General features: G+C 45.1%; 1 long non-coding RNA gene across 1 annotated transcript; it reads right to left on the reverse strand.

Annotated features, from left to right (window-relative positions):
* Nucleotides 1-14,330: 14,330 nt before the first annotated feature.
* LOC139582390 (uncharacterized) lies at nt 14,331-16,651 on the reverse strand. Its single transcript, XR_011676344.1, has 2 exons — nt 16,450-16,651; nt 14,331-14,512 (listed from the first exon to the last, which is right to left on the reverse strand). It is a non-coding gene; the product is annotated as an uncharacterized lncRNA (long non-coding RNA).
* Nucleotides 16,652-72,089: the final 55,438 nt, after the last annotated feature.

Here is a 72,089-nt window from a genome sequence, read left to right on the forward strand (position 1 = left end):
TGTGGCAAGTGGCCGCCGCCATTCTGGAATAAATCATGTCATTCACAGACGTGGGCCATGACATTAATACATAAAAATCCATGCTCATATATACGGAAAATTACTTTAGAATTAAACACCAGTCTACAGGTCGGGCAGGGGGAAGGAGATAAGAGTATTAATTCATTAAATATATTAATGAAATATCCCTTCTCCTCAGCGCAGGTCGTGGACAACCACACGTTGGAATATCACAACATTTAAAGGTTGATGTTAAAGGGACATTTTCTCTCTATTGTAGTTGGCTGGAGCATAATTCCAAATATAATTTATATTTGTACTGGGAGCGTCATGCTCGGTTTGGTTATCAAATGCCCCCCACACTCTAAGGTCCAATATGATGATACATCCACACGACTGTGGAACTGCATTTACAATCAGAACCCTCTCCTAAAAAACATTATCTGATTGCAAGCAGCAAGAGAGCCAAGCTCCAGGTGCTGCATGTGCATGCTCCTGGCTGGCATTATTAAATACACCCATAGCACTGGGTATTAGCTATAAATCTCTCTCTCTCTCTCTCTCTCTCTCTCTCTCTCTCTCAGACACCCAACTTTGTGAGTTTCAGTCTCCCCCCCCTGTCCCCAGTCTGTTCCCTCAGCACCAATGCCATGGTAGAGGCTGTTCCACAGCCCCAGAAACCACTTCAAGCCCACATTATCAGGGGAGCGCACATTGCCTCTCAAAAGGGTTTAATTTATTTGTGCCTGTTTCAGCCCAAGATTAAAGTTTAATTGCCACTGATTGGCAGCTCCCAAGTTTTTACTAATTCTCCTTATCAGGAGTCCTTACTGTGTTGCTGAGGACAATGTGAAGGTTGTGTGGGTCCTTACTGTGTTGCTGAGAGCAACGTGAAGGCTGTGTGGGTCCTTACTGTGTTGCTGAGAGCAACGTGAAGGCTGTATGGGTCCTTACTGTGTTGCTGAGAGCAACGTGAAGGCTGTGTGGGTCCTTACTGTGTTGCTGAGAGCAACGTGAAGGCTGTGTGGGTCCTTACTGTGTTGCTGAGGGCAACGTGAAGGCTGTGTGGGTCCTTACTGTGTTGCTGAGGGCAACGTGAAGGCTGTGTGGGTCCTTACTGTGTTGCTGAGAGCAACGTGAAGGCTGTGTGAGTCCTTACTGTGTTGCTGAGGGCAACGTGAAGGCTGTGTGAGTCCTTACTGTGTTGCTGAGAGCAACGTGAAGGCTGTGTGGGTCCTTACTGTGTTGCTGAGGGCAACGTGAAGGCTGTGTGAGTCCTTACTGTGTTGCTGAGAGCAACGTGAAGGTTGTGTGGGTCCTTACTGTGTTGCTGAGGACAATGTGAAGGTTGTGTGGGTCCTTACTGTGTTGCTGAGAGCAACGTGAAGGCTGTGTGGGTCCTTACTGTGTTGCTGAGAGCAACGTGAAGGCTGTGTGGGTCCTTACTGTGTTGTTGAGGGCAACGTGAAGGCTGTGTGGGTCCTTACTGTGTTGCTGAGAGCAACGTGAAGGCTGTGTGGGTCCTTACTGTGTTGCTGAGAGCAACGTGAAGGCTGTGTGGGTCCTTACTGTGTTGCTGAGAGCAACGTGAAGGCTGTGTGGGTCCTTACTGTGTTGCTGAGAGCAACGTGAAGGCTGTGTGGGTCCTTACTGTGTTGCTGAGAGCAACGTGAAGGCTGTGTGGGTCCTTACTGTGTTGCTGAGAGCAACGTGAAGGCTGTGTGGGTCCTTACTGTGTTGCTGAGGGCAACGTGAAGGCTGTAGTGTAGCGGTACACACACACACATGTGCGTACGTACACACATAGTCAACCTGGTAATCACTTTTTTTTAATTGGCCAATATGTTACCTGAGACAATGCGTGCATGTGTGTGTGTGTGTGTGTGTGTGTGTGTGTGTGCACGTTTCCCTTTGGATTGCGAGTAATTAGACATACGTCAGATTGTTTACTGCAGAATTTAATTGATTGGTACATGTGGAGCCATCATGTGACAAGCATCAGTTGCATCCAAACGATCTATGTGAGTTAACTGAATAACACCAATTTACAAGTAAAATTCTCCCGTCAAGATAAAGAAACCACTGTTGTAGAGGATGTTGGTTGTTGATTCATTGCAGCAACCACCATTATAAAGTGCATTACCGTAGAGAATAGTGAGTGCATTTCCATAAGTATGCGTTTATGCCGAAGTGATATACAACCGTAAATAACAGAGATAATCCGTGTGTGACCAACCAGAGTCTGAAGAGCCATCATCTATGACCTGTAATATTAGTAACAGCTATTAAAAGCTGGGGTTGGATTTGAAAGGCCTCATTTAGTCCGGGCGGAGATGTGCGTGAAATAGTGTTCCTTTGCTCGTAAGTAATATCGCTAATCATCCACTACAGTGTATCTAGATATGTAACGTCATGGTCCTAAAATGGGACACAGTGGATTAGGGAAGATCTCAGGGGTGTGAATGTACTCAAGCGAGTCAAAGCATTCACTCTTCACTCGACCATGATTGTGTTTAGCACACACACACACACACACACACACACACACACACACACACACACACACACACACACACACACACACACACACACACACACACACACACACACACACACACACACACACACTGAGTGGATGGGGGAGGGGGTGGTGGTGGTAAGGGTAAAACCACGGCCCATGGAAAACCGTTTCTCACCTGCCAGAGTAAATCTAGAATTATGCGAAACTCACAGGTAATGTGAGCGGATTGCTGCATCCAGCTGAGACCAATAGGCTCTCTTGATTTAAATAGAGTGTTAATGCACATTCTGTGCTGACCAGTGATACCTGCCTCCCTCTGCCGGCTACCTACACTACCTGGACTGGAATAAGAGGGGCGAGAAACCACACACACCTGCTGTCTCGACCTCTGAATGCTCGGCTATGAAAAGCCAACTGACATTTACTCCTGAGGTGCTGACCTGTTGCACCCTCTACAACCACTGTGATTATTATTTGACCCTGCTGGTCATCTATGAACGTTTGAACATCTTGATGGTATATATATATATAATATCTGGCCTTAATGGTCATGTACTCTTATAATCTCCACCCGACACAGCCAGAAGAGGACTGGCCACCCCTCAGAGCCTGGTTCCTCTCTAGGTTTCTTCCTAGGTTCCTGCCTTTCTAGGGAGTTTTTCCTAGTCACTGTGCTTCTACATCTGCAGTGCTTGCTTTTTGGGGTTTTGGGCTGGGTTTCTGTATAGCACTTTGTGACATCTGCTAATGTAAAAAGGGCTTTATAAATACATTTGATTGATTGATGAGTGTGCATATACACATACACGCAGGTACGTACGCGTGAATGTGCACACACACAGGTACGCGCGAGCGAATATGCATGCACACACACACACACACACACACACACACACACACACACACACACACACACACACACACACACACACACACACACACACACACACACACACACACACACACACACACACACACACACACACACACACACACACACACACACACACACACACACACACACACACACACACACACACACACACACACACACACACACACACACACACACACACACACACACACACACACACACACACACACACACACACACACACACACACACACACACACACACACACACACACCCACCCCTCGGAGTGGAGGCAGTTCATTTCACACTCCTGTTGTTTCATATAGCCCCGCTGGGGAACGCCTGGGAAACCAACCAGGGCCTCATGGCTTCCCGACCTGTCGGTTGATCCCGCCAGTCGTTCCAGTGTATTACCCAAAACACATCACTTAGGAAGCGTGCTGTTTGTGAACGTGCATCACACATCTAAAGAAGGAGATGAGGGATGGGGGGAGGGGGTTCATGGCTGACGGACGAAGGGATAGAGAAATGGGGGAGGGGGTTCATGGCTGACGGACGAAGGGATAGAGAAATGGGGGAGGGGGTTCATGGCTGACGGACGAAGGGATAAAGGGATGGGGGAGGGGGTTCATGGCTGACGGACGAAGGGATAGAGAAATGGGGGGGGGGGGGTTCATGGCTGACGGACGAAGGGATAGAGAAATGGGGGTGGGGGTTCATGGCTGACGGACGAAGGGATAAAGGGATGGGGGAGAGGGTTCATGGCTGACGGACGAAGGGATAAAGGGATGGATGGGTGGTTAATTTGAGCTGCAGGTTCTGACAGGGACAGAGGGGTAAAGGGGTTGGAGGGGGTAGTTAATTTGAGCTGCGGGTTCTGACAGGGACAGAGGGGTAAAGGGGTTGGAGGGGGTAGTTAATTTGAGCTGCGGGTTCTGACAGGGACAGAGGGGTAAAGGGGATGGAGGGGGTAGTTAATTTGAGCTGCGGGTTCTGACAGGGACAGAGGGGTAAAGGGGATGGAGGGGGTAGTTAATTTGAGCTGCGGGTTCTGACAGGGACAGAGCGGTAAAGAGGTTGGAGGGGGTGATGTGTGTGTCAAGTGTGAACGGTCTGTCATTCTGCCTCTGTGCCGGGATGGCTTAAAGAACTCCTCTATAGGCACTCCATCGGTGCCGGCTAATTTCACCAGACACCGCCTCACCGCTGACAAGCACAGCCTCGCCGCAAATCAGCATGCATCATACTCAATCAGAGAGCGACGTGATGGGACACTCCCCAACACCCAATCTATAGACCTACCACTCTCCATTCTTCCCCCAGCACTGAGCACTGTCACCCCACGGTGGGCACCTGATCTTGGGCAGAGCGAGGGGAAGAGAGTGGATGGATGGCCCTATCCCCTGCCTGACCTCCACGTGCTAAGCGGTGGGTCTGATGGTGGTGTCACCTCTGTCACACCTGAGGGACGGCAGATTATCAAAACCAGTACAAACACAACCTCCGGCCTCCACCCAGAAGGGTTACCACCCTCTTCTCTTCTACTCTCATCTCCACGCCACTGTTGCCAAAGCTCTATTTTCAGGGTGAGATGACAAAATCAAAGTCCTGCTGATGTCCATGTTGACCGTGTCGCCGGCCGTTGCATGCTTCACGTCGGTTTCTCTAAAACCCTCGTCCACAGTCGCCCAGGGTCGTTGATTCTCCCACTGCCGAGTGACTTCCTCTTTAACCCAACTCAAGCAGCTCCAAACAAACAGAGGCTGTACAACAGATGGTGTCGGACTGAAATCAGGAACAGGAAACACAGCCAAAACGTTTGGATGCCAGTTATGGTCAAAACACCCCACTCTGTTTCCATGCCGCCCGTTTCATTGACCTGACTGGAGCTCTGCAGTCAGCTTTCTCTTTATATGCCACGTATTGGCGAAACATCCCGGTCAGCTGTGCCTCCATAACACCCAACATGTCTGTTTGTTGTGGGGAGTGTGACAAATGGATGATCCCCATCGTCTTTCATCGTCCCTCGTTTGGTCGTCAGCCTCTTAGAGATGTCGTATCCCCGGGGGCTTGCAAAATGTCGCTGCCATTCAACGAGGAGTTGTTGTGATAAACAAATTGCAGGCTTTGTTGTTTACAGAGTGAGTACGATATTGAGAAATGGATGGTGTTTTCGTTTTTTGATAAACAATTAATGCCGCTCCTTATGACCAAAAGTGCTCGCAGCCAAAACCGGCTCATGCTTGACACAGTTGTTTCTAACCATGTCAGGAATGAACATATTCAATGTTTACGGCTATTAAATGTTCATTTACACAACAGATGAAGGTAAAGAGTGGTGCTTCGTCAAAGAAATGTCCTGTATTTCAGTGTGAGGGCTATGGCTGAAGCAGGCCTCTGTTTAGAATCGAGTGAAGCACATCAAAGTCAGTACTGTTGTATCATTTAAAAAAGAAAATCGATCCCTTTCACTCAAACATGTTAACATCAGAGCCTGATAATACAAGAGCTCCATTACAATTATAACATAGCTGTAATAAATAGCATATCCCAAGTGTTCAGATAAAGACCCCATTACAGGTCAAAACTTTGTTCGTCCAATAACAGTGCACCTAACAGTGTTCTGTTTCTTTGTGTTCCTTTCCTAATGACCTATCACAATGGCGTCCTCCACCCTAACTTCCTCACTCCGTTTACGAGCGATGATGGAGTGCTGGGAGAAAACGAGTGAGTTATCTTCCGGGCAGATGGGCTCTGGTCTACATCATAGGGGGCCTCATTTGCGGGATGACCATCTCACAGTGCTCGACATACGGACGACAGCGGTGGAGCGTCTGCAGAGCAGTGGAGCGTCAGCGGAGCAGTGGCGCTGGAGTCGTGGGACAAGGGGAAATGAAGCGCATCACTACTGTCTGTGTTCTGGAGAGTGCAGGAACAAGGAACTAGTTCCAGGAGCGGGCTTACAATTTGGATTCATCACTCGCGTGGTATTGGAGGGAGACCATAACTGGCACGTTTAAAGGGATAATTCACCCAAATGTTTAAACTTGCTAATTGACTCATTGGAAGTAGTCTACGGTTGGGCAGTAACTGCCATCTATGATAAGGCTTACTTTGTCTAGCTACAGCCACTACGGGCTAGCGTTAACATTGCTTGGCTCAAAACAAAAAGTTTCAATTGTGCCTAATTTAGCATAGTCTGAATACCATGTGTGAAACAACTCAAAGTTAGACTTCAAACAAAGTTGTTAAAACAATTGTCTTAATGAGTTATGGCATTTAGGGTTAAAGACCTATCCCTTTAAACCACAAATCTTGAAAAATAATCTTGTAAATGATGCCATTTTAACCAGAATAAGATCGTTATTCTACAGTCAGGACAGTCAGGAAGGTGATGAGTGATTGAGAGGTCGGGGGAACTTCGTTAGACCACTGAGAAGCCTTGAGTCATACGATCCCATAAGTAACTGTCCGCTGCATCTCCGTTGTTGTAAACTTAGCGTGTTGAAGGAAGGAGATTATTAATGATATCACGTCAGGTCTACCACTCATCATGAAGAATACAAAACCTAGACTGGGTGATGGGGGGGATGGCGCTTAGTGCGATATAGTGACATCGTCTCACAGTTTAACATTGGTTTCCTCTCACTCTTCAACTCAGTGTGTTTAGAGCACGCTCCCCTGAACTTTTTAATCTAAGCCTCCCTTTATAGTCCATAGCTACAGCCCCCTAGGTAAAGGCCCTACTTTCAGCCCCCTAGGTAAAGGCCCTAGCTACAGCCCCCTAGGTAAAGGCCCTACTTTCAGCCCCCTAGGTAAAGGCCCTACTTTCAGCCCCCTAGGTAAAGGCCCTAGCTACAGCCCCCTAGGTAAAGGCCCTACTTACAGCCCCCTAGGTAAAGGCCCTAGCTACAGCCCCCTAGGTAAAGGCCCTACTTACAGCCCCCTAGGTAAAGGCCCTAGCTACAGCCCCCTAGGTAAAGGCCCTACTTTCAGCCCCCTAGGTAAAGGCCCTACTTTCAGCCCCCTAGGTAAAGGCTCTAGCTACAGCCCCCTAGGTAAAGGCCCTACTTACAGCCCCCTAGGTAAAGGCCCTACTTTCAGCCCCCTAGGTAAAGGCTCTAGCTACAGCCCCCTAGGTAAAGGCTCTAGCTACAGCCCCCTAGGTAAAGGCCCTACTTTCAGCCCCCTAGGTAAAGGCCCTACTTTCAGCCCCCTAGGTAAAGGCTCTAGCTACAGCCCCCTAGGTAAAGGCCCTAGCTACAGCCCCCTAGGTAAATTGCCCTACTTTCAGCCCCCTAGGTAAAGGCCCTACTTTCAGCCCCCTAGGTAAAGGCCCTACTTTCAGCCCCCTAGGTAAAGGCTCTAGCTACAGCCCCCTAGGTAAATTGCCCTACTTTCAGCCCCCTAGGTAAAGGCCCTAGCTACAGCCCCCTAGGTAAATTGCCCTACTTTCAGCCCCCTAGGTAAAGGCCCTACTTTCAGCCCCCTAGGTAAAGGCCCTAGCTACAGCCCCCTAGGTAAAGGCTCTAGCTACAGCCCCCTAGGTAAAGGCCCTACTTTCAGCCCCCTAGGTAAAGGCCCTACTTTCAGCCCCCTAGGTAAAGGACCTAGCTACAGCCCCCTAGGTAAAGGCCCTACTTTCAGCCCCCTAGGTAAAGGACCTAGCTACAGCCCCCTAGGTAAAGGCCCTACTTTCAGCCAACCTAGGTAAAGGACCTAGCTACAGCCCCCTAGGTAAAGGCCCTACTTTCAGCCCCCTAGGTAAAGGACCTAGCTACAGCCCCCTAGGTAAAGGCCCTAGCTACAGCCCCCTAGGTAAATTGCCCTACTTTCAGCCCCCTAGGTAAAGGCCCTACTTTCAGCCCCCTAGGTAAAGGACCTAGCTATAGCCCCCTAGGTAAAGGCCCTAGCTACAGCCCCCTAGGTAAAGGCCCTACTTTCAGCCCCCTAGGTAAAGGCCCTAGCTACAGCCCCCTAGGTAAAGGCCCTACTTTCAGCCCCCTAGGTAAAGGACCTAGCTATAGCCCCCTAGGTAAAGGCCCTAGCTACAGCCCCCTAGGTAAAGGCCCTACTTTCAGCCCCCTAGGTAAAGGCCCTAGCTACAGCCCCCTAGGTAAAGGCCCTACTTTCAGCCCCCTAGGTAAAGGCCCTACTTTCAGCCCCCTAGGTAAAGGCCCTAGCTACAGCCCCCTAGGTAAAGGCCCTACTTACAGCCCCCTAGGTAAAAGCCCTAGCTACAGCCCCCTAGGTAAAGGCCCTACTTACAGCCCCCTAGGTAAAGGCCCTACTTACAGCCCCCTAGGTAAAGGCCCTACTTTCAGCCCCCTAGGTAAAGGCCCTAGCTACAGCCCCTAGGTAAAGGCCATAAGTGTCTGTCTATCCCTGTGCCATCTCATGTACTTCCTTGGCAGGTTTCCGCTGTCACTAGTACTCTGAAGGACCCCAAGAATGCATCTGGCTGACATGACTGCAATGGAGACTAAAGGGAGAGATGGTCGTCCAAGTTTCTGCCTGAGCTGATGCTGGCTGACACAGTCAAAACACAGCTTCCCGCTATGCCGCACATCGCGCAAACACATCAGACCCCACCTGCACTGACGTGCGGATCTCTCCACATCAAACCCCACGATGACCAAGCAACCTGGTCTGTGTCAGCGCTGGTCATGTTACTCTGCGGTGGATATGGACGATCTCTCCCACTCCACTGCACTCCATAAAGCATTCTGGGTAGGCCTACAGTAGGGCTAATATCTGCGAAGCAGATGGGTGAACTAATTCTTGGTGGAAGTGAACGGGGTTAACAAAGTTGTGTATTGAAAAAAAAATTGGACATAGAAACTATGATTAGAACAAAGATGTAAAAAATAAAAAAGTATTAACACGACCCAGATACAATAGAAAACAGTGCAGAGATTAGAGCACAGTAAACTAGGGCATTACCACTGTACAGTCGTGGCCAAAGGTTTACAGAATGACACAAATATTAATTTCCAAGAAGTTTGCTGCTTCAGTGTCTTTAGATATTTGTGTCACATGTTACTATGGAATACTGAAGTATAATTACAAGCAGTTCATAAGTGTCAAAGGCTTTTTTGACAATTACATGAAGTTGATGCAAAGAGTCAATATTTGCAGTGTTGACCCTTCTTTTTCAAGACCTCTGCAATCCGCCCTGACATGCTGTCAATTACCTTCTGGGCCACATCCTGACTGATGGCAGCCCATTCTTGCATAATCAATGCTTGGAGTTTGTCAGAATTTGTGGGGTTTTGTTTGTCCACCCGCCTCTTGAGGATTGACCACAAGTTCTCAATGGGATTAAGGTCTGGGGAGTTTCCTGGCTATGGACCCAAAATATCGATGTTTTGTTCCCCGAGCCACTTAGTTATCACTTTTGCCTTATGGCAAGGTGCTCCATCATGCTGGAAAAGGCGTTCGTCACCAAACTGTTCCTGGATAGTTGGGAGAAGTTGCTCTCGGAGGATGTGTTGGTAACGTTCTTTCTTCATGGCTGTGTTCTTAGGCAAAATTGTGAGTGAGCCCACTCCCTTGGCTGAGAAGCAACCCCACACATGAATGGTCTCTGGATGCTTTACTGTTGGCATGACACAGGACTGATGGTAGCGCTCACCTTGTCTTCTCTTGACAAGCCCTTTTCCAGATGCCCCAAACAATCGGAAAGGGGATTCATCAGTGAAAATGACTTTGCCCCAGTCCTCAGCAGTCCAATCCCTGTACCTTTTGCAGAATATCAGTCTGTCCCTGATGTTTTTCCTGGAGAGAAGTGGCTTCTTTGCAAACCTTCTTGACACCAGGCCATCCTCCAAAAGTATTTGCCTCACTGTGCGTGCAGATGCACTCACACCTGCCTGCTGCCATTCCTGAGCAAGCTCTGTACTGGTGGTGCCCCGATCCCGTAGCTGAATCAACTTTAGGAGACGGTCCTGGTGCTTGCTGGACTTTCTTGGGCACCCTGAAGCCTTCTTCACAACAATTGAACCGCTCTCCTTGAAGTTCTCGATGATCTGATAAATGGTTGATTTAGGTGCAATCTTACTGGCAGCAATATCCTTGCCTGTGAAGCCCTTTTTGTTCAAAGCAATGATGACGGCACGTGTTTCCTTGCAGGTAAACATGGTTGACAGAGGAAGAACAATGATTCCAAGCACCACCCTCCTTTTGAAGCTTCCAGTCTGTTATTCGAACTCAATCAGCATGACAGAGTGATCTCCAGCCTTGTCCTCATCAACACTCACACATGTGTTAACGAGAGAATCACTGACATGATGTCAGCTGGTCCTTTTGTGGCAGGGCTGAAATGCAGTGGAAATGTTTTTGGGGGATTCAGTTCATTTACATGGCAAATTGGGACTTTGCTATTAATTGCAAATCATCTGATCACTCTTCATAACATTCTGGAGTATATGCAAATTGCCATCTTACAACCTGAGGCAGCAGACCTTGCGAAAATTAATATTTGTGTCATTCTCAAAACCTTTGGCCACGACTGTATTGTAGCACGCTAGCTTAATTACAGTGTTACTGTTTTAAGCGCTCTGAATTGAGGCCACACTTTAAGGTCGGCAAAGTGCAGGAAGTGCAGCAGGTTGCAGAATGTTGTCAGCACTTACTTGGCCACACACTTCTAAACCTCACAGACGTCTAGTCCCACGTTGACATCAGAGGGATACATTTACATTTACATTTAAGTCATTTAGCAGACGCTCTTATCCAGAGCATGGGAGCTGATAGCTCTGTTGCTAAGTGTTATGCAACGTATTCTTCCACCATACTGGGGACAACAGGATTAAGCACAGCTGACGTATATGCACAAAGGCTGAGAGGAGAGTTAAAAAGAGGACTGTCCCGTCGTTCCATTAAGACACAAGCTTCACTTATTACACACAATGTGAATCGTTTTTTTGTTTTTATTGCCTTGCCCTGATTCACCCCCCTTTTACCCAGTGTGCTTTGTGTGCCTGTACGGATTCAGAAAACCATGTTGGTGTCCGTCTTTCCTACTTGTTTATCGTACACCGTATCAAGCTGAGGTCGTAACGAGAGAACGGAAAGGAAAATCACTGGTTCCCCTTTCCTATATCAAATGTTTCTCCCCTTCTATTTAGGAATGCATTGTTTTAATGAAAATTATATACCATAAATCCCAATACCCCATTCTGTTAAATGAATAGAATTACAGAAAAAATTTAATGATAGCAATTAAGTCTTGGTAATTCAAATTTTATAGTCAAGGACGATTACCTAATTTATAGCTGGAATGATGCCAGGCAAAGGTAATTGAGATCCCAGTTGCTCACGGTTACATCATGATGAACGACGCTGGGTACAGAGCCATCGTGCACCTGCAGTCACCCAGTCCTCCATCAACGAGTATGGAGGGAGGTGATGAGAAAGACAAATGCTGAGAGGGACAATCCCCCTAAAAAAAAACACCAATCACAGCTAAAAAAAAAACTTGTTCAAACAAACAGAGAACGCGTGGCGTTACATCTGCTGTAAATGACAATGTGGAAGTAGTGAAGAGTGTTACGAGTTTAGAAGAAGGCTGAAGAGGGCACTGCTGCATTCCTCACAAGGAGGGACTGCTTGATATTCCTTCCCACATAAGTATGCATAAAAAATACCACGTAGCCACTTTGACTATTTGTTTCACGACAGATAGCACAGGTGGCTGTTGGAACCTTAATTGGGGAGGAAGGGCTAACAATAATGGCTGGAACGAAAGGGTTTCCATCTGTTTGATACCACTTTATTAACTTAATTCCAGCTATTATTATAAGCCATCATCCCCTCACAGCCGCCTGTGACAGATAGGTATACAGTGAGCTCCAAAAGTATTGGGACAGTGACATATTTTTCATTGTTTTGGCTCTGTACTCCAGCACTTTGGATTTGAATTGATACAATTACTGTGAGGTGAAAGTGAAGACTGTCAGCTTTAATCTGAGGGTATCTTCAGTCATATCTAGTGAACCTTTTAGAAATTACAGCCCTTCTTTTTTTAGATACTCAACTCTTTTAAGGGGACCAAATGTATTGGGACAAGTTCACTTATACGTGTATTAAAGCTGTCAAAAGTTTAGTATTCAATATTAGGAAGTTATTCTCAGTGCTTGGCTCAGTGCTTGGTGTACTCAGTGTATATAGAGAGAGGATATTTTATGACAAAGTTCTTTCAAATCGTATTTGGAATGAAAATGGGGTTCCTGACAGAAATGAAAAGGTAATATTAAGTTACAACCGTCCTCTACTATGTAGCGTCCTGTTAACTTCATAATGTTTATCACAAACAATAAACTCGGGGCCCCGAGGATATTTAAACGCCAGGATTTCTAAAAAGTAACAACGTTTGGCTGCATAAAATACTCACATTACTTAATTATTTGAGACGACGGCCATAATGGAATTAATCTTTTATGGGGACTAGCCTGCCGTTTAATGACTTAACATTGACATTTAGCCCTCCCTTCTGACAGGAGTGCCCCCTCCATATTCCCCAAGCCCCCCTCATAAACAACCGTTACAGCAGGACACAACGTTGTGGAATGTTCAGACATAAATATACTACATTGAACAAAACCTGACTTTCCTGACTGAATCAGGAATCACATCAGCTCTATTTATGACATTTCTATCTCTAAAAAACATTAGCCTTGTGAACGTGCCCTTGGACTGCAGAGCTGAGGCCATAGCCCATGTTATAGGACTGGAGGTTGCCGTTAGTGGGCAACATTAGTGTTAGGCCTAATGCTGGGAGCCAACAGCCTGCAGTGGCCTGGTCCGCCTGCCATAGGATGAAATAGTGAGACTATTACGGGCAAGTAGTAAACCTCCACAGCTCAACGCACTATCATAATAGAATATTGATTCTATCCGAATCCAGAGCCCTCTGTCCTCAGATGGGGCGAACACTAAAGGTCATTTGGTGGGAGATGTTGCAGAGCACTGGGAATTGTTGTGTTACTGTGTGTTAGAAATAGGCTGTACACTGCAGTACTGTATGTCTTGTACTGAAGGAACTAACATGAAAGTCAGATTACTTAGATGTGTTTTTACCAATAGAAATATCACCATGTGAATATATTTGTAAATATGTCTGTAAGTATATATTTACATTTTTGTCATGTAGCGACTTACAAGAGAAATGAGGGTTATTAGTAGTTGTATTAGTTGAATTAGTAGTTGTAGCAGTAGTTTGTATTAGTTGAATTAGTAGCTGTAGCAGTAGTTTGTATTAGTTGTTGTAGCAGTAGTTTGTATTAGTTGTTGTAGCAGTAGTTTGTATTAGTAGTTGTAGCAGTGGTTTGTATTAGTTGAATTAGTAGTTGTAGCAGTAGTTTGTATTAGTTGTATTAGTAGTTGTAGCAGTGGTTTGTATTAGTAGTTGTAGCAGTAGTTTGTATTAGTTGAATTAGAAGTTGTAGCAGTAGTTTGTATTAGTAGTTGTAGCAGTGGTTTGTTTTAGTTTTTAAAAAATTCATTTGGAAACTTTTGAAAATGAGATTTCATCCTGCAAAATATCAAATAAATAAATAGTTTAAGAGGATGCCATAATGTATACTTCTTTATTTCCGCTTCTCTATTTTCAACAATGATTTTGCTACTATTAGTAATTATTTTACAATCTTTAAAAAACAAGAAAAAACACTACAATAAGTCAATAGAGACGTGTTAATATTATTTGTGACATATACAGCACCTGGAGAATATTCAACATTGAGACCTTTTTTGTCTCTTCAGTTCCATTCCCTAGTTTTTGCAAACCTACATCTGCCTAATCCGCCATAGGTAACAGAGAAGAAATCTCAACCATTAATTGTTGATCAGGGCAGTTGGAAAAGCGCCAAAGGAAAACGATGACAAATATCTACACACCATGCGAACAGCAGTACAAACTGCACCACGAGCAGGATTGATTGGAGCAATTTAATATTTTCAACAAAATGTTTGGTTTTTTAATCCTAGGAGGACAGTTCTGAAAATAACTTTTTAATCATCTAAGGAGGCCCTGTGCCTCGTCTCTCTAGATGACTCTGTGTTGAAGACTTTCAGCCATTAGGAACCAGGAGCCGTCCTTCGCAAACGGAAAAGTCCTAGAAGGAAAAGTAGTGGTTAAGAACAGTCATATTTAGGGAGACAGTCTTTGTTAAAGAAATGTTGTGGCATGGTTAGGATTAGGATAAGTTTTTTGTCTTAACTAGTTTCATGATTTGAGGCCTCAAACTCTGGTATCCATCTTTTGCCACCCAGTAATGTACTCCCCACACATTCCCTCTCAAGGGGCCGTGAAGGTATGCGTCACAAGCCATAGTGACATGTACAATGCATTAGGAAATGGAATAATCCCTAACGTAACATTATGGCCCACACAAACTTAATGATGAATTCTCTTTTTCCAGGCCTTTGGAAATATATTTCTGAAATGTAAGTACAAATATGACATGTCATTCCTCATTTCTCTTTACGTCCAAGGCGTTATTTTTTGTCAAATAAATATGCATTTATCTTGTTTGTTGTGTTATTTTCCCTTCGTGCCATGCAGGTCAGGTAATTAAACAGCGGTTGTTGTCAATGCTTTTGTTGGCGAGCAAATGAAACTGTCATTGTAGCATCACAAATAATCAATTTGATGAGTCTTGTATATACTCTACTCAAAGTAATGTGATATTGATTGGGTCTCTCTGATGTGAGAATGATTATTGGCTTTTGACAAATTCCAGAGCAATCGTTTATTTTTTCCTTTTGTTTCCCCGCGCCAGTGCCACAGCTGAATCAAGCTGAACTGAATGTGTTTTCCAGTGTTTTGATAACATAAAGGGTTACATCTATGATTATATTACCTCTCTTCTTATCAATACATGATAGCATGCCTACCATTCAACATCTGACTACATCAAAAGTTACACAGCAAGATTTGCATTCAAATACACTCAATTCCAGACAGGCATCTCCATGGAACACACAGACGCAATGATAAGTTATTACATTTCATATGTTGCGAGGCATTGTGGACGTTGCTCTGCAAAACGAATACATTATTTAAATACATATCACCCTCTCCTGTCTATGCTGGTTATGGAATCAGTTCTGGATCAAAGTGACACAGACCAAAGCAATCATATCCACTGGTCTTAAATGTGGACCCCATGATGATGCATGGAGGTACGGTGCAGGGACTGGGGAGGGGCCCCGGATCACCTCAGATCTTATTGGTTTGGGTAGCACCTCAGTCCTTATTGTATAGTGTACCACCTCAGTCCCTATTGATTAGGGTAGAACCTCAGTCCTTATTGATTAGGGTAGCACCTCAGTCCTTATTGATTAGGGTAGCACCTCAGTCCTTATTGATTAGGGTAGCACCTCAGTCCTTATTGATTAGGGTAGCACCTCAGTCCTTATTGATTAGGGTAGCACCTCAGTCCTTAATGATTAGGGTAGCACCTCAGTCCTTAATGATTAGGGTAGCACCTCAGTCCTTAATGATTAGGGTAGCACCTCAGTCCTTAATGATTAGGGTAGAACCTCAGTCCTTAATGATTAGGGTAGAACCTCAGTCCTTAATGATTAGTGCATTTAATAAAGAGAGCGAAACAGTTGGCCCCACTGCTTTAACAAGGTTAGCTAGGAAGGTCTAAGGAGAGAACGTGTGTGTGTGTGTGTGTGTGTGTGTGTACAGTTGAAGTCGAAAGTTTACATACACTTAGGTTGGAGTCATTAAAACTAGTTTTTCAACCACTCCACAAATTTCTTGTTAACAAAGTATAGTTTTGGCAAGTCGGTTAGGACATCGACTTTGTGCATGACACAAGTAATTTTTCCAACAATTGTTTACAGACAGATTATTTCACTTATAATTCACTGTATCACAATTCCAGTGGGTCAGAAGTTTACATACACTAAGTTGACTGTGCCTTTAAACAGCTTGGAAAATTCCAGAAAATGGTGTCATTGCTTCAGAAGCTTCTGAAAGTCTAATTGACATAATTTGAGTCAATTGGAGGTGTACCTGTGGATGTATTTCAAGGCCTACCTTCAAACTCAGTGCCTCTTTGCTTGACATCATGGGAAAATCAAAAGAAATCAGCCAAGACCTCCACAAGTCTGGTTCATCCTTGGGAGCAATTTCCAAACGCCTGTACAAACAATAATATGCAAGTATAAACACCATGGGACCACGCAGCCGTCATACCGCTCAGGAAGGAGACACGTTCTGTCTCCTAGAGATGAATGTACTTTGGTGCGAAAAGTGCAAATCAATCCCAGAACAACAGCAAAAGGACCTTGTGAACTGCACATGGGGTCAAAGATAATACTTTTTGGCTGTTGGGCCATAATGACCATCGTTATGTTTTGGAGGAAAAAGGGGGAGGCTTGCAAGCCGAAGAACACCATCCCAACCGTGAAGCACGGGGGTGGCAGCATCATGTTGTGGGGGTGCTTTGCGGCATGAGGTAGGACAATTATGTGGATATATTGAAGCAACATCTCAAGACATCAGGAAGTTAAAGCTTAGTCACAAATGGGTCTTCCATTTGTACCTGTGGATGTATTTCAAGGCCTACCTTCAAACTCAATGCCTCTTTGCTTGACATCATGGGAAAATTTGTGGGCAGAACTGAAAAACCGTGTGCGAGCAAGAAGGCCTACAAACCTGACTCCGTTACACCAGCTCTGTCAGGAGGAATGGGCCAAAATTCACCCAACTTATTGTGCGAAGCTTGTGGAAGGCTACCTGAAACGTTTGACCCAAAATAAACAATTTAAAGGCAATGCTACCAAATACTAATTGAGTGTATGTAAACTTCTGACCCACTGGGAATCAAATTAAATGTATTTATTTAAAATCAAATCAAATGTAATTATAAAGCCCTTCTTACATCAGCTGACATCACAAAGTGCTGTACAGGAACCCAGCCTTAAACCCCAAACAGCAAGCATTGCAGGTAGAAGCACAGTGGCTAGGAAAAACTCCCTAGAAAGGCCAGAACCTAGGAAGAAACCTAGAGAGGAACTAGGCTCTGAGGGGTGGCCAGTCCTCTTCTGGCTGTGCCGGGTGGAGATTATAACAGAACATGGCCAAGATGTTCAAATGTTCTTAGATGACTAGCAGGGTCAAATAATAATAATCACAGTGGTTGTCGAGGGTGAAACATGGAATGTGATGAAAGAAATAAAAGCTGAAATAAATCATTCTCTCTACTATTAATCTGACATTTGACAGTCTTAAAATAAAGTGGTGATCCTAACTGAACTAAAATAGGGAATTTTTACTAGGATTAAATGTCAGGAATTGTGAAAAACTGAGTTTAAATGTGTAAGGTGGATGTAAACTTCCGACTTCAACTGTATGTATGTATGTATGGATGGATGGAAAAGTCACTAAATATGCTGATGGGTGCATTTTGTGTGTATATGCCTATGGGTGTCTACAGAAATTAATATGTGTGTGTGCGTGCGTGCGCGTGCGTGCGTGCGTGTGTGTGCGTGATGCAGGCAGCGTTCCCCTTTGCGCCGTGCACATGAAAACACCTCTTGCACATAAGGGGCTTGTGCATGGAAAAATCAATAGGTTGGTGATAAGAATATGCTGCAGTCATTCCCCAGGTGAGAGATTGATCCAAGCTCTACCAAGGTTTTCTCCGTCCCAACTCCAAATAATGCTTAGAGGCCAGCGGCCTGAAAAACCTTGCCACAACATCTACTGATAACGATGGCCTTACTCCACTGGACCAAGCATTACAGTAATATACTACTATCTCTACAGAGCCTTTAGAAGTAGTCATATCCCTAGAATTATTCAACATTTTGTTGTGTTACAGTCCGAATTCAAAATGGATTAAATATACTTTTTTTCCTCACCCATCTCACACAATACCTCATAATGAAAAAGTTAAAACATATTATTATGCATTTTTGCTAATTTTTGGAAAATGAAATACAGATATATCATATTAACATAAGTATTCACACCCCTGAGTCAATACTTTGTAGAAGCACATTTGGCAGCGATTACAGCTGTGAGTCTTTCTGGGTAAGTCTCTAAGAGCTTTCCACACTTGGATTGTGCAATATTTGCCCATTATTCTTTTCAAAATTCTTCAAGCTCCGTCACATTGGTTGTTGATCATTGCTAGACAACTATGTTCAGGTCTTGCCATAGACTTTCAAGTAGATTTAAGTCTAAACTGTAACTTGGCCACTCTGGAACATAACCTGTCTTCTTGGTTAGCAAATCCATTGTAGTTTTGGCACTGAGCTGTAGGTTATTGTCCTGCAGAAAGGTGAAGTCATCTCCCAGTGTCTGGTGGAAAGCCGACTGAACCAGGTTTACTCTAGGATTTTGCCTGTGCTTTACTCCATTACGTTTATTTTGTATCCTGAAAAACTCAGTCCTTAACAATTACAAGCATACCCATAGCATGATGCTGGCACTACAATGCCTGAAAAGGAGAGTGATACTCAGTAATGTGTTGTATTGGATTTTCCCTAAACAGAACACTGTATTCAAGACAAAAAGTTATTGCTTTTCCAATTTTTTTTGCAGTATTACTTTAGTGCAAGAATTGACAACTTTGATGGGGGTGGGGGCCGCAAAAAAACCCGGAAGTCATCATGAGGGGCTGCAGTGGCTCGTGGGTCCCCTCCACCTTGAGAGCAAAACAATTTAGTGCCCCTCCTTGTGACAGCGTATAGAAACAATTTACGTTTTACAGTTCATTTCCTGCAATTCTATACATTTAGTCTCTATTGACTAAGCCAGTTACGGACATTCAGAGACTAGTTTGAGTCCTCAACTGGCAGCTTCATTAAATAGTACCTGCAAAACACCAGTCTCAACGTCAACAGTGAAGAGGCGGGACTCCGGGATGCTGTTTCTCAAATTAGACACGCTAATGTACTTGTCCTCTTGCTCAGTTGTGCACCGGGGCTTCCCACTCCTCTTTCTATTCTGGTTGGGGCCAGTTTACACTGTTCTGTGAAGGGAGTAGTACACAGTGTTGTACAAGATCTTCAGTTTCTTGGCAATTTCTCACATGGAATAGCATGAATTTCTCCGAACAATAATAGACTGACGAGTTTCAGAAGAAAGTCCTTTGTTTCTGTCCATTTTGAGCCTGTAATTGAACCCACAAATGCTGATGCTCCAGATATCAACTTGTCTAAAGAAGGCCAGCTCTTTTGCTTCTTTAATCAGCACAAGTTTTCAGCTGTGCTAACATAATTGCAAAAGGGTTTTCTAATGATCAATTAGCCTTTTAAAATGATAAACTTGGATTAGCTAACAAAATGCGCCATTGGAACACAGGAGTGATGGTTGCTGATAATAGGCCTCTGTACACCTATGTAGATATGCCATAAACAAATCTGCCAATCCAAGCTACAATAGTCATTTACAACATTAATAATGTCTACACTGTATTTCTGATCAATTTGATGTTATTTTAATGGACCATTTTTTTAAAGAAGTGTTAGGAAGGATGTCTGTATCTTTGTAGGGACTGAGGGTATTGATACACCATCCAAAGTGTAATTAATAACTTCACCATGCTCAAAGGGATATTCAGTGTCCCCCTTTTTTTTACCCATCTAACAATAGGTGCCCTTCTTTGCGAGAAATTTAAAATCTCCTTGGTCTTTGTGGTTGAATCTGTGTTTGAAATTCTCTGCTCGACTAAGGGACCTTACAGCTAATTGTATGTGTGGGGTACAGAGATGAGGTATTCAGTAAAAAATCATGTTAAACACTATTATTGCACACAGAGTGAGTCCATGCAACTTATTATGTGACTTGTTAAGGACATTTTTTACTCCTGAACTTATTTAGGCTTGCCATAACAAAGGAGTTGAATAATTACTTGCTCAAGACATTTAAACTTTTTATTTTTATTCATTTGAAAAAAATTGGGGAAAATATAATTCCACTTTGACATTTTGGGGCATTGTGCAAGGGCCAGTGACACAACATCTCACTGTAAGCCATTTAAATTCAAGCTGTAACGCAACAAAATGTGGAAACAGTCAAGGGGTGTGAATACTTTCTGAAGGCACAGTAATGGAGAATGTGTGAGGGGGACATCATCAAGACTAGTATTGTATATCACGTCGAGCTGTGCTGTGTCGCTTTTATTCATGCTAGCTTCTTCCCTTTCTTTCTTGATCCTTGTCTCTCGTTCACTCAGGCCTGGCAGTTGAAAAATGTAAGCTGCCTTTGCAGAGCAGTGGCTGATAAATACAGGGTGACAGCCAAACCGCGGAGGTAGCATTAGCTAGCGTGAGTGTTTTCAATTGCTCGACTAATGGGCATTCGGTCCAAGTTTCGACATTCCACTGCACCGTCTAATGAAAATACAGCCTCCTTACAAGTCGGTCATTTAACATCATTGTCGAGAAAGAGGGGAAAGAAAATGCTTTACGAAAAAAACTGTGGCTGAGATACACCGGATTCATTATAACTCCACCGTCCAGTTGAATAACGTGACAATAAAGATACTGGTGTTATCTAGCTGTTTCCCAAGAAGAAAAGATTATACCAAATTGGGTTGTTTCTCCTCCCCACAGGCTGCTACTGCGGTGAACAGTCTCTCATTACCCCGCAGTATCAGTAGAAACGTGTCCATTTTGAGTGATGACTTTCCTACAGGAACTAACAGCTGTATGTGCAAATCATGCATATAAATCAATGACCGGGGCCTATGTACTTTAAATGCACCCATTAATTAAGCAAATGTCAGATACGATGAACCGAGAAGTTCATTACATTTTTGCATTCAAACCATGGGATTATCTGTAGAGGAGACGATGTTATGCATAATGATTAACGCTAGTCTGAGTAATGCAGGGTGGCTGCCAGCTAGCCTTCAGTACAGATGTATGTACACTAGAGACAGAGCTCAACAGCTCCTCTCAGCAGAGTGAGAGAGAGGAGCAGGGATGGATGAGAGTTGATCAAAAGGAATACAAACAAAAAGGGATGGTGTGTGTGTGGTTTATGTGCACACATCCTAGAATTCACACACAGAATGACAGGAGAGATGCATCTCTTACAAGCCAAGTATGTTGAGTCACGTGACCCCCCCCCCCCCCTCTCCTCTCACGTGTGGTGTGCAATTGTGTGTGTGTGTGTGTGTGTGTGTGTGGCATGCGAGCTGTGTGTGTGGGTGGCATGCGAGCTGTGTGTGTGTGTGGCAAGCCTATCCCTGGCCGTGTGTTTCGTGCCAGGCTGCAGTTTTGTTCAAGTTGCTGTGAGATGACAGGGGGGACATGGGGAGAAAAGGAGAGAGAGCTGGTCGATCCCAGCTGTCTGCATTAAGCAATGACCTCTGCATAATGAAAGATGGAGAGAACATTTCCTAGTCATTACAAGGTTCCACGATTTGCATATTCATATATATATATTTTTTTCAGTCCTTAGCAAATTATTTTCCTGTGAGCAAGACATCTGCCTCGGCCACAGTTAGAAAAAACCTGCTTCATCCAGATGTTTGGTACTCTTCAGAAATATGGCATGATGTTGACCTCCTTGCATCCTGTATTTTGCATGGCTTACTAAAGCGCCAGAGAGTTGCTACCAAGGGTCAGTGCAAATGCAGTAGAATGTGTGATTACAATGAGCTGGCAGGGATCTACAGCACATTCTACTCACTCTTTTTCTATGCTCTATATTCTGTTGTTTCACCATATGACAGACATCAGCACCATATGATCTATTTCTGTTTTAAATTAAATAATGCTACGTGGGCAACGGCACATGACATGAGATGGTCTGTAATCCCCAGAATGGTCTGTAATCCCCAGAATGGTCTGTAATCCCCAGAATGGTCTGTAATCCCCAGAATGGTCTGTAATCCCCAGAATTGTCTGTATAACAGTAGTCATGTGGTGAGGAACTGTAATCACTAGAATGGTCTGTATAACAGTAGTCATGTGGTGAGGAACTGTAATCACTAGAATGGTCTGTATAACAGTAGTCATGTGGTAAGGAACTGTAATCACTAGAATGGTCTGTATAACAGTAGGCATGTGGTGAGGAACCATAATCACTAGAATGGTCTGTATAACAGTAGGCATGTGGTGAGGAACTGTAATCACTAGAATGGTCTGTATAACAGTAGGCATGTGGTGAGGAACTGTAATCACTAGAATGGTCTGTATAACAGTAGTCATGTGGTAAGGAACTGTAATCACTAGAATGGTCTGTATAACAGTAGTCATGTGGTGAGGAACTGTAATCCCCAGAATGGTCTGTATAACAGTAGGCATGTGGTGAGGAACTGTAATCACTAGAATGGTCTGTATAACAGTAGTCATGTGGTGAGGAACTGTAATCACTAGAATGGTCTGTATAACAGTAGTCATGTGGTGAGGAACTGTAATCACTAGAATGGTCTGTATAACAGTAGGCATGTGGTGAGGAACTGTAATCACTAGAATGGTCTGTATAACAGTAGGCATGTGGTGAGGAACTGTAATCACTAGAATGGTCTGTATAACAGTAGGCATGTGGTGAGGAACTGTAATCCCAGAATGGTCTGTATAACAGTAGTCATGTGGTGAGGAACTGTAATCACTAGAATGGTCTGTATAACAGTAGTCATGTGGTGAGGAACTGTAATCACTAGAATGGTCTGTATAACAGTAGGCATGTGGTGAGGAACTGTAATCACTAGAATGGTCTGTATAACAGTAGGCATGTGGTGAGGAACTGTAATCACTAGAATGGTCTGTATAACAGTAGTCATGTGGTAAGGAACTGTAATCACTAGAATGGTCTGTATAACAGTAGTCATGTGGTGAGGAACTGTAATCACTAGAATGGTCTGTATAACAGTAGTCATGTGGTAAGGAACTGTAATCACTAGAATGGTCTGTATAACAGTAGTCATGTGGTGAGGAACTGTAATCCCCAGAATGGTGTCTGATATGCTTTTGTGTTAAGGCAGATCTTAGAGAGGGCCTAACTGTACATTTCCACAGTAGAAATGCTCTGTCTTTAATGACCCAATGAGATTGTGAACTAACCTTTTGAGTTGGCCATTTTATTCCACAGAAAATACTGGTATGTGCCAGAAGCACAGGAGGTTGGTGGCACCTTAATTGGGGAGGACGGGTTCGTGGTAATTCCTGGAGCAGAGTTCGTGGAACGGTATAAAACTCATGGTTTCTATGTGTTTGATGCCATTTCATGTGCGCCGTTCCATCCATTATTATGAGCCGTCCTCCCCTCAGCAGCCTCCACTGGTGTAACGGCTGTTGGAAGTAGAGGACCAAGGTGCAGCGTGGTACGTGTCCATATTTATTAAATGAACACTGAAATAACAAAGAATAATGACCGAAACAGTTCTGGCTGGTGCAGACACACAACAGGAAACAACTACCCACCAAGCACAGGTGGGAATGAGGCTACATAAGTATGGTTTTCAATCAGAGACAACGATAGACAGCTGCCTCTGATTGAGAACCACACCAGGCCAAACACCTAGAAATACAAAACATAGAACAAAACATAGAATGCCCACCCCAACTCACGCCCTGACCAAACCAAAATAGAGACATAACAAAGGAACTAAGGTCAAGGCGTGACAACTGGATATGCGTTTGTGTTACAGTGGATTTTAGAATGACCTAGCTGTATATAAATGTAACATTTTTATAGAGACTTATATGAATAAAATGCTCTAATGACCTCAGTTACTCCTCGGACCTCAGCATGTAATACTATTGTGAGTATGAAGTAAATGGACAAATTAACATGGTGCTAGAATGTCATAGTATGTGTAAGGAAAAACACAGGTCTCCTGTTATAATTCAGTTTTTGTTCACATTATGTTTAAGATTCTTACAGTACCTTCACAGTGGGCTGAGATATCCATGTACATATTTATATGAATTGAATATGCCTTGTAAGATGTCTGCTGGAAGACACCGGTTCTCTTTGATCTAAGGGCTCGCCACAACAAAGACAGATCCTTTCTACTTCCTGCATTACAATTATATTTAACATCAAATGAAACTGAATGGTGCAGATGAAGTTGGTTAAATATCCATAAAACACTCGAATAGTCATATATGATTAAAACGCAAAGTTTTTCATCAAAAGGATTTTTCTGTTTACCAGAGAGAGAGAGAGAGAGATAGACCGAGCAAGAACTCATCAGAAACACCTCTTTGACAGTCAAGTATACATTTGAATTCCTTTTATTTAGTTGGACCACTTTCAAATGAATGGAGCGCACGGCAGCCCAGCAACACAGCCTGCAGAGTCGCCCTGTGTCTACCGTGCACAGTAACGATCACCGCAGCACTTCTGAACACAAACTGTTTTATGCGAATAACACAAGCTGAGGGGTACATAAATATAGAATTAGACAAAGTGTTATTTCTTTTTATGTTTTTTCTTCTCTCCCCCCCCTCCACGAGCAACATCCCCAGGTTTTAGGAATATGCAGATGTACCAGCCTACTTCAGAAAGTTGCAGTTCCTTTATGATAGCTCTGCAGAAAGCCTTTCTTTTAACTTAAATCAGCAAATGTGAAGCAGCACAGACCTGAGGGCATCTTTTTCTCTCTCCCCCCCCTCAAAACATAATTGCTCCTAGGGATCGATTTGAAATGTAAATTGTGGTGAAATAGTGTTTGTCATTAGCAATCAAATATTTGAACCGTCGGAATACCTTTGTCCTCTGGTGAGGAATATTTCACAGGGCATATGACTTGGTTGATGAATTGCGTATGTGTGAATACTGCTCAGCATCCCGAACAAACAACCGTCAACAAATGGAAGAGAAGGGAAAAACAGACCAGTTGGGGGAGAAAAGAGTACATAGAAAATACTATGTATGAACTAAAACACATTTATAGACAAATACAATATCATTCTTTGATGTATGGATGTGCATAGTTTAAATGTCCATGAACAATACAATTGCAATACATAATGTTCAAACCAATCGTACAGTATGCACTCTATTAAGTGCTGTCCAGCATTACAGAACAATATCATGAATACAATATTGACATAATACCACAAGCACTTCTTTAGATACTGATCAAATAAATATCTAAATTCATCTGAATTGACATGCCGTCCAGATATGTTGTTTAAATTCACAGTAAAAATCTGTATGTACACCTCTACCACTTAGGTATACCTGAGACCCAAAACGACTGTCAGACAAATAGGGACCAAGCCAGACCAGACAGATAGGGACCAAGCCAGACCAGACAGATGAGGAACAATCCAGACCAGACAGATAGGGACCAAGCCAGACCAGACAGATGAGGAACATGCCAGACCAGACAGATAGGGACCAAGCCAGACCAGACAGATGAGGACCAAGCCAGACCAGACAGATGAGGGACCAAGCCAGACCAGACAGATGAGGACCAAGCCAGACCAGACAGATGAGGAACACGCCAGACCAGACAGATAGGGACCAAGCCAGACCAGACAGATGAGGACCAAGCCAGATCAGACAGATGAGGAACACGCCAGACCAGACAGATGAGGACCAAGCCAGACCAGACAGATGAGGACCAAGCCAGACCAGACAGATAGGGACCAAGCCAGACCAGACAGATAGGGACCAAGCCAGACCAGACAGATAGGGACCAAGCCAGACCAGACCGATAGGGACCAAGCCAGACCAGACAGATAGGGACCAAGCCAGACCAGACAGATAGGGACCAAGCCAGACCAGACAGATGAGGAACACGCCAGACCAGACAGATGAGGACCAAGCCAGATCAGACAGATGAGGAACATGCCAGACCAGACAGATGAGGACCAAGCCAGACCAGACAGATGAGGACCAAGCCAGACCAGACAGATAGGGACCAAGCCAGACCAGACAGATAGGGACCAAGCCAGACCAGACAGATAGGGACCAAGCCAGACCAGACAGATAGGGACCAAGCCAGACCAGACAGATAGGGACCAAGCCAGACCAGACAGATAGGGACCAAGCCAGACCAGACAGATAGGGAACAAGCCAGACCAGACAGATAGGGACCAAGCCAGACCAGACAGATAGGGACCAAGCCAGACCAGACAGATAGGGACCAAGCCAGACCAGACAGATGAGGACCAAGCCAGACCAGACAGATGTGGACCAAGCCAGACCAGACAGATGAGGACCAAGCCAGACCAGACAGATAGGGACCAAGCCAGACCAGACAGATGAGGAACGCGCCAGACCAGACAGATGAGGACCAAGCCAGACCAGACAGATAGGGACAAAGCCAGACCAGACAGATGAGGAACACCCCAGACCAGACAGATAGGGACCAAGCCAGACCAGACAGATAGGGACAAAGCCAGACCAGACAGATGAGGACCAAGCCAGACCAGACAGATAAAAAAATATGTTGCTTTTGTAGTGTGATAGGTAAAGATGCTTCGTGGGTGACTGTTGTCAATGTGTGCAGAGTGTCTCTGGTTCAAGCCCAGGTTGGGGAGAGGAGAGGAATGGAAGCAATACTTTGACATACAACACTGATCGTATTTTACATACAACACTGCAACAACCCCCCCCCACTCTCATCTGTGTGCCGGCGTGCTCAAGTGTGTGCGTACATGTGTGCATGTGTGTTTGTGAGAATGGGTCTTCATGGTCCCTGAGTGACAGACAGTGACAGGGAGCTCTGCTCAGCGTTTACTAGAGGAGTTGATTGAATTGGTGGGTGTGACGCTGTCACTCTTAATGGAGTGATCTCTAATTGGAGCAGATTAGCTCCACAGGCTTCTGGGTAATGTCAGGGGCAGGAAACGAGGGAACAGAGAGGCTATAGGAGGACAGTGGACGGATCACACAGCGAGGATTAGATTGTACATTAACTCTAGCCTCTTCTGTAGCCTGCTGTACTGTAGACTCAGGGTCAAAACATTGCACAAGAAAACAGTGTGGGGGTATCCATCTTTCTGTCAACACCATACCGTTTGGAGTGGTGCACTCCAAACACAACACCTTTTCTAGCACAACGACTTTTCTAGCTATTCATACTGTTTTCACCGAACACTGCAAATTATTCTCTATGTACTGTTCATCTGGCCCAGATATCTTTCTTTCTGAGAGGAGGGGTTTGATAAGCTAAGGTCTAACAGCTTCTGGGGTGGATCACAGAAGAGATAACACTAGCTGGCTGCTTGTCTGTCTGTCTTTCTGTCTGCTGCATGGTGCGTACAGCGGCCTCAGGCTATGGCTATGATGGTTCATAGAGGTTTGGAGCAACTTCAAGGCCAAAACAAAGGTATAATGAGCACCCAGGCCGGTTTCTCTGTCCCAAAAGGACCCGGCTGGGTTCAGTGTCCCAAAAGGACCCGGCAGGGTTCAGTGTCCCAAAAGGACCCGGCTGGGTTCAGTGTCCCAAAAGGACCCGGCTGGGTTCAGTGTCTCAAAAGGACCCGGCTGGGTTCAGTGTCTCAAAAGGACCCGGCTGGGTTCAGTGTCTCAAAAGGACCCGGCTGGGTTCAGTGTCCCAAAAGGACCCGGCTGGGTTCAGTGTCCCAAAAGGACCCGGCTGGGTTCAGTGTCCCAAAAGGACCCGGCTGGGATCAGTGTCCCAAAAGGACCCGGCAGGGTTCAGTGTCCCAAAAGGACCCGGCTGGGTTCAGTGTCCCAAAAGGACCCGGCTGGGTTCAGTGTCCCAAAAGGACCCGGCTGGGATCAGTGTCCCAAAAGGACCCGGCAGGGTTCAGTGTCCCAAAAGGACCCGGCTGGGTTCAGTGTCCCAAAAGGACCCGGCAGGGTTCAGTGTCTCAAAAGGACCCGGCTGGGTTCAGTGTCTCAAAAGGACCCGGCTGGGTTCAGTGTCCCAAAAGGACCCGGCAGGGTTCAGTGTCCCAAAAGGACCCGGCCGGGTTCAGTGTCCCAAAAGGACCCGGCCGGGTTCAGTGTCCCAAAAGGACCCGGCCGGGTTCAGTGTCCCAAAAGGACCCGGCCGGGTTCAGTGTCCCAAAAGGACCCGGCCGGGTTCAGTGTCCCAAAAGGACCCGGCCGGGTTCAGTGTCCCAAAAGGACCTGGCAGGGTTCAGTGTCCCAAAAGGACCCGGCCAGGTTCAGTGTCCCAAAAGGACCCGGCTGGGTTCAGTGTCTCAAAAGGACCCGGCAGGATTCAGAGTCTCAAAAGGCCTCGGACGGTTCAACAACAAGTTGAGGGTGCGATAATAGCCAACCATATAGAGGAATGATCATAAATGAAAATGACAGGTTATTAAGATCTGATATTGGGGCCTGTGTGGTTTAGTATGATAGGTCATCTATAAAACCTTTACATCCCAGCCACGTGCCAACCGCTTTCATCTCGCACGCCACGAGCCACCGACACATGTTAATAAGCTCACAACCTTTAATGAATCATTGTGTATGAGTAGACCGCCATTACTGGCTGATTTGTGGCCAACTTCAGCACGTCAAGCACCGGCCACCAGACAAACCAACCAGGGACCGAATATCATCCAGCTGTGGGGCCAATATTGATATTTTATCACTTGGGCCCTGATTAGTAACTTTAAGAATTGTAATTTTTCATTGTTTTAGGGCAGCAATGAAGACCTGATGACCCTCATTCATTTGCCCCACAGAATCATTAAGTCTCTTTCTTTATTGGATAATAAATAGCTCTATCTGCATAGGCAGCCTGTTTATGCCTCCTGATTCTGACTGTGCTGTACGGGTGATCATGTGAACCACACCGCCCAATGGAACCATGTTACTATGATGTGACCATGTTACTAAACGATGCATCACAAAAGGGACAAGCATCCTTCCTGTATCATCAGTATGCGAATCGTCAGGCAGAGTTTCAACTGTTCTGCGAGTATGCTTGAGTGTATTCATAACACATCCCACATGTATCAGTCACTGTCCATCACTGAGGTCTGTCTATAATCCCTGTCCCTTCAGTTGGTGTGGCCAGTTCAGGTGATAATTGTCTTTTTAGTTGTGTACAGAGGAAGAGTGTTGGACTCACACCAAAGAGGCTTCCTCCTCTTCCTCTCCCTGAGTTAGAGGGTAGAGCTTGTGGCTTCGTCTTCCTGGTTCTCCTCTGGTAACCTGTGACCTGGGCGAGGCCTTGTGTTGAGAGGAGGCTCTGCCCCATTCATGTCCCTAATCACCTTCACCTTCAGGGACAAACTGTCAGACAAGAAACAAACAGCAGACAAGAAACAAACTGCAGATTAATTGAAGTGTTGAAATTATTTCAACAACTACATGTTGGTGTAGACAAGTTCACTACAGTTTTTGTAATGTTTTTGCAGTAATTTGCAGTTATAAAATATTTAAGCATGGGAACTGCAAAAAAGATGGGGCAGAAAGAGTTAACATGGTATCAAGTAAACTATGAACGCACAAGTCGAGACCCAAATGCAGACACAGGAGGCAGATGGTTGGAGTCTTACAATGTTTATTAATCCAAAGGGGTAGGCAAGAGAATGCTCGTGGACAGGCAAAAAGGTCAAAACCAGATCAGAGTCCAGGAGGTACAGAGTGGCAGACAGGCTCGTGGTCAAGGCAGGCAGAATGGTCAGGCAGGCGGGTACAAAGTCCAGAAACAGGAAAGGGTCAAAACCGGGAGGACTTGAAAAAGGAGAATGCAAAAAGCAGGAGAACGGGAAAACCGCTGGTTGACTTGCCAACATAAAAAATGAACTGGCACAGAGAGACAGGAAACACAGGGATAAATACACTGGGGAAAACAAGCTACACCTGGAGGGGGTGGAGACAATAATGAGGACAGGTGAAACTGATCAGGGTGTGACATAAACTTCATATGCCACAAATCTAATCAAACTAGTGATAATCCGTTTGGATAATTAAACACGGTTACACTTTGGAAATGGTCTTCTCGCAAAGCCGAAACGGCTGGCAGGGAAAGCATTCATCTCTTCATGCAACATACAAAGACCAAGGACGTATCCTACCCCGGCACCGAACAGCAAAGAGAAGATCAATCATATTCATACTTCTGAAAGCTTACGATGTCCTCATAGTCTATGATGCGTTCTCCGCGCCAATCAAACATGCAGTCATCGAGTACTTATAAAATACGAGGGGGAGGTTTGTCAATTAATGTTCCTGCAAGGTGTTTTTTAAAGGTTAACTTTCTTCATATTCTGAATTTGGAGTTAGGTCAATATTGGCGAGCGAGGAGTCATTTGTGGACGAGGAGCGCTGAGCCAAGAAAAAGGGTTCTGGGAAATGGGGGGTCTGATGGCATATTACACCAATGAGAAGGCCCGATATTGAAATGGCATCTCTATCTTTCTGCTTCTCTTTGCTCATCACATGGACTTGCGGCAATTTGTAATTATATGGGAATCAATCCTCCTAGTTATATCTCAAGAACAGCACATTGCTATTTTAAGTTAATTAAATTGATTGTGAGTGAGGAACACTCATGTCAACAATGGTTAAGTGCACAAGTGAAAAATAATTCAAAAGTGAAAGAAAAACAATTAATGTTTTTATTTAGAACGTGGTTTAGATGCTTATCAGCATTTTTCCAAACCATAAATAATTTGCGGAGAGGTAATATTCAAGCTGTTGGAGCTTTAGTTGTGCATCTTTAATGTGACTTTTACAGAAGCCTAGCCAGCATGGTACAACCGCACAGCTGGTTCCTACAATCTTTTCTCTTTTTTGCTGGCCATAGACACTTAAATGTTAGCCTGGGAGGAAAAAGGAACAGTGAGACATAAACCTACTGTGGTTTTAGTATGGAACAGAATGACTTTGCCCACATGAATTTCGTCAGCCATCTTGTTTCCTTCAGACGGAGATGTTATAGGCCTATCTCTGAAGTTGTTTTGTTATGAGGGTCCTACAGGAATCTCATGTTGTTGAGAGCGCTGCATTGTGGGTTGGCAGCTGGCAAACATCTGTTTATACATAATGACTGTTAAAAAAAAAAAAAAAAAAACACACTTCACCACCTTTTCAATCCTTTTGACAAAGTATGCCAACTATTCTTGCTGTGCTACATTTAGTGCCATTTCCCAGCTTGACATGGTTAATATGGAAGGTACAGTAGTAGAACGCCTTCCAGTTAAATATTACAGATAGACATGGTTCGATCAATTTCCTTAATTGCAATGCATGATGGGCCATGACTGAAGAGTGATGGGTACATTAACACCAAAACCAGAAGGATACAGGTGCAGGAACCACACGGTTAAGGCAAATTAATATTCAATATGTTCAATACAAGCGGTTCTTTGCTTATTCATGGAACGCTACCCCCCCCCAATAACAATACAAATATGCACACTAAACTGCTGTATTAACATGGAAAGTGTCTATAGCTCAGGGCACCTCTCGGAGGGCTTGCTTTTCTCTTAGGTGTTCCTTTATATTAATGTTGAGTATAAATTGGGGTTAACATGCAAAGATAAGGAGCCTGGGGCAGTGGTCATGTTAGTCTAAGGCTTGGGCTGGTCCTCGAGGGCACGGCTTTCCAGGACACTGCCAGAATTAAACCGACCTCTTCAGGTGAAAGTTAACCATCTGTCAATATTGCTTAAATAAACAAAGGAATTCTCCCTAAGTTGTCATACAAATCCCGTAACCGACAGCGACAGATAAGAAACTGACGGTTTTTCAGCGTTCAAAGAAGTCAAACAAATACTGCCATTGCAGGCGTTTCATTCACTAAGCATCAGGACTGAATCATTTTGATACTATGTCACATTTAGCATGTAGTCATTCCTAAGGGTTAATGGGCAATAAGATGTAAGATGAAAAAGCAATATATAGTAAAATGTTACATTATAGACATATTGTGATATAGGAACAAGTGATTTGTGTGTCATGTCAATTATTGCCCATTAATAACCCTTAGGAATGACTACATGCTAAATGTGACCTACAGTATCCTACATTATTCCGTCCTAATGCTTGGAGAATTTTTGTTGTCTCCTGTAAAAGAAGAAATGTAATATGGTATAGATATAAAAGACAAATTCATATGAGACATCTACACAGAGGGCTTTAGAACGGAACCATGTGCACAATGAATTCTACTCTATCCATTTGAGTTGTGCAGTCAGAGATATTTTATTTTTGCTCAGGCAGGATTGCCTCAAAGTTATTTGTCTCAGAGGAGCTGTCACCTTAAATCTGCAGGCCAGCTTGCACACAGCCCCCCCCCGTCGCATACACTTACTGTATATTTCTGTCAGAATTACATAAAGCACTAATAAAATAAAAAAGTGTTCTTCCGAGGGCTGGGGATGCCCTTTGGGGTTCCTGGATGTCTCTCTATACATAAAAAAACAGTCTATATATTCAGGGAGGATTAGTTTGAATATGTAAAGAGGGCCCCCGCTGTGAGGAGAGGGGAAAGGAGGGTGGAAAGCGGAACGCTCGGTGGGGCTAGTGAGCTGGCATTATCGTCCCCCCCTCACCCTTGTATACACACCCCAGCCGAGGGTGAGGGGACACGGCTGCCACAGGCAACTCTCTCACGTGCCACCCCATGCAGCCAGCAGCGTGGTTGTCATGCCACTGTGGGGGTGGAGGGACACAGGGTGACACTGCAGGACACTCTCCTCTGTTTTTCCAGGCAGGAACACCACTCTCCCCCTCTGAGGTAAACAACAGAAGTAAGGTCACTGGTTCCTCAGCTCTTACAGTTAACATGTTTAAAGGTGAGTTGGGGGCCAAATGATTTTCTCCAGCAGAAATGCCAAGAGTGAAATACAGTGACAGTATTTCCTTCTGGAAGATAGTGAAAAATGAATATTTCACAATATAGTAGACTTTTCACATAAGTCCCTCAGTAAACAACTGTACCCAGATGTCTCGTTTGTGACACACAGGTTTGAGGCCACACACACACTATTACGCATACACACACACACATTCATACACATGCACACACACACCAAAAAACATGACCTAATAGATATGCCACGCTGTGTGTTTACACACATTCTCATCCGTCAAAATATGACGGGACCCATTAGGACGACTCCACACCGCCGAGAGCTAACTGTTGACGCAGCTCCGGCATCAATCCATTTCCCCCCCTCTCTTTTGACGCCCAACCTTAAAATATTAATTTTGTCAGAATGGTGATGATCCAGGTTGCTCTCGGGGGGGGGGGGGGGGGGGGAGAGCTGCAGTTGTTACAAAGCCAAATCAGTGGTTCATTTAATTAGACAGCCAATCTGTGCGGCCGTCTGCTCAGTCCTGACTGACTGGGGGTTGGAGTGTGTGAGGCCGAGGGCAGCGGAAGACAGGCGGTAGGAGAACACACGCAGCATCCACTATTCCTAGATACCAAATAAAGAGGGGAGTTAGCATTGGTGCTAAAATTAAAAGAGGGAATAGCAGTTGGGGCGCATGCTCATTTGGAGAAAAATACTGTGGGGAATTTAGCATTGGTGCTATCTGGGATAATCATAATAGTCATGGCCGATGCTCATTTGGTGCTACTTTGAAAGGAGAATGGAGTGCTTACCTATTGGCTGTAGCACCTTGGTGTTGTGTCTGTGTGTAGCATTGCTAGGGAGGTGTAGTGAGGCGGTTCCTTTCCCCTCACTCTGAGTCACAAGGGAGAAGAGTAGCGTGCTAACCTCTACCCTATTCTGTCCCTTCCTGCTATCTCTCTCTCCCCTGCGTGAGTACAGGGTGTGTGTGTGAGTGCATGGTGTGTGTGTGTGTGTGTGTGTGTATGGTGTGTGAGTGAGTGTATGGTGTGTGAGAGCCCGCCGTCAAGGAATCGTCCTCTGTCCAGATGTAGTCACTGCCACCTAGGGAGACACACACAGGGACCCCCTGTCAGACTCAGCACAGACCCCCCAATACACACACAGAGATGGATGTAGGCATACACACACATACCTGTTAGACACTGTCAGGAGCTTGTCAAAGCAGTCAAAGTTCACTCCCCCTCTATACCAACACACAGAGAGAGAGAGAGAGAGAGAGAGAGAGAGAGAGAGAGAGAGAGAGAGAGAGAGAGAGAGAGAGAGAGAGAGAGAGAGAGAGAGAGAGAGAGAGAGAGAGAGAGAGAGAGAGAGAGAGAGAGAGAGAGAGAGAGAGAGAGAGAGAGAGAGAGAGAGAGAGAGAGAGAGAGAGAGAGAGAGAGAGAGAGAGAGAGAGAGAGAGAGAGAGAGAGAGAGAGAGAGAGAGAGAGAACAGGGTTTAGTGACACATAGCTGCACAAATGCTCACTTCAATTATGACTTGCCTATCTTGTGACCACAGCTCAGTTCTCTTAAAGAATTAACAGTCAACAGCAATCCCCTGCCTCACATCCAAAGATGAGCATCTCCCGAAAAGGGTAAGCAGGTAAGAATGCTGAGGATCAAGTTGCAGGACACAAACAAAACTCACCTAACTAACAAAACCATTGACTTATAACTTATGACTTATGTGTCTACACTCGTGTCATTTTTTGTTGTTGAGACATATGGACACAAGAAAAGGAGAGATCATTGGTATGCTTAGCATTCTTAGTTGCTATCTACAAGGATATTGGAAATGTTTCAATGCTATAATTCAGCAATAAGGCAAGAGAGTGTGTGGTATATGGCCAATATACCTTGGCTAGGGCTGTTCTCAGGCAGGATAATTGCTTGGGGGTTCTTGGCCATATACCAAGAACCCCCAAGCTATTATAAACTGGGTACCAACATAACTAGAGCAGTAAAAAGACATGTTTTGTCATACCCATGGTACATGGCCTGATATATCACTTCTGTCTGTCAGCCAATCAACATTCAGGACTCGAACCACCCAGTTTATAATGGATAACATTACCCTTTCTCTTTCACTAGTCCTGTGGGGACTGATGGTGCAGCAGGTATGGGAGAAGGGAACTGGTTGTGCCAGGGCACCGGCATACACACATCCCCTGGTGACGTCGTTGTTTGTACGTGCCGGGATCTGCAGCTGCACCTGTAATGCACCGCTCTCCTCTATTATGGCAACACAGGGAGCCAGCAGAGCGTATAACATGTTATGTAGGTCATGTAACTCGAATGCATCCATGTGTGAAGATCATGGAGCCTCTCTGGCTGATAGATCATGGAGTCACTCTAGCTGATAGATCATGGTGCCTCTCTGGCTGATAGATCATCGAGCCTCTCTGGCTGATAGATCATGGAGTCACTCTAGCTGATAGATCATGGTGCCTCTCTGGCTGATAGATCATGGAGCCTCTCTGGCTGATAGATCATGGAGCCTCTCTGGCTGATAGACCATGGAGTCACTCTAGCTGATAGATCATGGTGCCTCTCTGGCTGATAGATCATGGAGCCTCTCTGGCTGATAGATTATGGAGTCACTCTAGCTGATAGCTCATGGAGCCTCTCTGGCTGATAGATCATGGAGTCACTCTGGCTGATAGATCATGGAGCCTCTCTGGCTGATAGATCATGGTGCCACTCTGGCTGAAAGATCATGGAGTCACTCTGGCTGATAGATCATGACGCCTCTCTGGCTGATAGATCATGACGCCTCTCTGGCTGATAGAGCATGATGCCTCCCTGGCTGAAAGATCACGGTGCCTCTCTGGCTCATAGATCATGACGCCTCTCTGGCTGATAGATCATGACGCCTCTCTGGCTGATAGAGAATGATGCCTCCCTGGCTGATAGATCACGACACCTCTCTGGCTGATAGATCATGGCGCCTCTCTGGCTGATAGATAATGACGCCTCTCTGGCTGATAGAGCATGATTCCTCTCTGGCTGATAGATCATGCAGCCCCTCTGGCCGATAGATTATGGTACCTCTCTGGCTGATAGATCATGGTGCCTCTCTGGCTGATAGATCATGACACCTCTCTGGATGATAGATCATGATGCCTCTCTGGCTGATAGATCATGGAGCCTCTCTGGCGGATAGATCATAGAGCCTCTCTGGCTGATAGATCATGGATCCTCTCTGGCTGATAGATCATGACGCCTCTCTGGCTGATAGATCATAGAGCCTCTCTGGCTGATAGATCATAGAGCCTCTCTGGCTGATAGATCATGGATCCTCTCTGGCTGATAGATCATGATGCCGCGCTGGCTGATAGATCATAGAGAATCTCTGGCTGATAGATAATAGATAATCTGGCTGATAGATCATTATTCCACTCTGGCTGATTGATCATGGAGCCTCTCTGGCTGATAGATCATGGATCCACTCTAGCTGATAGATCATGACACCTCTCTGGCTGATAGATCATGACGCCTCTCTGGCTGATTGATCATGGAGCCTCTTTGGCTGATAGATCATGGTGCTTCTCTGGCTGATAGATCGTGGTGCCTCTCTGGCTGATAGATCTTGGTGCCTCTCTGGCTGATAGATAATGGAGCCTCTCTGGCTGATAGATCATGGAGCCTCTCTGGCTGATAGATCATAGTGCCTCTCTGGCTGATGGCACCTGTTATTAGAAGCATGTGTAAGTCTGCCCTCTGCATCACACACACAGTCTCTGACAGACACACACACAAAGGTACAAGGTGGGGGAACGTTGAGGAAAGACGTACAGGTCGACACACAGACTTGAGTGCACACACACACACAAACATACATGCACAGGGCCGTACACACACTGAAAAGCCATCCAAAATCAGACATAAACACACATACACAAAAACAAGCTTATTATTATCTATCTTCTCTATTAATTCAAGGCTTCAAGGGTCCTCCAGGCTTTTCTTACCAAGGAGAGAGTAAAAGAGAGAGAGAGAGAGAGAGAGAGAGAAGAGTCCCCTCAGCCAGCTGGTCCTGAGGCTCAATTCACTAATCACTACCAACCCAACAAAGCTTCAGGACAGCACTCATAAAATCTGTCCCAGCCAAATTATCAAGATGCAAAAATAAATATATATCACCTACTGGAAAGAAATGTCAATGCTAATTGGTTCTAAACAGACAGCACACGGTGGCGGACTATCTGACCACTGTGACTGATAGAAAACTGAGGAAAACACTATGAACAGGCTCAGTGAGCACAGCCTGTCCATAGAGACATGTCACAGCCTGGCCATAGACATGTCACAGCCTGGACATAGAGACATGTCACAGCCTGGACATAGAGACATGTCACAGCCTGGCCATAGACATGTCACAGCCTGTCCATAGAGACATGTCACAGCCTGGCCATAGACATGTCACAGCTTGGACATAGAGACATGTCACAGCCTGGACATAGACATGTCACAGCCTGGCCATAGAGACATGTCACAGCCTGGACATAGAGACATGTCACAGCCTGGACATAGAGACATGTCACAGCCTGGACATAGACATGTCACAGCCTGGCCATAGAGACATGTCACAGCCTGGCCATAGAGACATGTCACAGCCTGGACATAGAGACATGTCACAGCCTGGACATAGAGACATGTCACAGCCTGGACATAGAGACATGTCACAGCCTGGCCATCGGGGACAGGCTGGCCATAGAGACTGGTTGTCTCAGGCAAACCAGGCTGCTCAGAGAGGACAGGCTGGTACATAAAAGACCAGTTATCACAGAGAGGACAGGCTGGCCATAAAGACCGGTCGTCACAGGCAAACCTGGCTGCACAGAGAGGACAGGCTGGCCATAAAAACTGGTCATCACAGGCAAACCTGGCTGCACAGAGAGGACAGGCCATAAAGACCGATCGTCACAGAGAGGACAGGCCATAAAGACAGGTCGTCACAGAGAGGACAGGCCATAAAGACCGATCGTCACAGAGAGGACAGGCCATAAAGACCGATCGTCACAGAGAGGACAGGCCATAAAGACCGGTCGTCACAGAGAGGACAGGCCATAAAGACCGATCGTCACAGAGAGGACAGGCCATAAAGACCGATCGTCACAGAGAGGACAGGCCATAAAGACCGATCGTCACAGAGAGGACAGGCCATAAAGACCGATCGTCACAGAGAGGACAGGCCATAAAGACCGATCGTCACAGAGAGGACAGGCCATAAAGACCGGTCGTCACAGAGAGGACAGGCCATAAAGACAGGTCGTCACAGAGAGGACAGGCCATAAAGACCGATCGTCACAGAGAGGACAGGCCATAAAGACCGATCGTCACAGAGAGGACAGGCCATAAAGACCGATCGTCACAGAGAGGACAGGCCATAAAGACCGATCGTCACAGAGAGGACAGGCCATAAAGACCGATCGTCACAGAGAGGACAGGCCATAAAGACCGATCGTCACAGAGAGGACAGGCCATAAAGACAGGTCGTCACAGAGAGGACAGGCCATAAAGACTGATCGTCACAGAGAGGACAGGCCATAAAGACCGGTCGTCACAGAGAGGACAGGCCATAAAGACCGATCGTCACAGAGAGGACAGGCCATAAAGACCGGTCGTCACAGAGAGGACAGGCCATAAAGACAGGTCGTCACAGAGAGGACAGGCCATAAAGACAGGTCGTCACAGAGAGGACAGGCCATAAAGACCGATCGTCACAGAGAGGACAGGCCATAAAGACCGATCGTCACAGAGAGGACAGGCCATAAAGACCGGTCGTCACAGCTAGAGGACAGGCCATAAAGACCGATCGTCACAGAGAGGACAGGCCATAAAGACCGGTCGTCACAGAGAGGACAGGCCATAAAGACCGGTCGTCACAGAGAGGACAGGCCATAAAGACCGGTCGTCACAGAGAGGACAGGCCATAAAGACCGATCGTCACAGAGAGGACAGGCTGGGCTCATTCTGCCCCCACAAAGAAATAGAGACAGAGCTGTTTTATCTGTCTAACTGTGACAAATATTCTGACATAACAAATACATTCTTCACAAAAATGGTCAATGCAAACCTAAATGATGAAGATAAACTTAAATACATACTTGGTGAGGGACAGCCAGTGAGAAGTGTAGTGTGATTATTCATATTTACATATTCTTTATTCATATTTGTTGTAATTGCTGAGTACCACTATCATTGTTTTTGCTTCATTACCAACATTCTAGTATGGTCTTGTCTTTCACCATCATCACTATATGTTTACTTTGACAATGGAAGTGTTTACTTTTCATGTCAATAAAGTATATTCAATTGAATTGAGAGAAACTGAGAGCGAGAGAGAGAGAGACAGAGACAGAGAGAGATAGACAGAGACAAAGAAAGAGAGAGAGAGAGCGAGAGAGAGAGAGATATAGATAGAGAGGGAGACAGAGAGAGAGGCACAGGGTATTTCTCAATATTCGTACTACCATACTAGAGGTCGACCGATTAATCGGAATGGCCGATTAATTAGGGCCGATTTCAAGTTTTCATAACAATTGGAAATCGGTATTTTTGGGCGCCGATTTTTTATATATTTTTTTATTATTTTTTATTTTATACCTTTATTTAACTAGGCAAGTCAGTTAAGAACACTTTATATTTTCAATGACGGCCTAGGAACGGTGGGTTAACTGCCTTGTTCAGGGGCAGAACGACAGATTTTCAGCTTGTCAGCTCGGGGGATCCAATCTTGCAACCTTACAGTTAACTAGTCCAACGCAATAACGACCTGCCTCTCTCTCGTTGCACTCCACAAGGAGACTGCCTGTTATGCGAATGCAGTAAGACAAGGTAAGTTGCTAGCTAGCATTAAACTTATCTTAGAAAAAACAATCAATCATAACCACTAGTTAACTACACATGGTTGATGATATTACTAGATATTATCTAGCGTGTCCTGCGTTGCATATAATCTGACTGAGCATACAAGCATACAAGTATCTAAGTATCTGACTGAGCGGTGGTAGGCAGAAGCAGGCGCGTAAACATTCATTCAAACAACACTTTCGTGCGTTTTGCCAGCAGCTCTTCGTTGTGCGTCAATCATTGCGCTGTTTATGACTTCAAGCCTATCAACTCCCGAGATGAGGCTGGTGTAACCGAAGTGAAATGGCTAGCTAGTTAGCGCGCGCTAATAGCGTTTCAAACGTCACTCACTCTGAGCCTTCTAGTAGTTGTTCCCCTTGCTCTGCATGGGTAACGCTGCTTCGAGGGTGGCTGTTGTCATTGTGTTCCTGGTTCGAGCCCAGGTAGGAGCCTATAAGAACATCCAATAGTCAAAGGTTAATGAAATACAAATGGTATAGAGAGAAATAGTCCTATAATTCCTATAATAACGACAACCTTAAACTTCTTACCTGGGAATATTGAAGACTCATGTTAAAAGGAACTACCAGCTTTCATATGTTCTCATGTTCTGAGCAAGGAACTTAAACACTTTGTTTTTGCATTATTTAAACCTAATTGAACATGTTTCATTATTTATTTGAGGCTAAATTGATTTTATTGATGTTTTATATTAAGTTAAAATAAGTGTTCATTCAGTATTGTTGTAATTGTCATTATTACAAATATTTTTTTTTTAAATCGGCCGATTAATCGGCATCGGCTTTTTTGGTCCTCCAATAATCGGTATCGGTATCGGCGCTGAAAAATCATAATCGGTCGACCTCTATACCATACTCCACACTTTCATGCTCCATGTGCATTCTCTGAGGATGTTCTCTTGATTATGGTCTTGTAAGGACAAGAGTGTGGAGAAACGCATTAAAACATTACATTTGAGAAGCACTCCCACTCCCCTCTACTGTATTACCTTACGCTGCATCTCCCCATTCACGGAACCTTCTTCCAGCCAGGACAACGGCAACAATAAAGACAAAACAAGATATACACAAAGCAAACGTTTTACTTCATAACTATCAGCTAGCTATATGTGATTCGTCATATTGTAGCTAAACAGAGAGTATTATAGGCAAAAATGACCTTAAACCAATGTTATCCAAGGTAGATATCAATTCTACGTGGGTAGCTAGCTAACAATTCTTTATGGCTATCTGGCTAGCTAACAGTATTAGCTAGCCAGTTAGCTCTGTTTACTTACTATGGGCCTGCGACCTACGCACACTACAGTGGGCATTGTAGGCAGGTAAACATGCCAAAATTAACACAGCATGTATTTATTAACATATGAGGTTAAAATATTGCCGTCAGGCAACATAAGAGATTTGAATAGGCAACATTTCATTCCAAAGTCTGAGGGTATTTTCCATCGCTTCAGCTCAAATAATGGCCGACATTAATTGGAAGAAAATGTTCTGAACTTTTTACATTTGCGTCATATTTCTTTGCATACTTTTCGTTGAAGCTTGCATTGATGCAATCGAGAAGTTCCCTCCGTGCTCTGTTTCGCATAATTTTATTTGGACTCATACTCCAACCCTCCCGTGCTCCAATTTACATGCTCGGCGCACGGTAGTATGCATTTTGAGAAACACCCAGAAAGACAGAGACAGAGACCAAGAGAGACAGAGACCAAGAGAGACAGAGACCAAGAGAGACAGAGACCAAGAGAGACAGATACAGGGAGACAGAGACAGGGAGACAGACAGAGCAACAGAGAGAGAGACAGGGAGAGAAGACTGACTGACTGTGTGGTGGTGGGGGAGCCAGACTGACTGATTGTGTGGTGGTGGGGGAGCCAGACTGACTGACTGTGTGGTGGTGGGGGAGCCAGACTGACTGACTGACTGTGTGGTGGTGGGGGAGCCAGACTGACTGACTGTGTGGTGGTGGGGGAGCCAGACTGACTGACTGACTGTGTGGTGGTGGGGGAGCCAGACTGACTGACTGTGTGGTGGTGGGGGAGCCAGACTGGACTGACTGACTGTGTGGTGGTGGGGGAGCCAGACTGACTGACTGTGTGGTGGTGGGGGAGCCAGACTGACTGACTGACTGTGTGGTGGTGGGGGAGCCAGACTGACTGACTGACTGTGTGGTGGTGGGGGAGCCAGACTGACTGACTGACTGACTGTGTGGTGGTGGGGGAGCCAGACTGACTGACTGTGTGGTGGTGGGGGAGTCAGACTGACTGATTGTGTGGTGGTGGGGGAGCCAGACTGACTGACTGACTGTGTGGTGGTGGGGGAGCCAGACTGCCTGACTGTGTGGTGGTGGGGGAGCCAGACTGACTGACTGTGTGGTGGTGGGGGAGCCAGACTGACTGACTGTGTGGTGGTGGGGGAGTCAGACTGACTGACTGTGTGGTGGTGGGGGAGCCAGACTGACTGACTGTGTGGTGGTGGGGGAGCCAGACTGACTGACTGTGTGGTGGTGGGGGAGCCAGACTGACTGACTGTGTGGTGGTGGGGGAGTCAGACTGACTGACTGACTGTGTGGTGGTGGGGGAGCCAGACTGACTGACTGACTGTGTGGTGGTGGGGGAGCCAGACTGACTGACTGACTGTGTGGTGGTGGGGGAGCCAGACTGACTGACTGTGTGGTGGTGGGGGAGCCAGACTGACTGACTGTGTGGTGGTGGGGGAGCCAGACTGACTGACTGTGTGGTGGTGGGGGAGTCAGACTGACTGACTGACTGTGTGGTGGTGGGGGAGCCAGACTGACTGACTGACTGTGTGGTGGTGGGGGAGCCAGACTGACTGACTGACTGTGTGGTGGTGGGGGAGCCAGACTGACTGACTGTGTGGTGGTGGGGGAGCCAGACTGACTGACTGTGTGGTGGTGGGGGAGTCAGACTGACTGACTGTGTGGTGGTGGGGGAGCCAGACTGACTGACTGTGTGGTGGTGGGGGAGCCAGACTGACTGACTGTGTGGTGGTGGGGGAGCCAGACTGACTGACTGTGTGGTGGTGGGGGAGTCAGACTGACTGACTGACTGTGTGGTGGTGGGGGAGCCAGACTGACTGACTGACTGTGTGGTGGTGGGGGAGCCAGACTGACTGACTGACTGTGTGGTGGTGGGGGAGCCAGACTGACTGACTGTGTGGTGGTGGGGGAGCCAGACTGACTGACTGTGTGGTGGTGGGGGAGCCAGACTGACTGACTGTGTGGTGGTGGGGGAGCCAGACTGACTGACTGTGTGGTGGTGGGGGAGCCAGACTGACTGACTGTGTGGTGGTGGGGTAGCCAGACTGACTGACTGACTGTGTGGTGGTGGGGGAGCCAGACTGACTGACTGACTGTGTGGTGGTGGGGGAGCCAGACTGACTGACTGTGTGGTGGTGGGGGAGCCAGACTGACTGACTGTGTGGTGGTGGGGGAGCCAGACTGACTGACTGTGTGGTGGTGGGGGAGCCAGACTGACTGACTGTGTGGTGGTGGGGGAGCCAGACTGACTGACTGTGTGGTGGTGGGGTAGCCAGACTGACTGACTGACTGTGTGGTGGTGGGGGAGCCAGACTGACTGACTGACTGACTGTGTGGTGGTGGGGGAGCCAGACTGACTGACTGACTGTGTGGTGGTGGGGGAGCCAGACTGACTGACTGTGTGGTGGTGGGGGAGTCAGACTGACTGATTGTGTGGTGGTGGGGGAGCCAGACTGCCTGGCTGACTGTGTGGTGGTGGGGGAGCCAGACTGCCTGACTGTGTGGTGGTGGGGGAGCCAGACTGACTGACTGTGTGGTGGTGGGGGAGTCAGACTGACTGACTGTGTGGTGGTGGGGGAGCCAGACTGACTGACTGTGTGGTGGTGGGGGAGCCAGACTGACTGACTGTGTGGTGGTGGGGGAGCCAGACTGACTGACTGTGTGGTGGTGGGGGAGTTAGACTGACTGACTGACTGTGTGGTGGTGGGGGAGCCAGACTGACTGACTGACTGTGTGGTGGTGGGGGAGCCAGACTGACTGACTGTGTGGTGGTGGGGGAGCCAGACTGACTGACTGTGTGGTGGTGGGGGAGCCAGACTGACTGACTGTGTGGTGGTGGGGGAGCCAGACTGACTGACTGTGTGGTGGTGGGGGAGCCAGACTGACTGACTGTGGGTGGTGGGGGAGCCAGACTGACTGACTGTGTGGTGGTGGGGGAGCCAGACTGACTGACTGTGTGGTGGTGGGGGAGCCAGACTGACTGACTGACTGACTGTGTGGTGGTGGGGGAGCCAGACTGACTGACTGTGTGGTGGTGGGGGAGCCAGACTGACTGACTGTGTGGTGGTGGGGGAGCCAGACTGACTGATTGTGTGGTGGTGGGGGAGCCAGACTGACTGACTGTGTGGTGGTGGGGGAGCCAGACTGACTGACTGACTGTGTGGTGGTGGGGGAGCCAGACTGACTGACTGACTGTGTGGTGGTGGGGGAGCCAGACTGACTGACTGACTGTGTGGTGGTGGGGGAGCCAGACTGACTGACTGTGTGGTGGTGGGGGAGCCAGACTGACTGACTGACTGTGTGGTGGTGGGGGAGCCAGACTGACTGACTGACTGTGTGGTGGTGGGGGAGCCAGACTGACTGACTGTGTGGTGGTGGGGGAGCCAGACTGACTGACTGACTGTGTGGTGGTGGGGGAGCCAGACTGACTGATTGTGTGGTGGTGGGGAAGCCAGACTGACTGACTGAATGTGTGGTGGTGGGGGAGCCAGACTGACTGAATGTGTGGTGGTGGGGGAGTCAGACTGACTGACTGACTGTGTGGTGGTGGGGGAGCCAGACTGACTGACTGTGTGGTGGTGGGGGAGCCAGACTGACTGATTGTGTGGTGGTGGGGGAGCCAGGCTGACTGACTGACTGTGTGGTGGTGGGGGAGCCAGACTGACTGACTGTGTGGTGGTGGGGGAGCCAGACTGACTGACTGTGTGGTGGTGGGGGAGCCAGACTGACTGACTGACTGACTGTGTGGTGGTGGGGGAGCCAGACTGACTGACTGTGTGGTGGTGGGGGAGCCAGACTGACTGACTGTGTGGTGGTGGGGGAGCCAGACTGACTGACTGTGTGGTGGTGGGGGAGCCAGACTGACTGACTGTGTGGTGGTGGGGGAGCCAGACTGACTGACTGTGTGGTGGTGGGGGAGCCAGACTGACTGACTGTGTGGTGGTGGGGGAGCCAGACTGACTGACTGTGTGGTGGTGGGGGAGTCAGACTGACTGACTGTGTGGTGGTGGGGGAGCCAGACTGACTGACTGTGTGGTGATGGGGGAGCCAGGCAGGCTGACTGTGTGGTGGTGGGGGAGCCAGGCGAGCTGAGGCAGGCTCACATCCTGCCAGGTTCAGAGCAAGGACCTAATTAAGACATGAGTCACTTTGTGGAGACACGCACACACACACACACACACACACACACACACACACACACACACACACACACACACACACACACACACACACACACACACACACACACACACACACACAGGTTCAGGCTGGGTGAAATCATCAGAGTTTTTTCCGGCAGCAGAGTTTATAAACTCAAGGTGACCCCTTAATTGGCTCCTTAATTACAATTTGTCTAAGAAAACACTGAAAAGCCAACTCATTCACAGGGCCTGAGTGGCAGGGTCACGCTGAAGGAGAGACTTAATTTGGAGAAGTATATCGATGTCCTGATTTTCTCCTAACTACTTAAACAGTTAGCCAAACACAACTCAGGGCCGTTGGAAAACACCCAAGTCATTACCAACTCGTAATTAGACAACTGCTTTAAACACACTGCAGACAGCCTGGAGAAAAGGACCTCATTGTCACAAATGTCAAAGAGTCGCTTTGGTTCGAGATCGACCAGCCGTAAACACTTACGGAAGGAAACTCAGTGGGAGGCATATCTTTAACTCTAATTCGGGTATTCATTACGGTTAAGGACCTAGCTATATCCTCTAGCTCCGTCGTATCTTGAATCATGTGATCTGGTGACATCCTTCCCCAATAACCAATAATCAATTCACGATAACATGAATCAAATCATTTTTAGATCATTGAGTAGCCTATTTGATAGCTTCCTCCTCCTACTTTCCTGTGGGGTAGATGAGGGGGATGATGTACAGTATCACCGTGGTTCACAGAGGGAACTGTAGCTACAGGAAGAGAGAGAGAGAAAGAGAGAGAAAGATAGAGATAGACAACAGGGAAGAGAGAGATGGAGGGAGAGTGAGAACATCAGAGAGAACGACAGACAGAGAGAGAGAGAGAAAGAGAGAAATCCAATTTTGATAAACTCTCATATCTTTTGGGTGAAATACCACAGTGTGCAATCACAGCAGTAAGATAAGTGACCTGTTGCCACAAGAAAAGGGCAACCAGCAAAGAATAAACACCATTGTAAATACAACCCATATTTATGTTTATTTATTTTCCCTTTTGTACTTCAACTATTTGACATTGTTACAACACTTCCTGATAGACATAATGACATTTGAAATGTCTTTATTCTATTTACTATTCATTTTTTATTGTTTATTTCACTTTTGTTTATTATCTATTTCACTTGCTTTGGCAATGTAAACATATGTTTCCCATGCCAATAAAGCTCCTTAAGTTGAAATTTTATTGAAATTGAAACGAAAAAAAGAGCTGAAATGAAAGATAAATTCTCCCAGCTGGACATAAGGCAGGTGAAGCTGGAGCAGCAGTGGGTTTTCTTAGTTGGGGAGAAAGCATATGCCATTAGAACCAATGTACACGAACAACAAGTGTGCCGTTAAAATTAGCAATAAACCCACAGACTTGAACCCCACCCTCTTCAACATATACAGTATATATCAACGAATTGGCGAGGGCACTAGAACAGTCTGCAGTATCCTGTCTCTACCCTACTGGTCTCCGAATTAAAATGTCTACTGTTTGCAGATGATCTGGTTCTTCTGTCCCCAACCAAGGAGGGCCTACAGCAGCACCTAGATCTTCTGCACAGATTCTGTCAGACTTGGGCTTTGACAGTGAATCAAGACAAAATAATGGTGTTCCAAAGAGGTCCAGTAGCCAAGACAGCAAATACCAATTATATCTAGACACTATTGCCTTAGAGCACGCAAAGAAGTACACCTACCTCGGCCTAAACATCCACACCACAGGTAACTTCCACAAGGCTGTGAACGATATGAGACAAGGCAAGAAGGGCCTTCTACGCCATTAAAAATAACATAAAACTCAACATCCCAATTGGAATCTGGCAAAAAATACTTAAATCAGTTATTGAATCCATTGCCCTCTATGGTCATGAGGTCTGGGGTCCACTCACAAACCAAGAATTAACTAAATGGGACCCGCTAGTTGTCAAAATCCAGAAAAGAGCTGTTAATTTCTAGAACCACCTTAAAGGAAGCGATGCCCACACATTCTACCACAAAGCCCCTAACCTACAGAGACATGAACCTAGGGAAGAGTCCCCTCAGCCAGCTGGTTCTGGGGCTCTGTTCACAAACAAACAGACCCCACAGAGCCCCAGGACAGAAACACATTTAGACCCAACCAAATTATGAGAAAGCAAAAATGTATGACTATTCGACACACTGGAAAGAATCAACCAAAAAACAGAGCAAATTGCAATTCTATCTGGCCCTAAACAGAGAGTACACACCGGCAGAATACCTGACCACTGTGACGGACAAAAAATGAAGAAAATCCTTGACTATGTACAGACTCAGTAAGCATAGCCTTGTTATTGAGAAAGGCCGCCATAGGCAGATGACAGGCTATGTGCCCACTGCCCACAAAATGAGGTGGCAAGATTTGTGGCCCGTTGCCATGATAAAAGGCCATGATAAGAGGACAAACAACATTGTAAATACAACCAATATTTACTGAATACGTTTATCATTCTCCCTTTCATACTTCAACTACTTCCACATTGTTACATCACTGTACTTAGCCAATAATATAACATTTGCAATGTCTATATTCTTTTAAAACTTGTTAGTTTAATGTTAACTAATGTTTCCCTTGTTCATCTCCCCTTTGTTTATTGTCTATAGCATTTGCTTTCGTAATGTAAACATATGTTTCCCATGCAAATAAATCCCTTTGAATTGAGAGAGTGAGTGAGTGAGTGAGTGAGTGAGTGAGTGAGTGAGAGAGAGAGAGAGAGAGAGAGAGAGAGAGAGAGAGAGAGAGAGAGAGAGAGAGAGAGAGAGAGAGAGAGAGAGAGAGAGAGAGAGAGAGAGAGAGAGAGAGAGTGAGAGAGAGAGAGAGAGAGAGAGAGAGAGAGAGAGAGAGAGAGAGAGAGAGAGAGAGAGAGTGAGTGAGTGAGAGAGTGAGTGAGTGAGTGAGTGAGTGAGTGAGTGAGTGAGTGAGTGAGTGAGTGAGTGAGTGAGTGAGTGAGTGAGTGAGTGAGTGAGTGAGAGAGAGAAGGCTGGTTTTGTTTCTGGCCTGCCTTGCTTCTATATGAGGCTGTGTGAGTGCTCTCTTCTTTCCCAATGTTCAATCTGATAGCACTAAGTGACTGATTTAAATTCAATGCCTTGGTGTAGCAGGCCGACCAGCTGTCGGTTAAGCAGATAGAATTCAAGTGAGCTAACCTAATTCTGACCAATCTCGACTAGATTTATCGTTGACGTCTGCGTTTAGGAAATCTGATAGAGTCTGTATCAGTCTCTTGACTCGCTTGGAGATAAATGAGCATTGTTTATTTTAGGGACTATTAAAGGCAAGCCATGTCTCCCAGCAAGGACATCAATTGCGGGATTTGTACACATTACCGCAAATGTCCAGACAGAGCGGCAGTTCCAGGAAGTGGGAAGAGAATCAAACAGCTGCCATTGGTCCACTGTTGACAAATTATTCTGCATGTAACCCTCAGATGATCACAAAAAGTCTGAATTTGAATATAACTCAATGGTTTTTCAGTATTATTATGTCTATAGTCAGCCAGGTTAGTGTTCAAAACTAATACTTAATAAGATAATGTTTTAGTATATCAATTATTTGCATGCAATAGTAAATATTTACAAAAGAGAGCATGCTTGAAAATGTGTCAGCGTTCAGATAAGGAAGAAAAGAACAGTGGGAGTTAAAACATTTTAATAAAACTTTTCTACTCAACAGTTTGAGGCTGAAAATAATTTTACCCCCAATTAAAAGGACTTACAATGCATTACATACAATTATGTCTTTCAACTTAACAAAACAATGGACCATACAAAGAACCTTAAAAGAGGGCAGACACATTTGATGGAAATAGAAACTTCCCACTGGGTGAAACGGAGCCGGATACAGCGCCTTCAGGAAGTATTCATACCTCTTGACCTTTCCACATTTTGTTGTGTTACAGCCTGAATTTAAACAAAATTACAAATTAAAAGCTGTAATGTCCTCAGTCAATAAGTATTCAACCCATTTGTTATGGCAAGCATAAATACACAAGTGGCATGGACTCACTCTGTGTGAAATAGTGTTAAGGATCTCTACAGATCGGTGTCCCACCCTCTGGACGGTTGAGCTAATGTGCGCTAATGTGATTAGCAAGAGGTTGTAAGTAACAAGAACATTTCCCAGGACATAGACATATCTGATATGGGCAGAAAGCTTCAATTCTTGTTAATCTAACTGCACTGTCCAATTTACAGTGAAAGAATACCATGCTATTGTTTGAGGAGAGTGCAGTTATGAACTTGAAAAGTTATTAAACCAATTAGGCACATTTGGGCAGTCTTGATACAAAATTTTGAACAGAAATGCAATGGTTCATTGTATCAGTCTAAAACGTTGCACATACACTGCTGCCATCTAATGGCCAAATTCTAAATTGCGCCTGGGCTTGAATACATTATCTCTTGCATTTCAAAGATGGTACAAAAAAAAACACAGAAAAAAACATGTTTTTTTCTTTGTATTATCTTTTACCAGATCTAATGTGTTATATTCTCCTACATTCATTTAATATTTCCATGAACTTCAAAGTGTTTCCTTTCAAATTATATCAGTAATATGCATATCCTTGCTTCAGGTCCTGAGCTACCGGCAGTTAGATTTGGGTATGTTTTTTAGGCGGAAATTGAAAAAAGGGGCGAATCCTTAAGAAGTTTCATGATTTTTGAACGACTACCTCATCTATTTTCCCCAAAACATACAATTATCTGTAAGGTCCCTCAATCGAGCAGTGAATTTCAAACACAGATTCAAAATAATATAATGAGTAAATAGGATGCACCTGAGAGTCGTTAACGTCTCTCGGACGGTCTCTGCCACCCTCTGGTGACAGGTGGACCCATTAAAAAAACACAAGGCTTGTCAAGTTGCTTACCAAGATAGTGAATGTTCCTGTGTGGCTAAATTACAGTTTTGACTTAAATCTGCTTGAAAATCTATGGAAAGACGTGAAAATGGTTGTCTAGCAATGATCAACAACCAATTTGATATAGCTTGAAGAATTTTTTAAAGAATAATGGGCAAATGTTGCTCAATCCAGGTGTGGAAAGCTTACCCAGAAAGACACAGCTGTTATCACTGCCAAATATGTTTCTAACATGTATTGACTCAGGGGGTTGAATACTTATCCAATTCCAGATTTATTCGTGTTTTTATTATTATTATTATATATATTTTTACAAATGTTCAAATTTTTCTTCCTCTTTAATATTAAAGACTATTTTGTGTAGATCGTTGACAAAAAATGACGACTAAATCCATTTTAATCCCACTTTGTAAATCAACAAAATGTGGAACAAGTCAATGGGGGAACATTGACTTGCAATATGTAAGCAAGTCTAGGAAGCATTAGATATGTCATTCTCATTGAAGCAAGTCTAGGAAGCAGTAGATATGTCATTCTCATTGAAGCAAGTCTAAGAAGCAGTAGATATGTGTGCTATTTCTATACTTCACATTTTAAAGTATTTTTTTTGGCTTCTTTTACTCCACACCAGCTTCAAATACCTGAAAATATAACATTTTTAGTTATTGAAAAGATACTTCACAGCGGTTTAGATGGTACAATGATTCCCTACACAGCACAGTATATATCTAAATATATGTCACCGGGTGAAACTATTTCATTAATAACCATTTCAGTAAACTATTTCATTAATAACTATTTTAGTAAACTATTTCATTAATAACCATTTCAATAAACTATTTCAGTAGTAACCATTTTAGTAAACTATTTCAGGAATAGGCATGGCTGTGAATAGAGTGCATTTGTATTTAAATAACTCAACCTTGACACTTGCAAATAGCATATATAATACAACGGCCTTCTGAAGTTGACAATAATTGAAATAGAGGAATTCCTTGGCGACCTTATGCTTTTCTGACTCTGTGACGCAACTGATAACGACAGCGATTCCCAAACATTTTACTCCCGTGACATACCATATCCAGATTTGCATACGACCCTTCCATAATTTAATTATTTCTCAGCCACAGTTTGGTCAGAAGCTGAGACTGTAGGAATTGGTTAGAAGTACAGCCAACCATTGGGTCCTGAACCACCATTTTTGAAAACCGCAGCCATAGGCTTTGCATCACTGATGAATAAACAACAGAACTTAATACGCCCCAGAGTGATGTGTGTGTCCAGAGGGTAAGGTGATGCACAAGAGCAAACAGTTTTCCAGTGATGTGTGTGTCCAGAGGGTAAGGTGATGCACAAGAGCAAACGGTTTTCCAGGTAAAGGTATACTGTATGACTCACAGAGCTGGCGGTTGGAGAGAAAGGTGAAGCCTCCATGGACACGCTGTCCACTGCAACCTGTGTGAGCCGTTCATCTCTTTCCCTCTGTCTCCCTCTCCTTCTCCTCCCTCTTTCCCCCTCTCTCTCCTTCTCCTCCCTATTTCCCCCTTCTCCTCCTTCTTTCCCTCTGTCTCTCCTTCTACTCCTTCTTTCCCTCTGTCTCTCTCCTTCTCCTCCCTCTATATCTCTCCTTGTCCCTCTTTCCCTCTATATCTCTCTCCTCCTCCCTTTATCTGTCTCTCATTCTCCTCCCTCTTTTCCCTGTCTTTCTTTTAATCGAGACACAAGCCGCTGACCATCCTATTCAGTACCACCCACCTGTTTTCCTTTGCTTTTTTCCCTGAATGCAATTTATATAGTGGCGCTCACTTCCTTCCATTCATTGGTTGATCCCTTTTGGTTCTCAGTTCTGTCCCACTTGTCTTTAATTTACACTTGGAAAATAAACAATGCTCCCCTACAGGCGAGTGCTTCGTCACATTGACATGTGCATTTGAATTTGCCTGGGTGGTGGACAGGCTGTGTTATTTATGTGTCAATTGCACATTGATGGAGGATGGAAGCCCCGGCTGCCCAGGCTTAGTCTGGCTGCATGGGGGCGATGGGCAGCGGTGGCTGGATACTCTGGCAGCTCCTGCCCCCCTACCGCTCACATAATCCACCGAGCTGCATGGCACAACACCCTGGCTACTGTACCACCATCCAGAGACGCAAGACAGGCTAGCAATTCCAGGACAAGTACATATATGTGACCGACTGGCTCGATTCAGTCCTATGTAGAATAATGTGAAATGTAGATAGATCATACAATGCAGTTGAGGAACAACGGGAAAGTAATTCTGCTTTGAAAGTTGATAAACTTGCAACCCCACTTTTGAGAAAATTGCCATTTAATGTTTGTACACATACTGGAGAGCTCTTCTTTGTCTACACCCATTCAGTGTCGTTCAGACCCTGTTAAGCCTTAGCCCCCCCCCCCCCCCCCCATCTCTTTAAGGATTCACATGTGAGGCCATATGCTAAACAGAGGGAGTAAGGTATAAAGACTAAAAGTGGTGAAAGTAGTAAAATCCACTTTATCTGATCCTGGGCCTGTATCCTAATCTGACTTTGGTGCAGGTCATGTTGATCTTCACATTACTGTCTCTGGTAAACACACACTACATCAAATACAATCAAAGTGTATTTGCCACATGCACAGGATACAGAAGGTGTAAATGGTACAGGGAATTGGTTACTTGCATATCCAGTTAAATATTGCATAAATATTTTATAATTATTAGATGATTCTTACCCAGACACACTTGATGGGTCATGTGAAAGAAATGCTATAACCACCATTCAGCCACATCTAGCTAAGTGGGTGGGTCACTATTGTATAGACATGTACACATGTTCATGAAATACAATAGATTGCCATAATCCCGAGTTCCCGAGTTTGGAATTCCGAGTTGGATGACCGTTCAAAAAACAAATCTCAGTCGGAGCTCATTTTTTCCCAGTTCCCAGTTGTCTTGAACGCACTTAAGTCGGACGTCGGAGATTTCCGAGTTCCCAGTTGTTTTGAACGCAGCAATAATCCTAACCCATGCTAATAGCAATACAAACTGATTGTCATTGCTAGCCATCATGTATGAATCTGCAGGTAGCTAAAGCTAACCAACTAAGTTCAATATTATCTAGCTAACGTTAGGCTATAACTAGCAATACATATGGCTTTCTAAGATACAAATAATATTACTACACAGATCATACACATAACGTTAGCTAACTTGCAATGAAAACAACTTTCTGACAAAATTAGAAACTTATACAATCTGAAAATATAGATAGTTAGAGTCTCTCTCTCTTACCTGTATACATGGATGAATGCTTCTCCTTCTCTGTCACGGATGCCATGGTTGCCCTTCGTTTGAAGATGTAATCCGGAGACAGGTGTTTAATACAACAGCCTTTTGTGTTCTCTTTTCAACCCCCTCCGCATATTTGCAATCAAACGCCTGAATTTTCTCCATCTCCTTAATTATCATACTCTGCTTCCACCGGGCATTCCATTTATTTCAAAACTCGGCCAATTTATTTTGTGACAACAGCACTGTTGATCGCTGTTTCAGAAGGCAGAAAGCCCATCCATTATCTCAGCCAATAATGGCTAGCGGGAAGGTTCCTGACTTTTTCCGTGGCTAAACCACCTAGGCTCATAATTGAACAATTTTATTCATATTTCAGATGGCACACACTTTTGTTGTTAAGGCACATGAAAGGTCACATGTTTAGGAAGGAATTCCTGACAAAAAAACAGATTTAGATTTTTTAAAATTCTGTTTATGTTTTAATGCCTAAACCTATGAAGTAGTGATGTGCGTTTCCTGAAACGAGTCACGTATGTGCTGAATGTCAGTGACAATTATTGAGGTGGCAACCATGTCTGTTTCCTTTGGACACACATCCTTATCCAACTACATATATGTGCATTGTGCACGCACGCACGTGCACACACACACACACAAAGACATACACAGGCACGCACAGACACTCACAAACACACACCAGGATCTGAGAGCGTGTGGGTCTTGGGGGGGGGGGGGGACTCTCTGAGCTGAGAATTGTCACTCCCACACCACCTTGCTTCGGCAGAGAGATGGCTGAGGTTCAAGGCCCTTTTCCCCAGCGCTGCATTCAGAGGACCGGGGCCGCCAAGCCTGCTGCTACTGCTGCTGTGTAGATGGAGCTCCCATGCAGAGTCACTGATCAGGAATCAGAGAGGGGCCATACATACGCATGGATAACCCAGGCCAACGCCAGCCATTAGGATGGAAATAGATCCACTATTATTGTCGACAATGTGCTCAATACGGGGCCAGTCTGTTTGTGTAATTGGGACAGCTTTCAAATGGACGCATCTCCAGTGCTCGTCTGATTTGGCTCGGCTACAGTGTCTGGTTAAATGCACATACCTATTGGTATTATGTACAGTAGGGCTGATACAGTATACTACATGTTTATTTTTGTCTATGCACCCTCATTATTGTGTGTATGGGGCAAATTATTCTTAACTACTTGAATAATCCTAAACTTCAGTGTGCTCATAAAACACCCAGTTTTGCCTCCTTTTAAAATTTGACTTCTAGAAAAAGATAAACAAGTAACAACGAATATTTGCATACCGTCTGCATAAATGTAATGACTTTAAAAGGGTTTTAGTGAGATAGCATCTCGAGTTTGAGATAATCCAGGAAATAAAATATGCATAATTCACTGTTACTAATCTCAATTTTTTCTCGTAGGGGGGAAATAATGCCAACTCATTGCACAAACAACTCCAATAGCAGTATCTTCACCAAAACTGAACCACTATGCCTTTAATGAGGAAGGAAAACAGTTTCCCCAGGTTTGTTGTGTTGTTGATGTGCTGTTGTTGTTGTTGTGTTGTGGTGTCACGGCATTAACTGAGAGAGATGAAGGTGACATCTGATCCATCTATTGCATAGTTTGTAGAATTATGGATACTCCATAGGGGACTATCTCAATATGATGACACCATAGAAGCTACGCGGCACGGCGACCACTCATTAACACATTAATTCATAGGGCTAGGCCCCTTTTTTCTCCACTTCCTGCTTGAATGACGTGCCCAAAGTAAACTGTCTGTAGCTCAGGCCCTGGAGCCAGGATATTCATATAATTGATACCATTGGAAAGAAAACACTTTGAAGTTTGCCAAAAAGCCAAAGAAAAATCAACTGGACATTTTTTTTTTTGAGATACCATTCTCTTAGAAATGCAAGAGAAAGGTCATTTTGAAAATTAGCTCCCTGTATGCAATTCCTATGTCTTCCACAGGGTGTCAGCAGTCTATGTCCAAGGTTTCAGGCTTGTCATTTCAAAAACGAATAAGAAAAAACAGTTTTAGTAGAAGGACCAGGTCTTGGAAATTATTGTTTTGCGCACCATGAGGACATTACGCACCTGCTAAAATCGGTTTCCTATTGAACATACTTCTTTCCAAAATAAATATTATAGTTTGATTACATTTTAGGGTATCTGAGGAGTAAATAGAAATGTATTTTGACTCGTTGAAACAAAGTTTAGGGGTAGATTTTTGGATTCCTTTCTCTGCAAGTTGAACGAGTGGATTACTCAATTCGATGGCGCCAACTAAACTGACTTTTTGGGATATAAAGAAGGATTTTATCTAACAAAACGACACTACATGTTATAGCTGGGACCCTTTGGATGATAAATCAGAGGAAGATTTTAAAAACTAAGTGAATATTTAATCGTTATATGTGAATGTATGAAACCTGTGCCGGTGGAAAAATAATTTGATGTGGTGCGCCGTCCTCAAACAATCGCATGGCATGTTGTCGCTGTAATAGCTACTGCAAATCAGACAGTGCATTTATATTGACAAGAATTTAAGCTTTCAGCCAATATAAGTTACAATTCTGGTTTGTTTTTCTTTGGATTTTCACCTGCCATATCAATTGTGTTATAGTCTCATACATTATGTTTACATTTATACAAACTTCAAAGTGTTTTCTATCCAATGCTACCAATTATATGCATATCCTGGCTTCTGGGTCTGAGTATCAGGCAGTTTACTTTGGGCATGTCAGTCAGGAAATTCCGAAAAAAGGACCCTATCCTGAAGAAGTTTTAACTGTTGACAAACAAAATGGTTGATATCAAATCATCAAATCAAATGTTATTTGTCACATGCGCCGAAAACAACAGGTGTAGACCTTACCATAAATGGTTACTTATGAGCCTGTATGAAAAATGTGCTCAATAAACTAAAGGAAAAACAGTAACACAATAAAATATAACGAGGCTGTATAAAATGCGTACCGGTACCGAGTCAATGTGCTGGTGCACGGGTTAGTCGAGGTAATTGAGGTAATATGTATATGTAGGTAGCGTAAAGTGACTATGCATAGATAATAAAAAGAGAATAGCAGCAGCGTATATGTGAAGATTGTGAAGGAATGTGAACCTATGTGTTTGTGTGTGGTGTCAATATGTATATGTGTGTGTGTGTTTTGTGTGTGTGTGTGTGTGTGTGTGTGTGTGTGTGTGTGTGTGTGTGTGTGTGTGTGTGTGTGTGTGTGTGTGTGTGTGTGTGTGTGTGTGTGTGTGTGTGTGTGTGTGTGTGTGTGTGTGTGTGTGTGTGTGTGTGTGTGTGTGTTGGAGTGTCAGTGCAGTATGTGTGAGTGTGTGGTTAGAGTCCAGTGAGTGTACAACGAGCCTGTACAAGAGAGTCAGTGCAAAAAAATTATAATATATAATATTAAAATAAGGGGGTGAATGCAAATAGTCTGGGTAGCCATTTGATCTTTCAGCAGTCTTATGGCTTCGGGTAGAAGTGTTAAGGTAATTTTCGTCCCAGAATTGGCACTCCGGTACCGCTTGTCGTGCAGTAGCAGAGAGAAAAGCCTAGGAATGGGGGCGTACTTGGTTGGTTGGAGTCTTTGACAATTTTTAGGGCCTTCCTCTGACACCGCCTGGTATAGAGGTCATGGATGGCAGGAAGCTGTGATGTACTGGGCAATACGCATTGCCCTCTGTAGCGCCTTGAGGTCAGATGCCGAGCAGTTGCCATACCAAGCGGTGATGCAACCAGTCAGGATGCTCTCGATGGTGCAGCTGTAGAACTTTTTGAAGACCCGAGGTCCCATGACAAATCTTTTCAGCTTCCTGAGGGAGAAGAGGCCCTCTTTAAAACTGTATTGGTGTGTTTGGACAATGATCTGTCCTTAGTGATGTGGACACCAAGGAACTTGAAGCTCTCGACCCACTTCAATACAGACCCGTTGATGTGAATGGGGGCGTACTCATCCTTTGTCTTGCTGACACTGAGGGAGAGTCTCTGAGAGTCTCTGCCAGGTCTCTTACCTCCTCCCTATAAGCTGTCTCATCGTCATCGGTGATCAGGCCTACCACCGTCGTGTTGTCGGCAAACGTAATGATGATGGTGAAGTCATGCGTGGCCATGCAGTTGTAGGTGAACAGGGAGAAAAGGAGGGGACTAAGCATGCACCCCTGAGGGGCCCCCGTGTTGAAGGTCAGCGTGGCGAATGTGTTGTTGCCACCCCTCACCACCTGTGAGTGGCCCGTCAGGAAGTCCAGGATCCAGTTGCAGAGGGAGGTGTTCAGTCCCAGAGTCCTTAGCTTAGTGATGAGCTTTGAAGGCACTATGGTGTTGAACGCTGAGCTGTAGTCAATGAACAGCATTCTTAGTTAGGTGTTCCTTTTGTCCGGGTGGGAAAGGGTAAGGGCAGAGTCCAATAGTAATTGCGTCATCTGTGGATCTGTTGGGGCAGTATGCGAATTGGAGTGGGGCCAGGTTTTCTGAGATGGTGTTGATGTGAGCCATGACCAGCCTTTCAAAACATTTCATGGCTACAAGCATGGTACGGGGCGGTAGTCATTTAGGCAGGTTACCTTGGTGTTCTTGGGCACAGAGACTATGGTGGTCTGCTTGAAACATGTAGGTATTACAGACTGGGTCAGAGATAGTTTGAAAATGTCAGGGAAGACACTTGCAAGCTGGTTAGCGCATGCTCTGAGTACACATTCTGGTAATCCGTCTTGCCCTGCGGCCTTGTGAATTTGAACTTGTTTAAAGGTCTTACTCACATCGGCTATGGAGAGTGTGATCACCCTGTCGTCGGGAACAGCTGGAGCTCTCAAGTATGGTTCAGTGTTGCTTGCCTCGAGGCTCGCAGCTGTGTTTCCCTTTGTAATCCGTGAATGTTTGCAAGCCCCACCACATCCTATGAGCGTCAAAGCCTGTGTAGTAGGATTTGATCTTTGTCCTGTATTGATGCTTTGCCTGTTTGATGGTTGGTCGGAGGGTGTAGCGGGATTTCATATAAGTGTCCGGATTAGTGTCCCTCTCCTTGAAAGCGGCAGCTCTAGCCTTTAGCTCAGTGCAGATGTTGTCTGTAATCCATGGCTTATGGTTGAAAACGGATCTCAGTTTTCCTGCATTAAAGTCCCCGGCCACTACAAGCGCAACCTCTGGATGAGCATGTTGTTGTTTGCTTATGACCTTATACAGCTCGTTGAGTACGGTCTTAGTGCCAGCATTGGTTTGTGGTGATAAATAGACAGCTATGAAGAATATAGATGAAAAATCTTGGTAAATAGTATGGTCTACAGCTTATCATGAGATACTCTAACTCAGGTGAGCAGAGCCTTGAGACATCCTTAATATTAGAGATTGCGTACCAGCTGTTGTTGACAAAGAGACACACCGGAGGCTGCTGTTCTATTTTGCCGATGCACAAAAAACCCAGCTAACTGTATATTATCCATGTCCTTGTTCAGCCACGACTCGGTGAAACATAGGATAGTACAGTTTTGAATGTCCTGTTGATAGGATAGTCTCGAACAAAGCTCATCCAGTTTATTCTCCAGTGATTATATGTTCGCCAGCAGAACGGAAGGTAAAGGCGGAATATCCACTCGCTGACGCAGTCTCGCCAGGCATCCGGCTCTCTGACCTCTGTAACGGCGTCTCCTCTTCATATCGAATGATGGGGATTTGGGCCTGGTCCGGGAGGTCCTGGTCCTTTACGTCCGACTCATTAAAGAAATAATTATTGTCCAGTTCGAGGTGAGTAATCACTGTTCTTATGCCCAGAAGCTCTTTTCGATCACAAGAGACAACGGAGGTAACATTATGTACAAAAAAAGGTTAAAAACTGCAGAAAAAAACCACACAAAATAGCACAATTCACCAGGAGCCTGTAAATCCGCAGCCATATCAAGCTTTCTTCATGATGTACCACATACCTATAGGCGATGCTACTGTACTTTGTACTATTGGATATTGAGATGCCAAAAATAAAACAGGCGCTAAAGTGAAACATCTCTCTTGATTTTCTCTCCGGGGCACTTAAGAGCGGTTTCATTCCGTTCGGCCCTTCAAGGCTTCAGAGGACAACTGGTGATAACAAAATTAGACCTGGGATTCCTATGCTTATAGTGGGGCCACCTTGGCAGTGCAGTGCTGTATATCTATCTGTGTGGTTATGAGAGAGATAAGAGATTTTAAAGTCCCTCCAACCTATCTCTCCAGAGGATGTCATCATCCGTTCTGTTAGGACTAGACACCTGTCACAATCAGCTGCCTTGCTCCCCCCTGGGCCACGGGACAAAGTCAAGGTCAAACTCTTTAAAGGAACCCAGGAGGAGGAGAGAAAATAATAACAAACAGATGGTCAGAAAGTGAAAGAGTTGATGGATTCACATGCAGGCTGGTTCTCGTAGTGTCATAGGATTGTAAAGAAGGATAGGTCATTTTATTAATAATGGTACTGCTTTGAATAATCCTAATGCTAAAATTAAATCCAAACGTCTACGACCACTGTCTCTCCACCACCAAGTCTCACCACCCCCACCACATTCTACAGATAAATTCCTGTTTTCTAGGAATTATTTGTTCATTAACTGCTTGTCAACGGAGCAAACAGTAATCATTTAGATTATTGAGCACATCTCATTGGTCTCCGAACTAGCAAACCTTCCCTGCTAATCCTCAGATTAAATGATTTCCTTTCCCTCCACCACAAGACAAATTAGACTCATCCTGTGAGGCCGCAAAACGCTCAAACACAGTGCGAGACGAGCTCTCTTTAAAAATCCCATTTGCTCTTCTGTGTGTCACTGAAGAACACTTGCTCACTCCTCCCGACAGTCCAATTTCTACCTTCTGGTTTGCATTTGCAAGTGTATGGGCCAGGGATCCATTAGAGCCGGGCAGGCAGAGGGAGAGGCCGGACTTCAACATGTGGACTACATTTTGTGGCTTCCAGCTGGACGTTGTTTTGACAGCTGACAGAGAATACAACATATTAGGATGAAATGAAAAGACAAGTACCATTCCCCCCCACCCCAAATATTTACAAGTGAGAAAAAAAACACCAAGTAGAAAACATCCACTTTGGAAAGCAATCTGTGTTTGTGTTAGTTTGTATCTGTCTGTCATGTGACAGGGGGTGCAGGGTGGGGGCTGCTAACCAGACAGACCCATTTCCTCATTATTATCTCTCTCTCTCGCTCTCTCTCTCTCTCTCTCGCTCTCATATTCTCTTTCTGTCTATCTCCATCTCGCAATTTCTCTCTCTCTAACCCTCTCTCTCTCCTTCTTTCTTTCTCTCTGACTCTCTCCATCTCAGGCTCCCAGAGAAAATCCAGTCCAGGGTTTAGGGAGGAGAGATAATAATACCCTCTTCCTGGATTAATGGTGAGGGACACATTAAGGCTGACACTCCCAGTAATTAAACGTTCACACGGACGAGTTCAAACACCGAGATCCTTTCTACCGATGCCTCTGTTTCTATGGGCCTGGGACTGGGAGGAGGTATGGGGAGCTAACACAAGCAGCCAACAGGGACGGTTCAGTGTCAGAGAGGGACACATACCCAGAGACATAAATTTAGAGAGTTGGCACTTTGAGAATTCTGCAATATGATGGATTTACATGACACTACAACATTGTATGGCAGCCATGTTAGTGTCTCATTAACAATACACGAGGAATATTGAAAGAATGGTTTGTAATTGAATGTCTAGGATTAGGAAAATATTCAAAATGAGTTGGTCCAACTATGTAAATACATGGACTGCACATAACAAACTAACTTCCCTCTTCAGTTTGAGGTGTTTTACAATTACAACAACGGCTGCAATTACAACAGCGGCTGCAATTACAACAATGGCCGCAGTTACAATAACGGCTGCAATTACAACAAAGGCTGCATCTCTTTTTAGGCAAACAGACACTTTGTCAGAGATGTGGGGGATCTTCGGTGAATCAGCTGCTAAGCCTTTCGACAGGGTTGCCCTGGGTGAATGTGGAGGTACTAACAAATGGAGGCAGAGCTGCAGTGTTGTGAGAGTGGGGGGGGGGGGGGGGTGCTTCTATATATGTTTTCTTTCTTTCTTTAACCATTGTGCGACTGCAGCGCTTTCACACATTACTGCCCCCCAAAGTCCGTGACCTTTTCACCAACACAGGCATGTACCCTTTGCAGTCACATCTCATATTGAGCACTCTAATGCAGCGGCCAGTGGAGCGGTTGTGCTCGTGTTCACTCTGCCTGGCTGCCTGCCTGCCTGGCTGGCTGCTGTAGCCCGGGGCCACGGAGGCTCACAGCACTGTCCACTAATAGCCCCCTGTAATTGAAGAAGCCACTCTCAGACCTAATGCAACACACACAGACACACACACAGGCACGCACACACTCACACACACACCCCACTCTATGGGGGGTGTGAGGGGTGATGGGGGAGCTGCCCTTTGTGACCCCCCCACTACCCCCATCGATTCCAGATGACCACTCCTGTATTACCGTGGCGACACGTCAGCTCTTTTCCACTTCCTGTGTTCCTGTTTTGGGTTCCTGTAAGGGGGTCTCTGGGCCATTGTTCCTGTGACAAACGGTTCCTGGGACTTCTCGTCATGGTCTAACGCTCCCCTGTTTTGGGGTGACGGGGCCTGTTCCCTTAGTGGGGGTGGAGGAAGAGGTCGCCTTGGAGCTCCCATGCAGTCTCGTTTTACTGTACTGTACATAAGCGCAGAGCAGGAATCAGGAGGTTGGTTTCAGATGGCAAGGATCAGATAGTCTGGTGAATATCAATAATGCCACGTATCATCTGACCGCCTGCTTAGGAGTTCTCTGGACTCAGAGGGTTTGCTGCATGGCTTTTAAGTAGATCCGAGGACATTGTTGAGAGAGCTGAAACAGATACAGGATAAAGAGAATAACCATTTTAATGGTCAATTCAAAAGGTGTGTTATGGTAATTCATACAGGTAAGAAGTTACGTTGAGTGAGAAAGTGAGGCTGAAATCTGGTCAAGTGGTAACATGAGGAACCTAGTATAGATTAGGAGGGAGATGGCATCGAGCCTCGCGGTCCCAGTTATTATTAGAGCTCCAATCTGTGCCATCCTTACCTCGACAGGTTTACCCCCCACAAGCATGTTTTGCAAAGCACCTTGGGTGTTCCCCCAAATTCGCTCCCGGTAACCCATTACATAGACATACGGAGACAAACGTCGCCGCCACGATGTTGTCGACTGCCGTTCGGTTGCAAAAACATCTCCGGGGCCATCAACTAGACGACGACTCCCATTAACGCAATGTCACCCAGAAACTTCTGGTGAATAACGACTACGAGGACGACTCCAGTGAGGTAGGGCTCTCCTCCGTCATTGTCACGGCCCCCACTCTGAGAAAACAGTTTGCGTACCTGCTTAAGTATCACTGACATGATCACCTCCCTTCCAGGTACAGTAATCAAAGAGGGTGACGGCAGACAATTAGGTCCATCTGCATCAGTGCCTCTACATAATTAATGTGCTCATTACCGACCGAGCTCAGCTCCACTATGAGTTTTTGGTTTCTGTAGACTCCCACAGCCGTGTGCTAATTAACACAGAAGGTAGTCAGGCTGGCATCCATTGTAACTTCCCTGGAACTAGAGACATTTTAAAGGCAACAAAATGAGAGGAACTTGGACATTGGTATAGATGTAGATGATCTAAGAGATGAAATCGGCGACTGGGTGTATCCATCCCCATCAACTAGGTAATAAGACTGATGGAAACTCTGGTTCCTCCGCAAGTGTTCAGATCAAATTGCTACTCAGGTGTACAGTAAGTGTAGCTAGGCCTACTCATCCACATAGGATCCGCTCAACAGTTGGCGCTTTTATCTGATGTCACCACCTGTAGTAATCTCCAAGGCTTCCAGCAATAGAACAGATCGTACACATTATGACCTGGAAGACCAGCGAGGCGTAACATAAAGTTAATTGGTAAGAAAGTTAAATTAGATTATGTTTTACGATTGGCTCGTGAGAATTACAAGTTCGACAATAATAGGATCATTCGCAGATGTATTATTGAACATGAATTCTTCTTTTATTGTTTTAGCGCTGGAGGGAAACAACGTCACATGTACAGTAAATGGTAGGAAGGATTGTGTCCGAAATATGGCAGAAGGCACCATGAGAGGAAACTGGATTTAGTCAACGTCGCCATTACCCTCTCCCATTTCCTTGTGCTGGATTGAACCTTGTCAGTGTTGAACCGTGAGGTTACATTCTATCAGAGAGAAAACAAAATATGTCTGCCTTTTAGGTTGTCTTTGCTTAATTTGAAATTCTCGCTTGTGTGATCTGTGACTGGGGACAGGTGAAGAGAAATAGTTAGATTATGAGTTGTGACTGGGGACTGGTGAAGAGAAATAGTTAGATTATGAGTTGTGACTGGGGACTGGTGAAGAGAATCACCTTGACCCTCAAAACATTCTGTGTCCCATCACACAATCACTATACTGTACCTGTGAATATCTCTGTTTCCCTCTCTTTCTTTATCCCTTCATCCCTCCTTCTCTCTTGGACTCGTGGCTCATTGTTATTAAAATTACGCCCTCCACTCTCATATTAATTGGGTCCGTAATAAGAAACTCGTTGGATTCATTATTTAATTGCAAGGGCACATTTGGAATACAGTTTCTAAAATGTATTTTTAATGAAAAACACTACATCCTGACCTAATCATATCAACCTTATTCTATCTAATTAAGGATGCAAAAAATCATTAGAGTTGCAAAATATTAGTTTCAGCTCTGTCGGGCTGCTCCCCTCTCTCCTTCATGAATATATTTTTTCTTGTCTCTGATAAATAGTTAATGAGGGAAAAATTACAAATTTGCATGTAGGCAAATTAGTTTAATAAGGATATGTCTTTGCTGAGTTAGGAAAGTGACCCTTTTTTGCATGGGAAAAATTGCTCCAATAATTATAAAATCATGGCACAGCCCATCTTATTTCAGTGAAAAATCCCCGGCCTGAATAATGTAAAAATCATAAAACGCAATAACCCTAAATTTGCATCACGCTGGCAAAAATGTTTAATGCGTTAGCTTTTTATCAGTTCAATAAAGCCAAATTAGGGACAATATGAAGTATGCTGTAATTTTTGCAGTGCAGCTTGAAAATAGACAGTATGTAATGTAGGAAAATGTATGAGGAAAACTGTGAGACGTCATCAGGCTAAATTTAAGAATTCTCTTAATCACAAACTATGGGGCGATGATTTCTCTCAAAGTCTCAGAAGAAAGTGAGGCTCAATTTCTATCCAGTCAACATGCCTGTCTAATCAGTATTACTGTAGTAACTGCACCACCTGAGGTTGCATCTCCGGTAATGTTCAGCGAGGGGCAGGAGGACGGTTCAAGGAGTGAGTATAGTCTCACCTACACATTAGCTCCATCATGACAATGACAGTGATTGATGAACTATACTGAAGCAAAATGTAAACGCAACAAGTAAAGTGTTGGGCTCATGTTTCATGAGCTGAAATAAAAGATCCCATAAATGTTGCATATGCACAAAAAGCTTATTTCTCTCAAATTTGGAGGACAAATTTGTTAGCATCTCAGTTAGTGAGCATTCGTCGTTGGTCAAGATAATCCATCCACCTGACCGGTGTGGTATATCAACAGCATGATCATTACACAGGTGAACCTTGTGCTGTGGACAATAAAACGCCACTCTAAAATGTGTAGTTATCAATCAATCAATCAATCAATCATTCAAATGTATTTATATAGCCCTTCTTACATCAGCTGATGTCACAAAGTGCTATACTGAAACCCAGCCTAAAACCCCAAACAGCAAGCAATGCAGGTGTAGAAGCACGGTGGCTAGGAAAAACTCCCTAGAAAGGCCAGAACCTAGGAAGAAACTTAGAAAGGAACCAGGCTATGAGGGGTGGCCAGTCCTCTTCTGGCTGTGCCGGGTGGAGATTATAACAGAACATGGCCAAGATGTTCAAATGTTCATAGATGACCAGCAGGGTCAAATAATAATAATCATAGTGGTTGTCGAGGGTGCAACAGTTATGTCACACAACACAATGCCACAGATGTCTACATTTTTGAGGGAGCGGGCAATTGGCATGCTGACTGCAGGAATGTCTATCAGAGCTGTTGCCAGATAATTGAATGTTCATTTCTCTACCATAAGCTGTCTCCAACGTTGTTTTAGAGAATTTGGCAGTATGTCCAACCGGCCTCACAACTGCAGACCATGTGTAACCACGTCAGCCCAGGACCTCCACATCCGGCTTCTTCACCTGTGGGATCGTCTGAGACAAGACACCCGGACAGCTGATGAAATTGTGGGTTTGCACAACTGAGTAATTCTGCACAAACTGTCAGAAACCGTCTCAGGGAACTCATTTGTGTGCTAGTCGTCCTCACCAGGGTTTTGGCCTGAATGTAATTTGGTGTCGTAACTGACTTCAGTGAGCAAATGCTCGCCTTCGATGGCCACTGGCACGCTGGAGTAGTGTGCTCTTCACGGATGAATCCCAGGTTCAACTGTACCAGCCAGATGGTAAAAAGCACGTATGGTGTCGTGTGGGCGTGCGGTTTGCTGATGTCAATGTTGTGAACAGAGTGCCCCATGGTGGCGGTGGGGTTATGGTATGGGCAGGCATAAGCTACGGACAACAAACACAGTTGCATTTTATACAGAGATACCGTGACGAGATCGTGAGGCCCATTGTTGTGCAATTCATTGGCCTCCATCACCTCATGTTTTATAGAAGTTGCACAGCCCCATGTTGCAAGGATCTGTACACATTTCTGGAAGATGGAAATGTCCCACTTATTCCATGGCCTGCATACTCACCAGACATGTCACCCATTGAGCATGTTTGGCATGCACTGGATCGACGTGTATGACAGCGTGTTCCAGTTCCCGCCAATATCCAGCAACTTCTCACAGCAATTGAAAAGGAGTGGAACAACATTCCACAGGCCACAATCAACAGACTGATCCACTCTATGCGAAGGAGTTGTGTCACGCTGCATGAGGCAAGTGGTGGTCACACCAGATACTGACTGGTTTTCTGATCCATACATCTACCTTTTTTTTAAGGTTTCTGTGACCAACAGATACATATCTGTATTCCCAGTCATGTGAAATCCATAGATTAAGGCCTTATGAATGTATTTAATTTGTCTGAATATCTTTGAAATCGTTGCATGTAGCGTTTATATTTTTGTTCGGTGTATATTGACTTGTATGGACAGAATGTCTTTGAATGATTTTCAAAAACCCACCGAAGTTGTTGTGAGGCATTGAGAAACACAAACGACTGTGAGAACCACAAATACTCCTATCAGTCAGTCATCTTGGCATGGCACAGATTACTGTCCAAAAGTTATAAGGGCACATTGCTGGGCTGGGAGTTTTAAATAGATACATTTTGTAGTTTCATTGACTCCTGGTAACATCAACATACTTTGGTTTCGGCACAAGGTCTACAGAAATGGAGTGTAAATACAAGACATGTTTTAATCACATCAGATCAAAATATTATCATTTTCTAATGAAGTAGCGATGATCTTTCACTTACAGGCAAATCGAATGAATTACCTTGGTTGACAATGAACAAATCTGTCATCAGAAAGCCACTAAATAGTTTTAGAGGCTGTAATAGACTACAAGCTGTAGCAGTTTGGGTGTGTATGAACTAGAGAGAGAGAGAGATAGAGCGAGAGAGAGCAGGAAAGTTAATAAAGAGATGTATGCCACTAACAAATCCTACAGACTAAATGAAATGGAGTTGGATTGCCATGTTCTATTTCTTATCTACAGAAGTCACATTTTCAATCACTATGCATAGATTCCCCATCGCCGTGGTTACATGCTAATACGGTGTGGTCGTCATGTCATCCTCGTCAACCCATAGACAGCTTCCCTCAGATGAGAATCATTTCATGGGGACGTTGGTTTTTATGCAAACTGGAATGTCCCCCACACACAACCTTGTGACATCAATTTCTCCACGCTTAGTTCACATTAACCAAATGCCTGTTGCCAGTGTGTGTGTGTGTGTGTGTGTGTGTGTGTGTGTGTGTGTGTGTGTGTGTGTGTGTGTGTGTGTGTGTGTGTGTGTGTGTGTGTGTGTGTGTGTGTGTGTGTGTGTGTGTGTGTGTGTGTGTGTGTGTGTGTGTGTGTGTGTGTGTGTGTGTGTGTTGATTGAGTAGTCTTTCTTTAATGAAATATCTTTGGAAATTGGTTTCCCACAGACTAATCAGGCAGCCAAGGTTAGCCAAGTTTCTGTTTTGGTAATTATCTTGTACTAATTAGAATGGAGCTAAAGACCTTTGAGATGGCTTTCTGAAATGTAACTAAAGAAAAATATATAAAAACAAGCTTATTATATGTATCTTCTTAGGACTTAATATCTTGGTTAAGGCGTCCATCTTGGCCACTCTTTCTAGTTCCCTCTCTAGGCAATCCCCTTCTCCCCTTGGTCCTAGACCCTAGTGGGCATGACTCGCGGGTTACAGACAACCAAACACAATGTCTCTGCCTGTTAGATGGAGAAATCTAATGGAATAGAATCAACAGGGCCTTTCTGCTCATTCTCTCAGTAAGAAAACAACCATTAATCCAATTAAACACTTAGGACTCGAGGAGCGCAGAGAGCAGGAGGCCTGGGCTGGAGTGGAGTAACCAACAGAAAGGCCTTTTTACACTACTGAGCCAAACCAAACTGAGCTAAACCAAGCTGTACTGAGCTGGCCACCAAAGTTGCTGGAACCGTGCTGAAAAGAAGAATGTGTAAGGAAAATATCTGAGCCAGTGCAGCTTGGTTGGGGTCGGCACAATATTGTGAAACAGGTACAAGAGTAGTGGTTGGTGTGTTTTGTGCAGTAGGTCCAGGCGGGCTAAATGGCTCACCTTGCGTCTCTCTCCGTTGAAGCCGCTCCACTGCTCGGCATTCTGGACGATGTAGTCCAGTTCCTGGTTGGACACCTCCAAGTTCCGAACTACGAAGTAGGATCCCTCCGCCGCATTGAGGTGTTGGAAGATGTCCAGCAAGCGGCCCTCGTTGTGGAGTCTGGGGGGAAAGGAGGGGCGGGGGAAGAGTGGAGGAGACAAGCCACAAACCTTCACTGTCTGCGACTCTGTCTTCCTTAAAAGGTCACCAAGGGTCATTTGTCAAAACTAGCAACAACATTGCCCTACTCAGCCCACCGGTGGCAAAGTTCATGACTGTAACCATGGTTTCCTCGGCTTGTCAGATGCCAAACCAACCTCACATCCTGGTTATACTAACGTTTACGTCACGTGGGCAAACGTTTCACAAACCGGTTCCCTGACCTTTAGGACAACGTTCCATTTCATGTGACGAGCCTTGGCACTATTGAATGAAGCTTCTACGTTTCTATGTTGTCTAGTGCTTACATCTAAAGCCATGGCAACCAGGGTAGCAGAAAACATTTGATTAATTGCATTAAGCATCTCATTCTACACTCAGTATGCCGTTCCAAACTGAGTGTATGAATTGATCTGTCAGTAGAACCCAATGCAGAACAGAGAAGATCAGAATACAGGCAAATTGGAGAGTCTCCTGTGATCTTGATTGTTCCATACCGCCCACTCACCCCTCAACCCCTTCTAACTAACAAGTAGCCTGCCTCCCACTCACCCCGTCTAACTAACAAGTAGCCTGCCTCCCACTCACCCCCGTCTAACTAACAAGTAGCCTGACTCCCACTCACCCCCGTCTAACTAACAAGTAGCCTGACTCCCACTCACCCCCGTCTAACTAACAAGTAGCCTGCCTCCCACTCACCCCCGTCTAACTAACAAGTAGCCTGCCTCCCACTCACCCCCGTCTAACTAACAAGTAGCCTGACTCCCACTCACCCCCGTCTAACTAACAAGTAGCCTGCCTCCCCCTCACCCCCGTCTAACTAACAAGTAGCCTGACTCCCACTCACCCCCGTCTAACTAACAAGTAGCCTGACTCCCCCTCACCCCCGTCTAACTAACAAGTAGCCTGACTCCCACTCACCCCCGTCTAACTAACAAGTAGCCTGACTCCCACTCACCCCCGTCTAACTAACAAGTAGCCTGCCTCCCACTCACCCCCGTCTAACTAACAAGTAGCCTGACTCCCCCTCACCCCCGTCTAACTAACAAGTAGCCTGACTCCCACTCACCCCCGTCTAACTAACAAGTAGCCTGACTCCCACTCACCCCCGTCTAACTAACAAGTAGCCTGCCTCCCACTCACCCCCGTCTAACTAACAAGTAGCCTGCCTCCCACTCACCCCCGTCTAACTAACAAGTAGCCTGACTCCCACTCACCCCCGTCTAACTAACAAGTAGCCTGACTCCCACTCACCCCCGTCTAACTAACAAGTAGCCTGCCTCCCACTCACCCCCGTCTAACTAACAAGTAGCCTGACTCCCACTCACCAAGGCCAATTCTAGAGTACTCCAGAAGGCGCTCCAAAGATGGCGGCCAGAGGAATGGTTGCTATTGGCTGCTGATTGAGCATTCGTCTGATGAGGTGGTCTGAGTCATATGACCATGCCAGAAGGCGTTTTGATCAGAGTCTCTAGGTGACAGAGCATCACACGGCAAGCTATTTCCACAACCGACAGCCCACAAAGACAACAGCCAAACATCAAAAGCGCAAAACCTTTACCCGTACTAGAGAGATTCTCTGCAGTCAAGGGGTAATCAGTTCTCAAATAAACTAACGTCAAGGATAGCTAGCTGTATACAAGGATACTGGATAGATAGAGCTTTGAACCCAGCATCAGTCCTATCCAGAGCTCTGGGGAGAGCTTGCTACTCTTCTGTAGTTCTCTGATCCCAGACATAAGAATAGCTCGCATTCATCAGACATGCTCTTTTCATTCATTTCTGCGCCTCTTTCTTAGAGGGATTCACTATGGTTCATTGTGGAAATGCTTTGGATATGCACAATATGTTTGGCAGAACTTCTGTCCAACATGGGCCTTATCTGTTAAATGGTAGCTTCTAATTAATATTTATCAATCATGTAAATTATATAAATTTTTAAAAGTATGTGTACAGAGATCAAATCATTACATTCTATAATATCTCTATCCCACATAGATAGTCATACAGTATAGCTGACCTCCTGCCATGTTAGTCTTCAAACCAGAGAGGAGGTCCAGAGATGGTTCAGCCCATTCAGTGTGTGTGTGTGTGTGTGTGTGTGTGTGTGTGTGTGTGTGTGTGTGTGTGTGTGTGTGTGTGTGTGTGTGTGTGTGTGTGTGTGTGTGTGTGTGTGTGTGTGTGTGTGTGTGTGTGTGTGTGTGTGTGTGCCCGCCTCAGCCCCAGAGCCCCTAGCACACAGACACACACACGAACACACAAACAGCCAGTCAGTCAGTGGTCATTCAAAGGACAAGAGGGACACCAACCCCTCTCAATACCAATACAAAAAGGGAGACCATTTCCCTCTCCTTTACCTTGTAATCATTCTAATGTAATTGCACCACTATCAATGTCATATCACATCCCCTCTATTTGTGAAGTTTTGGTGTCAAATAATACAAAAAATTCCCTGAAATAATGTTTTTTTTTTGCAGCTAATGTATCAAGGCTACCTAAAATGTAATTAAAAAAAGATAACATTCTATCTATACATATAGCTCCAGGCCTTTTCTTTTTTTTAAATAGGTCACGAGCTGTGTCAGAGCTCTCCCTCTGACAGCCAATAATAACGTGTAACCCAAATGATCAGCCCTCCTCAGCCTTGTGCCCTACATTCAATACAATCCGCCTGGCGACCGAGTGACAGAAATCATTATTATGGGCTGCTGGTCCATTTAGTACCGAGCCGATAAGCGGCCGCTTACGAAAAACGAGATGGTAACCTCTTTTTCTTCCTCGGACCGATTCCAAACTGAGTCACTCAATTGAGGATGTCTTACATGTTGAGATGTTAATGGAATTCGGTCTAATTTCAGGGTATGAAAACACACAACTTTGAGGATGGCCATGAAACAGTATTTTACTACACACACACACACACACACACACACGGATAACCTTTCCATTGAGTAAAAGAGTGTTGCATCACTTCCAGAGAACAAATGAATGGCTGAAGGAGGGCAAAATAGAACAATTCCACAGTACATGTTGTATAAAACATCTTCACCTTGACCTCCTCAGGTGTAACATCCACTAATTAACACCTAGCCCTAACTTCATTAGTAAAACATCCATTGAAAGGCACCACTCTCTTTGGCTAATGTTCAGCTCCAAATCAGATTAGTAAACTGGGCTTGGAGGCGCCACAACACAAACGAGACCAGCGCTAACGTTCTGCTAACGTTCTGCTAACGTTCTGCTAACGTTCCAGCATGGGTGACCTCAATCTGATAGACTTCATCTGACGAGCAGCTCAAACATTGTTCAAACGTTCACCGTTCGTTTACTGTAGCAGCAGGG

This window comes from Salvelinus alpinus, chromosome 8 (genome assembly GCF_045679555.1).
Source record: "Salvelinus alpinus chromosome 8, SLU_Salpinus.1, whole genome shotgun sequence".
Classification (NCBI taxonomy): Eukaryota; Metazoa; Chordata; class Actinopteri; order Salmoniformes; family Salmonidae; genus Salvelinus; species Salvelinus alpinus.